At 33.1% G+C, this 72089-nt stretch overlaps 1 protein-coding gene and 1 long non-coding RNA gene across 5 annotated transcripts; one reads left to right on the forward strand and one right to left on the reverse strand.

Moving 5' to 3' along the window:
- The first annotated feature begins 26561 nt into the window (after window positions 1-26561).
- On the forward strand, window positions 26562-31570 carry LOC107935239 (uncharacterized). 4 transcript variants are annotated; one of them, XR_001694170.2, is made up of 5 exons: window positions 26563-26790; window positions 26973-27059; window positions 27156-27209; window positions 28076-30857; window positions 31082-31570. It is a non-coding gene; the product is annotated as an uncharacterized lncRNA (long non-coding RNA). The 4 variants fall into 4 exon arrangements; XR_001694173.2 differs by having other exon boundaries at window positions 28076-30562; window positions 30641-31570; XR_001694169.2 differs by having other exon boundaries at window positions 26562-26790; window positions 28076-31570.
- Window positions 31571-33168: 1598 nt separating this feature from the next.
- On the reverse strand, window positions 33169-33732 carry LOC107935221 (arabinogalactan protein 13). Its single transcript, XM_016867786.2, has one exon. It carries the CDS (start codon window positions 33715-33717, stop codon window positions 33448-33450), a length of 270 nt encoding a protein of 89 aa, XP_016723275.1. The 5' UTR covers window positions 33718-33732; the 3' UTR covers window positions 33169-33447.
- Between the last annotated feature and the right edge of the window lie 38357 nt (window positions 33733-72089).

The raw sequence follows: 72089 nt of genomic DNA on the forward strand, positions 1-72089 counted from the left end.
CAAGTCACGTGTTTACTTACCTCGGTGCAAAATATCGAAATTTTGCACTTCACTCCACTATCTTTTCTTTTCCTCGTTTGAAATAATCTTCACGTCTTTCTTGATCTATAATAGCAAATTTAACTCATTTAATGTTCACATTCATTAAAATAATCCACCACCCAACTTTTTGAAAAATTACAATTTTGCCCCCAAACTTTTGCATAATTACACTTTTGTCCCCAAGCTCGGAAATTAAACTTCATCACTTATTCTTAGGTTTTATGACATGCTGAACATTTTTCCCTTCTATGGCAACATCAAATTCTCACTCTAACATACACTTATGAACAATAATTATTTTTACCGATTATGCCTATTTACCCGTTTTCGCTTAAAATCGCTTAGCAAAAGTTGTTTAACATAATTTATAGCTTCATATTCCACCATAAAACAGCAAAATAAACACATTTCACCTATGGGTATTTTTCCAAATATGAGCCCTAACACGAATTATTGCTAGAATAAGCTAAACCGAGTTACGAGGATTCCAAAAATGCGAAGAACATTAAAAACGGGGCTAGGATGCACTTACTATGAGCTTGAGAAAGCAAAGAAACCTTAGCTATGGCTTCCTTCAAATTTCGGCAGCAACTAATGAGGAAGATGATGATTTTTGTCATCTTTTTCCCATTTTATTTTTTTTTATTACCAAATGACTAATATGCCCCCACTTAAAAAAATCTATTTCTCTCATTTCTTATGTCTATTTTTGTCCATCAACTAACTAATGGTCTAATTACCACATAAAGACCTCCAATTTAAAATTTCATATCAATTAGATACTTCTACATATAGAACTCAACTTTTGCACTATTTACAATTTAGTCCTTTTGACTAAATTGAGTGCCCAAACGTCGAAATTTTCGAACGAAATTTTTACGAAAATTTTCCGTGAAATTGTAGACCATAAAAATATAATAATAACCATATTTTCCCTTGTCGGATTTGTGGTCCCGAAACCACTATTCCGACTAGGCCCAAAATCGGGCTGTTACAACTCTCCCCCCTTAAGGATTTTCGTCCCCGAAAATCTTACCGAAAAAGAGATTTGGGTACTGTTTCCTCATAATTTCCTCCGGTTCCCACGTAGCTTCCTCCATCCCATGTTTTTGCCACAGTACTTTTACTAAGGATACACTTTTATTCCTTAACTGCTTGACTTCCCGAGCCAAAATCTTTATTGGTTCTTCCTCATAAGTCATATCTGGTCTGACCTCAATCTCTGTAGGGGAAACTATATGTGAAGGATCCGAACGGTAACGTCGCAACATCGACACATGAAACACATTATGTATCTTTTCCAACTTCGGTGGTAAAGCTAACCGATATGCTACAGGGCCAACTCTCTCGGTAACTTCATATGGTCCAATAAATCGTGGACTTAGTTTGCCTTTACGACCAAATCTCAGAATCTTCTTCCATGGAGACACCTTCAAGAACACCTTATCACCTACTTGAAACTCAATTTCTTTTCTCTTTAAATCCGCATACGACTTTTGCCGATCTGAGGCAGCCTTTAAACAGTCACGAATTATTTTCACCTTTTCTTCAGTTTCTTTCACCAAGTCGACTCCATGAATCCGGTTCTCACCGAGCTCAGTCCAATATAAAGGAGTTCTACACTTACGCCCATATAATGCTTCATACGGTGCCATTCGTATACTTGACTGATAGCTATTGTTATAAGCAAATTCAACCAATGGTAGATATTTCTCCCAACTGCCTTTCAATTCTAAAATACAACACCGGAGCATATCTTCAAGAATTTGAATCACTCTTTCCGATTGCCCGTCAGTTTGCGGATGAAACGCAGTACTGAAATTCAATTTTGTACCCAAGGCTTCCTGCAACTTTACCCAAAACCTCGAAGTAAATCTCGGATCTCTATCCGATATAATAGATTTAGGCACCCCATGTAATCTCACTATTTCAGCGACATATAATTCTGCCAACCTGTCAAGTGAGTAATCAATGCGTATCGGAATAAAATGAGCCGACTTTGTCAATCTATCAACAATTACCCAAATAGCATCTTTCTTCTTTGGAGTTAAAGGCAATCCTGTCACAAAATCCATCGTAATACTATCCCACTTCCACTCTGGAATCGTTATCGGTTGAAGTAAACCCGATGGTACTTGATGCTCAGCCTTCACTTGTTGACAGATTAAACACTTTGATACAAATTCCGAGATATCCTTTTTCATGCCTGGCCACCAATACAACTTCTTCAAATCATTATACATTTTCACACTACCCGGATGAACTGACAAGTCACCACTATGTGCCTCACATAAAATGGTCTGAATTAACTCATCATTTCTTGGTACATATACTCTATCCCGGAACATCAAGCAATCATCTGAACCAATTTGAAAATCTGAGTCAACACCTGCTTCACACTGAGCTCTCTTGGCTTGCAATTTACTGTCATTCTTTTGAGATTCCCGAATTTGCTGAAGAAATAATGGTCTAGCTCTCAATTCAACCAACATTGAGCCATCATCAGATAAAGTTAACATCGTACCCATAGCTCTCAAAGCAAATAAAGATTTTCTGCTCAAGGCATCAGCAACCACATTAGCTTTCCCGGGGTGATAATCAATCACTAGCTCATAGTCTTTGATTAGCTCGAGCCATCTTCGTTGCCGCAAATTCAAATCTTTTTGGCTCATCAAATACTTCAAACTCTTATGATCAGTGAAGATTCGGCACTTTTCACCATACAAATAATGACGCCAAATTTTTAAAGCAAAAACAATGGCAGCCAATTCTAAATCATGCGTCGGATAATTCTTCTCATGCGGTTTCAATTGTCTCGAAGCATAAGCTATTACTTTGCCCTCTTGCATTAACACACACCCAAGACCATTCAACGATGCATCACTGTAAATTACAAACTCCTTCCCGGACTCAGGTTGCACCAACACTGGCGCCTCAGTCAATAATGCCTTCAACTGTTCAAAACTCTGTTGACATTTATTGGTCCATTCAAACTTGACATTCTTCTGCAGTAACTTAGTCATAGGAGAAGCAATCATCGAAAATCCCTTGACAAAGCGTCTGTAATACCCAGCTAAGCCCAGAAAGCTTCTAACTTCTGTCACATTCTTTGGTGGCTCCCAATCAACAATTGCTGAAATTTTGCTTGGATCAACCCGAATACCTTCACTTGAAACTATATGTCCCAAGAATCCAACCTCACGAAGCCAAAACTCACTTTTGCTGAATTTAGCATACAATTTCTTTTCTCTCAGAATCTGCAACACAGTTCTTAAATGTTCTGCATGCTCAGATTCATCCCGAGAATAGATTAAAATATCATCTATGAACACCACCACGAACTTATCCAAGTACGGCCGAAAAATTCGGTTCATCAAGTCCATAAAAATAGCTGGAGCATTTGTTAACCCAAAAGGCATTACCAGAAATTCATAGTGTCCATACCTTGTTCTAAAGGCGGTTTTCGGCACATCAGACTCTTTAACTCTTAACTGATAGTAACCAGACCTCAAATCAATCTTAGAAAACACTGTTGCCCCTTTTAATTGATCAAATAAATCATCAATTCTCGGCAAAGGATACTTGTTCTTTATAGTCACCTTGTTGAGCTGACGATAGTCAATACAAAGTCTCATAGAGCCGTCCTTTTTTCACAAATAACACAGGAGCACCCCAAGGAGAAAAACTCGGTCTCACAAATCCTTTATCTGTCAACTCTTGTAACTGAGCTTTTAATTCCTTCAACTCAGTCGGAGCCATTCGATACGGTGCAATAGAAATCGGTGCAGTACCAGGTAACAGATCAATAGAAAACTCAACTTCTCTAATCGGAGGTAACCCAGGCAATTCCTCTGGAAATACATCTGGAAATTCACAAACTACCGGCACTGATTCAAGCTTTGACCCAGTAATATCCGTGTTCAGCACATAAGCAAGATAAACTTCACATCCCTTTCTCAAGTATTTCTGAGCAGACATGTGCGAAATCACCATAGGCAACTTATTCGGCTCCTTTGTTTCAACCCGGAGAATTTCACCGTTTTCACAATTTAATTCAAGAATTTTCTGTCTACAATTTACCTTGGCATCATGCAATATCAACCAATCCATCCCCAAAATAACATCAAACTCATCAAATGGTAACAACATCAAATTAGCCGGGAAACAGTGACCTTGAATCATCAGGGGACAATTCTTGCAAACCTTATCGACTAAGACATATTTGCCTAAAGGATTTGATACTTTAACTACAAATTCAGTGTTTTCAACAGGCAATTTCTTACTAGACACCAAATTCATGCATATATATGAATGAGTAGAGCCGGGATCAATCAAAGCAATAACATCAATATCATGAAGAGAAAATGTACCAGTAATCACATCGGGAGATGAGGCATCCTCTCGAGCGCGTATAGCATAAGTCCTGGCAGGCGCTCTAGTTTCTGATCCTCCAGCTGCATCTTTTATCACACTCTTACCACTGGCTTTGCTTCCCACATTTCTCGGTGGTCTGCCTCTACTGACAACATCACCCGATCCAGCTCTTTGTAATCTTTCTTCTTCTATTCTCTCAGGGCAGTCTTTTACATAATGCTCTTGGGAACCACATCTGAAACAAGCTCGTTTAAATCCCCAACACTCACCAGTATGTCGCCTGCCACACTGTTGACATTCAGGTCTGGTGTTTCCTACATTACCCACACTTGCCACTGAGGTAGCTCGAGTTGTAGTTTCGGAATATGACCTCCCTCGGTCTCTGCGTGAATACCCAACTGAACCGGTTGGTCGTGGATCCATCCCTTTAAACTTCTTCGGGTGAGATTGAAATGTTCTGCCCATTGACCTCTTCCTTACATCTCGAGCTTCCATCTCTGCCCTTCTCTTTTCTCTACTCAGCTCTTCAGCTTTGCAAGCACGATCAACTAATACCACAAATTCTTTTAACTCTAAAATTCCAACATGTAGTCTGATGTCTTCATTTAGCCCCTCTTCAAATCTTTTACACATAATAGCCTCCGTAGGCACACATTCCTGGGCATATTTACTAAGCCGGACAAACTCCCGTTCATATTCTGCTACTGACATTCGGCCCTGTTTCAATCCGAGAAACTCTTTGCGCTTCTGATCAATAAACCGTTGGCTTACATATTTCTTTCTGAATTCTTCCTGAAAGAAGTCCCAAGTAACTCTTTCTTTTGGAACCACCGTTATTAATGTTTTCCACCAACGGTGTGCCGAATCCTTCAATAAAGACACAGCACATTTCAAACATTCCTCAGGAGTACAAGATAATTCATCAAATACCTGGATAGTATTTTCAAGTCAAAACTCGGCTTTTTCCGGATCATCATCAACATTGGCCCTGAAATCTTCAGCCCCATGCTTTCGAATTCTATCAACGGGTGGTTTACTTGATCTCACCAATTCAGCACTTCGTGGAGCTACGGGGACCGGCGGAGGAATAGGAGGGGGTGGAGGAGGTGGAACATTCGGATTTACACGGACATATTCTGTATACCAATCACTCATCATTCGGAGGAAGGCTTCTCGAGCCTCATCCTGTCCATGTGTCTCATGTCTACTCTCTTCATGCGCGGTCCCTTGTGCGGGAACCGGCGTGTTACTTTCAACATCATCTGCCATACTTCGATTAGGATCCATTTACTATATAAAACAAAATTTTAAATTGTCAGAAATCATCACACTATCACAATATATTGATGGCATGTATAGACTGACTTTCACACATATTTTATTGGTCCGAGAACCGACTAAACCGTAGCTCTGATACCACTAAAATGTAACACCCCTTACTCGTATTCCGGCTCGGAACAGAGTATGAGGTATTACTAAGTTTTTTAAAAAATTTCGACAGCATTTCTGCTTAATTTTGCTTAAACCTCCTGCAAATTTAAATCACAATCCAATATATATATATCAACCGAACTCATTTATAATAATACTCACAATTTAACTATTAATGAACACCACATTTTAAATCAAACCATAACATATATTTACATGATGATTCTATATTTCATAGGTCGTCTATACATGCCATAATTTTCCGGAACGATAGTAGCAAAATACCCCAAGTGTGAAGGATAGTGTGGATGATTGTCTGACTTCGTTCCAAATTTCCGAGTTGTCGGAAGTCACTATAATCAAGGGAAAAATAAAATCGAGTAAGCATATAGCTTAGTAAGTAAACACATGATAAATAAGTAATTACTCACATAACTACACCAAAATATAAACTTATTCATGAATAACTTCATTGTTTAGGCAATTTCCAGCAAACTGTTTTTCTGCGTCATAGTCGCTAATTTATTTTTATCCGGAGCTACAGGGCTCCAAATTGAGTTTCGTAAATTTTCCCTGAAACTAGACTCATATACCATTTCACCATAAAAATTTCAGAATTTTTTACCCAGCCAATTAGTACAATTTATTCATTAAAACTTCCCCTGTTTCACTGCCCAACGGTTCTGACCCTTCCTCAAAAAAATTCACTTAACTCTCTGTAAAAAAATTTAAAATGGTTTCGCTTGTTTCTATTAAAAATAGAGTCAATAAGGAATCCAGGAATATAAATTTCACACCATAATTATTTTTGTACAATTTTTGGTGATTTTCCAAAGTTAGAACAGGGGATCCCGAAATCAATCCAGCCCTGTTTCAGTAAAATTCAGATATCTCCAAAAATACAACTCTTTTGCTTATTCTATTTATTTCATATGAAAATAGACACATTCAGCTTCAATTTCATATATTATTCAGCTTCCCATTCATTTTCCACCATTTATGGTGATTTTTCAAAGTTACCCATCTGCTGTTGTTCAACACAGTTTATAACTAAATCGTTCCTTTTTTCGTTTTTGATATTTTCTCCCATCTCATACATGGATCGATTTAGTATCCAACTCAATATTTGCCCCATAAAAATTTCCACCATATGGAAATATTCACCTTCCACACTTTTTCGTTGAGCACTCGGAATGTTAACCGTTATTGGTGGATCTCGCACTTAGCACCACCACTTAATCGGGGAATCAGCACTTAGCAACCCCTTGGGGGAATCAGCACATAGCAACCCCCTTTTTATTTCAGAGATACGGTGGATATCGCACTTAGCACCACCAATGAACTGGGGAATCAGCACTTAGCAACCCCTCGGGGGAATCAGCACATAGCAACCCCCTTTCACTTTTCAAAGATACGGTGGATATCGCACATAGCACCACCAATGAATCGGGGAATCAGCACACAGCAACCCCTTTATGTACAACATACTTCGGCTTATTCCGAGTGTTCAACCCATAAATCATATATTGCAACTCTTTACCACCTTTCCCGATTTAACAACATTTTTAGGATATGGCCAAACATTTATTTTAATTCCAAATAAATCTCAACATATATCAATTAATGTCAAAATAATACATCAAGTCACGTGTTTACTTACCTCGGTGCAAAATATCGAAATTTTGCACTTCACTCCACTATCTTTTCTTTTCCTCGTTTGAAATAATCTTCACGTCTTTCTTGATCTATAATAGCAAATTTAACTCATTTAATGTTCACATTCATTAAAATAATCCACCACCCAACTTTTTGAAAAATTACAATTTTGCCCCCAAACTTTTGCATAATTACACTTTTGTCCCCAAGCTCGGAAATTAAACTTCATCACTTATTCTTAGGTTTTATGACATGCTGAACATTTTTCCCTTCTATGGCAACATCAAATTCTCACTCTAACATACACTTATGAACAATAATTATTTTTACCGATTATGCCTATTTACCCGTTTTCGCTTAAAATCGCTTAGCAAAAGTTGTTTAACATAATTTATAGCTTCATATTCCACCATAAAACAGCAAAATAAACACATTTCACCTATGGGTATTTTTCCAAATATGAGCCCTAACACGAATTATTGCTAGAATAAGCTAAACCGAGTTACGAGGATTCCAAAAATGTGAAGAACATTAAAAACGGGGCTAGGATGCACTTACTATAAGCTTGAGAAAGCAAAGAAACCTTAGCTATGGCTTCCTTCAAATTTCGGCAGCAACTAATGAGGAAGATGATGATTTTTGTCATCTTTTTCCCATTTTATTTTTTTTATTACCAAATGACTAATATGCCCCCACTTAAAAAAATCTATTTCTCTCATTTCTTATGTCTATTTTTGTCCATCAACTAACTAATGGTCTAATTACCACATAAAGACCTCCAATTTAAAATTTCATATCAATTAGATACTTCTACATATAGAACTCAACTTTTGCACTATTTACAATTTAGTCCTTTTGACTAAATTGAGTGCCCAAACGTCGAAATTTTCGAACGAAATTTTTACGAAAATTTTCCGTGAAATTGTAGACCATAAAAATATAATAATAACCATATTTTCCCTTGTCGGATTTGTGGTCCCGAAACCACTATTCCGACTAGGCCCAAAATCGGGCTGTTACATCAACCATGTCACACGTAATTAATTTTTAGCAGATAAAACATGACAGTGACAAATGGTTGATAAGTACGAATAAGTGATACAATACACATAAGGGAAATAGTCACATATTATGCAAATACAAACGTTAATCTTTCTAAGATACTTCTAAAAACTAAACAAGTTAACAAATATGAAATGTGACAAATTTTTGAAATAACTAAAAGACAAACAACATGCAAGCAGGGAAATTATAATTAATGGATTATTCGTATAAAAATCTAAAAAGAATAACATGTATAATAAGTTTGACATAGATAAAAAATTAGGGTTTTAAAATAATAATAATAAATGATGTAAAAAAACTTAAAATAAATATATATCAAAAATCAAAACAACTGATATATTAATACAATATATTAATCTATATAAGTAGTATATATAAAAGAAGTAATATATAATGGAGAACTTCATACAACAATATATGTATAATATGTACATAAAGTTGCAGTGAACAAAAAATAATGGAATAGAAATTAAAATAAGATATGTAAAATAATTTAAATAAAGGATAAAAACTTAAATGAATATTCTATGAACATGGGTTTTAGATAATCAATATGAATCAATTTAAAGCAAATAAGATAGAATAATTTTAGAATAATTAAAATATAAAACAAATTAATAATAAGGTAATATACTAAGTAATTTAAAGTAATTTATTTACAAAGTAAGTTAAAATAATATACCAGATTTTTAATATATATGAGGGATTTTAAAATAAATTGATTTCAAAATACATAGATTTTAATTTAAATAATATATATAAATATTTAAACTAAATAATATATTAAAACATATATTATATATAAAATTTTAAAATGAATAAATAAAATAATGGAAAAATAAAGAAATCGTAACATATATTAAAACGGTTTAAATCAAGGTTAATAATTGAATTGGAATTGCACTAAAACATGGAGTATAAACAAAGAACAAGGGATTGATTATGGAAATATTCCTTCAACTCAAGCGCAACGTCTCATTATGGATTAACATGAAACGTGCAGCAAATCATAGGGCCCGAATAATAGAAACTATAGGGACTGAAATACAAATTAGTGCAAAAGCAAAGAGATCAAGCGCATAAATGTACCCTTCACCGCAAAACACGCGGATCCCCAAGGTATTGGGTCGGGTCAGCAGTTATAACTCAATACGACACTGTTTTGGAGCCATGGAGTCAAGCCCTAAACGGTGCCGCTTTCAGTCCCTACTACAACCCTAAAAAAATCAGTAGCTATTACATTTTAGAACCCAAAAAAAAAACCTAATACTTTCCCCCTTCTCTTCGCAGCGCCGCTTCCTCAAATCCCCTTTCTTCCATCTCTGATTTGAAAGGAAACAGGGAGAGCTGCGATGGCGCACTACGAAGGTAAGTATTTTTTTCTGCGCCGCTCTATGCAACGATCGTTCAAAAAGGATCTCCGAACCTTCGCTCCAACTCTGATTGCGACGAAGAGAGCAAAGATCGGGCCACGAGGTACGCTCCTCCCCTTTTCTCTCTTCTTTTTCTATATTTCTCCTCTTAACAAACGATTGTTGAACGCGAAAAAAAAGAAAAAAAAAGTAAAGTAAAAAGAATAGCAAAATGAAAAATGAACCAGAAACCCAGGAAATCACCTTTTTGTATTTTGATTTTTATTCTGAATGCGTATCTGTTCTCTTTACAAATTGAAAAATGGCTTTTATATAGCCGAATCGAAAAGAAAAATAAATTAAAATACATCATTTTTCTCTCCCCTCTTTTTCTTGCTTCTTTTTGTGTTGTGGGTTCTTGCAGGTGTACGGAGGCCGTACAGTGACGTGGCATGGCGCAGAGACCAGTTGGAGGCGCGTGGCGTGGAGTGCGTAGAGAAGAAGCTACTATTGCGGTGGCTGGAGGGCAGTGATGCTAGGGTTTCCCCTTCTGTTGTAATCGGGTTTGGGCTAGGCTAATTTGGGCTTTAGGGTTTTAATTCTTATTAGGCCATTCGGGCCATTGTAATTTTGGGTTTAAATTTTCGTTAAATGGACTGTTTTTGGTTTTTATCATTTGGGTTTGTTTTGCTGGTATGGGCCCAGGCAAAAATGGGCTCTTACAAACCGGACATAGACTAAAGGACAAATTAATACGTTGGTATACGCTCACAGACCCTCAAGGCTTTAAATCTGATGATACATTCTCAGAGCCCTAAGGCTTTGAAGAACTAGTAATATAATGCACCCAATGTTGAATAAATATGATGCGCCCAAAGCTAAAGAGAGTTATGACATAACAGATCATTTAACATGCCGAATATACCCGTAACTCAATCTGAGGCAGTTTAGTAGCAAATTCTTATATCGATATACATGAATTCACATATGATTAATTCCTTTCATTATGCTTTCATATTCATACCATGTTGTAAGTATAAGCATACATTGATACACATTAGCTCAACAAAGTTATCAAAGCCATAAATTTATCTTACTGTAACACCCCAAACCCAGCCTAGACGTTATAGCCGTATCTGGCAATGTCACACGATAGTGTTTTTGAAACCCCGTTGTTACGTTGAAAACATTTCATGTTATTATCTTTAGTAAACCTTTTTTAGAACATAGAAAGTCGTCTTTATTCATTTAAAACATTTGATTTGAAACATCCCTCGTTGCGGAAGCTTTAATAAAACAATCTAAGTGATCATGCGTTTAGAAACTACTTTAACTTTTTGAAAACCGAATTTTCTACGACTAGCAGGTATAAATCCATAAAGTAAAATAAATAAATAAAAAACCCTAATTTTAAAAATAAAGTCCCAGAAGGTCCTTAAATTACAACCCAAATAATCAATAATAATTAAATCATTAAACGTAAATTGAAAACCATGAAGTCTAAAAATTTTTGTGGTCACCGTTGAGTCCTCTGTCGCACCGACCTGTCTAAGTCTAGGAATTACCTGTGCACATTAAACAAAAAGGGTGAATTTACGTAAACGCAATGTGTAATCCCGCTGGAACAAACAAACAATCAGTATTCACAGTGCACAGTTGAACAGCTTGGGCCTAAGCCCTTTTCAGTATCAGTGACAGTTTAGCCCTTAGCTCATCTCAGTACAGTGTCAAAAATGCAGTAGGGCCTTAGCCCATCACAGTATCAGTAGCAGTAACAGTTATACAGCAGCAAAACCCTACCCATCCAGCTTCTACACACCATCTCCGTCCAACCCTACACTACATGTGGGGACATAATCAACCCACGCATCCCTACACTTCAAGTAGTACCGAATGCGGCATAAACAGTAGTTTGCAGCTGAGCTGCCAATAAATTAGGCTTAAAGCCTTTTAGTACACTTCCTCCGAATAACAACCCCCAGCCCAATGCAATGCAACATAAAATGGATGATATGCTATTATGCAATTTTAATACATATATTTGGTTCAGATATTAACATGCTTAGTATAGATATCATTCAGTAAATTTCACACATTTAAGGGTTTAATTAACACTTACCGACCTTACAGTAGGTTCATAGTTGACTTGAGTGACCCGTGCAACCTTAGAAACATTCTGGTAAAAATAGGCCCACATGCCCGTGTGTGCCCGTGTGGCCCACTCGGCCCAAATTGGCCTTGGTCGTGGGATCCATTTTTAATGTAACCTATGCTAGCTAAATATTCATATATGTTTTCGCTATTTACTTATATGTTCATTCAAAGCTGTCTACTTGAGTCATTGTCACTAAATTATTTATATCTTGAGCTACAGAATTCCAAATTAAGATCCGCTTGATGTTTTCGAAACTAGACTCAAATACCTTTCTACCATTAAATTTTTAGATTTTATAGTTTATCAAATAAGTATAGTAAAATCTTCAAATCTATCCCGATTCTGCTGTTTGACAACTTCAACATTTCCTTACTAAAAATTATTTATCTTTTAGTACGGAATTCCAATGATGTTTCCGTTTTTTCTCTTGAATATAGACTCGTTAAGGATTTAAACATATAAATTTAAGCCCCTAATTATTTTTTTACAATTTTTTATGATTTTTCCAAAGTCAGAACAGGGGAACCTGAACCCATTCTGACCTTGTCTCACAAAATTCATTATATCTTATAACTCACAATTTCATTACTTACATTGTTTCTTCCATGAAAAAATAGACTCAATAATCATATTTTATTCAACCTCTAACTCAATTTCCACTATTTTTGATGATTTTTCAAAGTTAGACTACTGCTGCTGTCCAAAACTATTTTAGTGCAGAATGTTGATTTCCAAGTTTATAACACCCTTATTTCCTTTCTTTACAATTTTTCGCATCATTTTATCTTATTTCTCTTATTTCTCGACAGCAAGCAATTTTGGCTTTTCACCAAATTCCATTTTCTGTGTTTCAGATACACACCTGATATCGTTTCTAATGCGTAAGCAGTCCTAAGCCTTCAGAACCTAAAAATCGACCAACAAATCTCCAGATTAATCACTTAATTCATTTTTAATCAACCAATTTTGAAAGGAACTCGACTAAAAACCTAACAAAACCCTTACCTTGCTTGAGTAACCATGACTTCACACAATCACAGCATCGATTCAAAACCACCAGCCCCTTGATTAACTCCTAAACACTAAAAAGGAATCCCCTTTTCAGAGATTAACCAAGAACGCTTAACAATAGACAAAACCATTACTTACCGAACACACGCAACCAACGATGAACAACCAAATCAATTAGAAAATAAACAAAGAAATAGAAAGGGAAATATAATGGAAATTTCGACATCAACTAGGGGAAAGAATCGACAGAAGAGGGAAAAAAAGAAGAAGAAAACGTCAGAAAAAGTTTGGGTAATGGAGAGAAAACCGAAACTCTACTCTCTTTTTTCTGCAACAAAAAGATAATCAGATTATTTTCTAATAACCTATCCCCCATTATCTTTTAAAATCACTCCCTATTAACCCACTAAAACACAGTTACTCAGAATTTTACCCCAACACAACTCTTAGCTAAAATTAGAGCCAAAATACTGTCTCCACACCATCACAAAGAATTGAACACAAGACCTCCTTCACACCAACACTCCCTTTATCCACCAGACAAGCAGGCCCATTCTGTTAATTATTTACCAACTTTTACTTAAAAGCCTATTGACCAAAAAATACCAAAATTTGCCCAAGTCCTGGCTTGAACTTGGGACCTCACACACACCCAAGACACTTAACCACTGAAGCAAATACACAATTGTGTCACATCATCGCAAGAACAAAAATAAAAATTCTGGGGCATTACAACTCTACCCCTAAAAGAAAATTCTGGCCTTGAAATTTACCTGATTAGAACAAATAAGGATACTGCTGACGCATCGCATCCTCAAGCTCCCACGTGACCTCCTCAGTGCTATAATTACACCATAGAACCTTCACCAAAGGAATAAACTTCCTCCTCAAAACCTTTACGTCAATATCCAGAACCTGGACAGGCTTCTTCTCAAAGGTCAAGTCTGGCCTAACCTCAATCTCCGCAAAAAACACTGTTATAGATAATGTTGCTAAATTTTGCAGCATTTTTTTCACATAAACGCCGCTAAAGAACATGATTTTTAGCGGCGCTTTTATCACAAACCCCGCTAAAGAACATGATCTTTAACGACGCTTTTATCACAAACGTCACTAAAAACATGACCTTATGCCGCTAAAGAACATGACCTTTAGCGGCGCTTTCGTCACAAACGCCGCAAAAGGTACCGTTCTTTAGCGGTGTTTTAGAAAAAAAAGGCCACTAACTTTGGCAGATTTTAACATTCAATTTTCATCCATATACAACCAAAAATAGCAAATCTAAATGATACTTCAAATTCAACGAAAGATATATGATATAAAGTGGTAACTGAAGTATGATTCAAAATATTCTTACAATAATGTTAAAAGATATAATGTTAAAGAACATGACCTTTAGCGGTGCTTTTGTCACAAACGCCGCAAAAAGTACCATTCTTTAGCGGCGTTTTAGAAAAAAAGGCCACTAACTTTGGCAGATTTTAACATTCAATTTTCATCCATATACAACCCTTCTTGTAGCATGAAATCCAACCAAAAATAGCAAATCTAAATGATACTTCAAATTCAATGAAAGATATATGATATAAAGTGGTAACTGAAGTATAATTCAATATATTCTTACAATAATGTTAAAAGATACAATGTTAAAAATATTCTTACAATAAGAAAACAAATGTCTAAGATGGCAGATTTTGCGACTGTTAAAACATCTTCATCATATTCTGAAGCTGTAACTGGAGTGCGTCGTACTTTTTCACATAAACGCCGCTAAAGAACATGATCTTTAACGACACTTTTACCACAAACGCCGCTAAAGAACATGACCTTTAGCGGCACTTTTTCGCAAACGCCGCTAAAGAACATGATCTTTAGCGGTGCTTTTGTCACAAACGCTGCAAAAAGTACCGTTCTTTAGCGGCACTAACTTTGGCAGATTTTAACATTCAATTTTCATCCATATACAACCCTTCCTGTAGCATGAAATCCAACCAAAAATAGTAAATCTAAATGATACTACAAATTCAACGAAAGATATATGATATAAAGTGGTAACTGAAGTATAATTCAAAATATTCTTACAATAATGTTAAAAGATACAATGTTAAAAATATTCTTACAATAAGAAAACAAATGTCTAAGATGGCAGATTTTGCGACTGTTAAAACATCTTCATCATATTCTGAAGCTGTAGCTGGAGTGCGTCGTACTTTTTCACATAGTTCTGTAATTTGTATTTTTCTCATATTTTCCTGTTCACGCATTATGTTGCTGTAGGGAATCTCTCCTGTTCATGTATCATTTCTTTTTAGACCTGGTGATGGTTACCGAAGTAGTATCATCTGCAAGATCCACCGTTTTGATTGAGGATCCTGGAGATTCATCTTCAGATTCGGAGTCCAATGAGCTGAGCATTTCAGCCATGAGTTTTTTGTATTCTTTTTTGGTCTTGGCTTGAGCTAACATTGCACTAGCTGTCAACTTTACTTGGAGAAATTTTGCTGTGGTTTGATCCGGAGCTGCGGACTTACATAATCTTGGATTCTTGTTGAAAAAATTATCCAAATATTTTGAAATATATTTTTCATCATTAAATTTGTCCCACCATTTAGTCCTGTAATTGCGAACTAATAATGGAATTCCAGTATGTTGGTCTTGCTCATAAGAATAATTCCATGAGACAATCCAGGAAATGCATAGTTTTGAGAAAAAATGGATTGTCCTGTAAATGTGTTTTTGATCTGGTTCAGGATGAAATTTGTCAAAGAATTTGGGCCATAAGTTTTGAATTTTTTCTGGTAGTATCTCAAAGGATGATGGTCCATACCAATTCCACCACTCTTGGAACCAGTTTGGGAATTTGAATTGGGTGCCATATTTGAAATATATGAGCCACGAATGTCTCATGTGTTCGTTGTTCATTAAAAAGGCACTGTACCATGCCATTTGGTAATCCCAATATGTAAAATAAGGGAAATAGTCTATTTTGGTGGTAAATTTGGCTGGGAATTTCTTTGGAGAATTTGGGTTTTCACTCCAATCTCTTGGTCGAAGAATTTTTAATATTTGGGCTGTTGAATGGGTAATAAAATTTGGATCTTTTGGATCTGTGTAATGTTTGAACAATACAGATCCAGTTTTGACCAGTATATTTTCATAATACTGTTGGGGTTTTTAAGAATCCAATGGTTTGAAATGCCATCCATTGAAAAGTTTTTTTGCCAGTATGTGTGGAGGTTTTTCTGAAATTCTTCCTCTATAACAAGAATTTTTTCAAAATATTTGTTTGGAAAATATTGTGAAGATTTTTGTGTAGCAGTTTGTGAAGACACCGCTATCTCTTTTGGAAAAACATCTTGGAGAGAAGTCACTTTTAAAACATTTTTAAGAGATTTTGGTTTGTGTAAAACAATCTCTTTATTTTTTAAAACCTTTGTTGCTTCAGCAGCAATTTGTTTGAGAGGAGTTTCCTCTTTCATTCACGAAAAGGCCAATGCTACTTCTGGAGATTGAGATAGGGACTCAATCCATTTTTTGATTTGAGAACCAATCTCATTTAGATCTTGTGCATCTTGAATTATTGTATTTTTGGAGGATTTTGACGATGATGATGATTTCTCATCTTCTTCATGGCAAATTTCATACCATGTCTTAATTGGTTTTGAGGTGATTTGGGTTTTGGATGATTCTTCTATTTTCCCTTTTCCTTTTTCTCGGAGTTTGGGGGGAATTTTTGAAGAAACTCTCTGGTGAGAAAATTAGGAAAAGAATTAGTTTCTCCTTTGATGTATTCAATATCAAAATCAAATATGCTCAAAATTGCCTGCCATATTGCAAAAATCTGTTTTAAGGCAATGTTTTGAACATCTTTTTGTAAAACTTCTTTTGCTGATTTGCAATCGATTCACAAAAGGAATTTTTGATTTAATAAATCACTTTGGAATTTTTTAATGCATAAAACAATTGATAAAATTTCTTTTTTAATAGTACAATAATTTTGCTGAGTAGGATTCCAGTGTCAGGAAGTAAACTGGACTACTTGCTCTTTTCCTCCTTTAACTTGTTTTAGGATCCCACCATACCCTATTTCAGAAGCATCTGTTTCAACTATCTTGGGGGCATTTGGATCAGCTAAATATAAACAAGGAACCTTAGTGATTTGTTTTTTGATTTGGGTGATAATATTGGTATGGTTTTTTGTCCAATGTTGTGGATTCTTTTTGAGTCTGTCATATAATGGTTTACATAATTTGCTAATACCTGGATAAAAGTCTATAACATAATTGAGGCTTCCTAAGAACCTTTGTAATTGGACTTTATCAAGAATTTGGTCTGGGAATTTGCTAGCAAATTCTATAGATCGTTCTATTGGGGTAATGGTTCCTTGGGTAATATAATGACCTAAAAACCTTACTTTGGTTTGGAATAAACTTATTTTGAATTTAGAAACTACTAAACCATTATTTCTTATGACCTTTATAAAGATCGATATATGTTTAAAGTGTTTTTCTAAATTTTCTGAAAATACTAATACATCATCGATGTATACTATTGTGAATTGAGAATATTGGTAAAAAATATCATTCATTATTCTTTGGAACTCAGATGGAGCATTTTTTAACCCAAAAGGCATTACATTCCATTCGTATTGTCCAAATGGTACAGTAAATGTTGTTTTATATCTTTCTTCTTCTTTTATTTGGATTTGCCAAAATCCAGATTTCATATCAAATTTTGAGAAAATATTTGCATTACAAAGTTTTTGTAGCAAATCTTTCTTATTTGGTATTGGGTATCTAATCCATTTTAAGGCTTGGTTGAGAGGTTTGTAATTAATTACTAATCTTGGCGTTCCTCTTTCAAGTTCTGCATTTTTTATTACATAGAATGCTGAACAACTCCAAGGGGAACTGCTCTTTCTAATTAATTTTTATTAAGAAGGTCTTGTATTTCTTTTCTACAAAATTCTTCCATTTCTTTGTTCATTTGTATAGGTCTTGCTTTTGTGGGTATTTGTCTTTCATCAAAATCGTTTTCGTATGGTAATGTTACTTCATGTTTCTTTCTATTCCAAAAGGCATTAGGAATGTCAGAACAAATTGTTGATTCTATTTCTTTCTTGATTTGATCTATTCTTTTTTGTATTTCTTTTTTTCTTAATTGTTCAGTTAATTTTTTAAAACATATTTCTTGTTTTAGGAAAGATTTGCTTCTGTTTGTAATTAATTAAATTATTAATTTGTCCATTATGAATGGATAAAGATTTTAACAGGTTGAGATTTCTTATTTTCAGTTTTTCTACAAAAGGAAATTCTACCTTAGTGTTTAAAACTTTAGTGGAGATAGAATTATTTGTTACTTTATAAGGTTTGAGTAAGGATATGAATGGGGTTCCTAATATGACATCTTGGGTAATATCTTTTACCATTAAAAAACATGTTTGATATTTTATACCTTTGTTGGATATTTCTGCATTGGGAATTTTGTAAGTAATTTTTAGTTTTTTACCATTTGCAGCCTTAAGAGATTCTGATGTTTTATTATAATATTTTTTTGGAATTATTAATTCTCTAATGCAGTTTTGGTCCGCTCCTATATCAAAAAGGGCAATTGTTTCTAATTGAAATTCATTATTTATGACAATATTTATTTTTATTAAATATCTTTGAATAGATACTTTAGTTAGAACCATCATATATTCTTGTGTATTTTCTTCAGGTTCAGGTTCAGTTTCTGATGAACTTTTTTCTGAGGTTTCGTGTTTTAAGGACTTCATTTGTTCTTTCATTTCTTGTTGTTCTATTTTAAGCTAAGAAAGTTCTGATTTAATCTGTTTTATTTCCAACTGTAATTCGGAGTTTGTAATTTGTCTTGGTTTTATTTTTTCATATTTATTAAATATTATGTCTTGTATATTATACATTTGTGATTGACTAGAAATGATTTCTTTTTCTTTTTCCGGTTTATCTTTTAATGAGGATTTTAATTTCAAAAGGTATTCTCTTTTAAGCTCTGGGTCTTGAATTTTATCAATAACTTCTATCATAATACTTGATCTTTAGTTAGCATATTAATTGAAGGTTCATTTTCATCTCCAGAAGACTAGGATGTTGTATGTAATTCGTCTATTTGTAATTCATCTGTTTCAGTAGATGTATCATTTTCAGAAGAAGTTGTTTCTAATAGGATTTCATTTAATTTTTGTTCTATCGATTTCATTTAATTTTTGTTCTATCTCTTCTTCTAAATTTAAGTTATTGATTTTTCTTTTGATTTTACAATATTTTGAGATATGTCCTAGTTTTCCACATCTATAACATTTTATTGTTTTATCAATTTTGTTTTTTGTTTTTTGTTGTTTCTTCCCTTTTCTGTATTTTTATATTTAGGTTTTTTATAATATTCTGAAATATTCTTTTTCCTATTTTTTGGCTTTTCAGGGCAACATGTTTTGAAGAAGAAGGTTCATTCCTGATGTCAAATTGGTGGCAGAATGATCCTAATTCCTTTCTACATTGATATCTTTCTTTCTTGAGTTGTTTTTGTAATTTTAAATCTTGACAAATTTTTAATCCTTCTTTTTGGGTGAAACTAATTAGTTCACCATATGTAAGCTTTTCATATGGAATAATACCTTTGTAATTTTCTCTTATTTGATTCCTAACTTTTTCTCCTAATAAAGTGGGAAGTCCTGCTAGAAATTTTTCTTTCCAAAATGGTTGTTGGTTATCAGATCTTTGCATAACTCTAGTCATAAAGACATCTTTATACCATTTAAAATCGGTTAATTTTTTACATTTTAAATTTGATAATAATTCTGAATTTCTATCTTTAAGATGAGAAGGATCTCCAATAAAGTGTTTAGAGATTGAGAAAATTAAAGTTGTTACTGCATCTTGGATTTCTCTTCCTTGTTCGTCTAAAATAATTCTATCTTGATCATCTTTTTTTATTGCTTTTAAAATTTCTTCTTGTTGGGTTTTAGTGAGTGCATGATCCCACCATCCTTTTAATTGACCAGTAAATCCAGCAACTAAAAGATTAGCTATAGCATGATCATTGTTTAATCCATTTTGATTTTGGGTTTTATAAACATTTGAAACCATTGTCATTTGTTGTAATAAACTAAGAATATTGTATTCAGACATTCCATCTATATTCCATTCATAGATTGTATTAGCATTGTATTTATTTTGGAAAACAGGTTTTTCTTCTATGTTAAGATCAGGTGCAGTGATTTTTGGATAATATAATCTTTTTGGTTCTTTCCAAGCCATCTTGTTAATTTGTTGTTGATCTGACTAATCTGAGTCAAATTGGGAGGATTGGTGTAATGTATTTACTGAATATTGGGTTTGTATTGGGGTATTAGGGGCAATTAATTCAGACTTGTAGTTTTCTAAAGCATTAAGTCTATTTTAGATTTCTGTTAGGAAATCATTTTAGGATTTTTGGAAAGCTTTTGGAATCTCATAAGGTGTGAATATTGGTTCTTTAGAACTTTTTTCGATTATCTCTTTTACTGGTTCTTTCTTGATTGGTTGACTCTCTACTAGATTCACAATATAATCTAATTGTTTTCCAATTGTATGAAAATTAATATTTGTATAATTGTTTTGTTCTACCATCATTTTGATATCTTTTGATGAGATTTGTTCTCCTGCATCAGGAGCTCTCATTCTTAAAGGGTTTGCTTTTATTCCAGTATTCTTATGAAGATATTGAACCTCCATTAAGGGGGATGTCGAGATTCAACTTCTCCTTTATTAGTCTGTCATCTAGTATTATGTCTTATTGTATTAACAGATCCTAAATAATATTCTTCAAACCATTCAAAGAATTTTATATGGACTTTATGAGTATTCATAAATCCACAATATTCTTGAAGAATGCTTTCTTTTTTATCATTATAATTTTTAAAGTAATCTTCTCTTTTTTGCTTATTTTGTTGGAATAGAAGTGCTTTCTACACCATTCTTTATTTATTTCAAACAATTTTTCTAAAACAAATATTTCTGAATTTTCTCTTTGTCTTACATTATTAGTCATTGATGAATAAGTTGGTGACATGTTAGGTGAATTTTGGGGACTCTCTTCCTGTCTGGCATAGATAGGTTGAGCTATATTTGAGGAATTATCTATTCCTTGTAAATTGGTCCTAAATGTTGTTGGGATAGAAGAGACAGAGGCTCTGGCTGTCCTAAAATCTACTGTTTGTGTTTCTGGATTTGACTCTTCTTCTATATTTAATCTCCTAAAAGTTGTGCTGGTACTTCCTATTTCGAAGGAGTGTCTTGGAGGCATTCTTTGTGGCCTATTGAATTTTAATTCAACTGTGCCATCTTGGTGCTACGAAATTTCACTTAATGAAGTGTTTCTTATGGGGGTTGGTGCTACAAGGTCTGTAGCACCTTCAAGTTTCCACTTATCAGGAAGGTTTATCTCATGCCATTGTATTGTTCTGGGGATTGTGGTATGAGATGTTGTGGTGTCTGTCTCTATTAAGAGGGTTTCTCTTTTTGGGCTTTGGAGTAAAGCCTTGGTATTAACGACAGAATACATAGATTTGAAATGGAGTCTATAAACCAAAGTTAATACTTCTGTACCAGGAAGCATTTTGTAGTTATGGGTATGTATTTAGAGTGTCAAAGATTGTAAAATATTTTTATCAGTCAAAGAAACCATAAAATTTGGATAACAATTAAAATGTATTGGGCATGTACATAGGCTTGTTTCTATAGTTCCTAATAATGAGTCATTAAACATAATATGTCTTTGGTCTCTTAAGACTACTAATATTAAGGTATTTTTAGTGGCTTCAACACTAAGAGGTTTGACTCCAACCTGGACTAATCCAAAAATGGATGTATTTGTATCTTTGTTCTTTGAGTTTATTAATGACGACTTTATCTAATGTTTCATATTCTTTTTGAATAGGTAAACTCCTTTCTTTTGTTTTTATAACATAATTGCAAAAAGCATTTAAATTTTCAAAAGTTGTTTTTTTGTAAACTTGGTTTGTTGGAACTCTTGGAAGAGTCCAATTATCAAATCTTTGGGGAATATTTTCATAATGTTCTTCTTGTTCATTAACAGTGTTGTTTGAGGTTTGGTCAGATTCTTGGGATTGATTAGAAACAAAGCTAGCAGAAGAATTGGTTCTTCTAAGGAAAGGAAACATTTTTTGTTTTCTTATTTCCTACAGGGGGTTCTACTATCTAAATCTCTGAATTAATTAAGTTGCTTACAGGGATACTTAGTCCTTGACATGCCTAACCCACGGCTAACTGGACACTATATCAATTCTCAGCAAAATAATAATACATTAATGAAGATAGTTAAACCCGAACTCAGAAATATTGAAAACAAAGTGAATATTCTCTTAAACTTAGAAATACCTGCTCCTCTTTGGCTCTGATACCAGAAAGTCCCGAGGATCTGAGGACCAGATTGGTAATGATATATTTGTAATTTGAAAGCTTAAGTTTGGAAACAAAATTTGAAAACTTAATTTGAAAATTTGGAAACTTAATTTGAAAATTTGGAAACTTAAAAATTAAATTTTGTAAACTTAGAAGTTTTGAGAAACTTTGAGAAACTTTTTGGAGAAACAACTCAAATGGGTAAAATCGAGTTCTGCCCTTCATTCACAAACTGATAGCCTTTTATAGAGGGCTATTCTCTCTTTACATCATCTAAATCATTACATTTGAAACTTTTGAATAAAAATTTTCAGAGAATATATTCTCTGATTACAAAAATACAAATTACAGAACTATTCACTTGTCTTTTCTTGCAGGAAATATTTCTTGTTCACGCATTATTTTGTTGCAGGGAATCTCTCCTGTTCACGCTCGACTATTTTAAAATTTTTATATTGAATTATTGTATCTTTCATATAAATTTTAAATAAATAATTTTTTAAATTTTAAGTAATATTTAAAAGAATTAGATAAAATTATAATTTTTTTGTATTTCATTTTTATTTTTGTATTTTATTTTTATTTGTTATAATTTGGTCCTATCCATATCAATCTGTTACCTTTTTTTTATCAATGTTTTTTTTAAAATCTAATATTTAAATATATCAAATGGTTTAGATTAAATATTTTTAAATATAAAAGTATTAATTGATTGTATAAAATTTCATCATTTAACAAATCTCAAGTAAACCTTAAATCCTAAACCATTTAATATATATAAAGTTTATCTATTATCTCTTAAATAATTTAAACTATAATGATAATTTTAATATATTAAAATTAATATTATCTCTTTTATAATTATATAAGAAATTATTTAATATATAAATTAAAAAATACTAATTAATATAAACCGTAAACCCCTATCCCCTATCCCTTAAACCTTGAATCATAAAATATAAACCCTAAACCCCTAACCCCTAACCTCTAACCCCTAAACCCCAACCCATAAACCATAAACCATAATCCCTAAACCCATAATCCATAGACCTTAAAATAGTAACTCCTAAACCTTAAACCCTAAACTATATACCCTAAACCTTAAACTATAATGATAATTTTAATATATTAAAATTAATATTACCTCTTTTACAATTATATACGAAATTATTTAATATATAAATTAAAAAAATACTAATTAATATAAACCCTAAACCCCTATCCCCTATCCCTTAAACCTTGAATCATAAAACATAAACCCTAAACCCTAAACCCTTAACCCCTAACCCTAAACCCCAACCCATAAACCATAAACCATAATCCCTAAACCCATAATCCATAAACCTTTAAATAGTAACTCCTAAACCATAAACCCTAAACTATAATGATAATTAATTCAATATTTTAAAATTAATACTATCTCTTTTACGATTATATAAGAAATTATTTAATATATAAATTAAAAAAAATCAGTTATGTACCCAAAAAACTTTAAAATTATTTTAAATAATAGTATTTTAATTTTTTTCATTTTTAACAAATATTTTTCTATGTTTTTACATTCAAATTTTTTCTACGTGTCATTATTTTTTCTGAAGAATTTAAATATTCAATTAAAAATAAATTTTATTTTAATTAATATAAATAAACCAGTTAAAATAGATAAAAATTTTTTGCGGCGTTTTTGATAAAGCGCCGCTTTCTAAAAAGCGCCGCTAATGCCACTAAAGCTCAACACAAAGCGACGGCGTTGTGTTTAATTGTTTTGCAGCGTTTTTAAAAAAGCGTCGCTAATAGTCGACCTATAGCGGCATTTTTTCAAAAAGCGCCACTAATGCTCGATCTGTAGCAACGATTTTTAAAAAGCGCCTCTAATGCTCGATCTATAGCGGCGTTTCCAGAAAGCGTTGTTAATGCCACTAAAGCTCAACATAAAACAACAACATTGTGCTTAACTTGTTTGCAGCGTTTTTCAAAAAGCGCCGCTAATGGTCGACCTATAGCGGCGTTTTTCACCACCGGTCTTTTAATTAGGTGTGATTAGTCTTCTATAAAATTACCTTCTCTTTAAAAAAAAGCTTTACATTTTTTTAAAAGATCATTTTTAGACCTACATTTAAAAATTAGAATAAAATTGAGTTCGAGAATTAGTTACGCGTAGGGAAAGTTATAGCACCCATGTGATGCCCAAAATTGACACCCTGTAAATTATGTGTTGTCACAAGTCTCAAAATTAAAGATTTTCTAGTTACTATTTAATCACATTCCCATAAAATAATGAAAGGAAATATATTAACCACCAAATTTATTATTATTATTTTTGAGTGAATCGAGTTTTGAATGTACACTACACCAAAATAGGCTTTTAGCGGTACTTTTAGCGGCGTTTGGACAAAAAACACCGGTAAAAATCGAGAATTAGCGGCGCTTTATGGAAATCGCCACTAAAGATTGAGCATTACCGGCGTTTTTAGGAAAAGCGCCGCAAAAACCTAAGCCCGACGGCATCATTTTCTAATCTTTCGGGTCTTTAGCGGCGCTTTTGGAAAAGCGCCACTAATGCTAGGGGCTTTAGCGGCGTTTTTGGAAAAGCGTCGCTAAAAACATTTTATCTTAATTGGTTTATTTTTTTAATTAAATAAAGTTCAATTTATTTCTACTTGAATATTTAAAATCTTCAGAAAAAAATAATGACAGGTAGAAATAATTTGAAAATAAAACACATGGAAAAATTAAAATACTATTATTTAAAATAATTTTAAAGTTTTTTGGGTATATGATTACTGATTGTTTTTTAATTTATATATTAAATTTTTTATATAATCGTAAAAGAAATAGTATTAATTTTAAAATATTGAATTAATTATCACTATAGTTTAGGGTTTTTGGTTTAGGGTATATGATTAATTTAAGATTTAAGGCAGTTTAGGAGTTACTATTTTAAGGTTTACGGAGTATGGATTTAAGGATTATAGATTAGAGATTATGGTTTAAAGGTTGGGATTCAAGGTTTAGGGTTTATGAATTAATTATCATTATAGTTTAGGGTTTATATTTTAGGGTTTAAGATTTAAGAGTTACTATTTTAAGGTTTATGGATTATGTATTAGGGATTATGGTTATGGTTTATGGTTTAAGGGTTGGGGTTTAAGCAAGTTTAGGGGTCAGGGTCAGAGATTAGGGGTTTAAGATTTATCTTTTATGATTTACGGTTTAGGAGATTGGGGTTAGGGGCTTAGGGTTTAGACTAATTAGTATTTTTTAATTTATATATTAAATAATTTCTTATATAATTGTAAAAGAGATAATATTAATTTTAATATATTAAAATTGTGATTATAGTTTAAATTTTTTAAGAGATAATAGATAAATTTTATATATATTAAATGATTTAGGATTTAAAGTTTACTTGAGATTTGTTAAATGATGAAATTTTATATTTAAAAATATTTAATCTAAACCATTTGATATATTTAAATATAAGATTTAAAAAAAAACATTGATAAAAAAAAAGGTAACAGATTGATATGGATAGGTAACTATCTATTTTGGATAGGACCAAATTATAACAAATAAAAATGAAATACAAGTACTAAATCATTCCACATCGAACATCTAGCAAAATAATAGTAATTATATTTTAGTTAGAAAAAAATATCTCTAATAAAATGGAGATTAGATCGGAAAAGAATAATTTAAAATTATGATTAACGTCTCAATCTTTAATATAAATTTGATATGTGAGAGATTGATTGCTTACATTGGATAATTCTAACTTAATAATTAATTACAGTTATTTTATCATTTGTTTTCTTATTAAAATATAATATATTTATTTTGAGAGTACTTGATTTTTTTATTTTATAAAAAATCAATTTATAAAAAATAGTAATAAAAAATGTTTTATAAAATTACTTAATTAATAATTTTTAGCAGAGAAAATTAAAAAATTTTAGCAGAACAAAACGACATCATTTTATTCAAAATAAAATAATTTTTTGCGGCGTTTTTATGAAAAATGCCGCAAAAAATCATATCACTCTTAAAAACGGCGCTTTATCCCAAAATTTCCCCCTGAAACCCTAATTTTCCCCCCTAAAATTGGTATCCTCAAAACACGCTTTAAGTGTTTCTCTCTACCACCATTGTCTTCATCATCATCTTCCCCTTTTTTTTTTTTTTAATTTCAACACCTAACATACATGTTTCATTACGCAAAAGCCATCTTTATTTGTTTCTCATGTGACTCTGAAGCCTCATTCTTTCCTTCAACATACCCAAGGTAAAGTTTTCTCAACTTCTTCTCAATCATTTATTTCTATCTACTTGACTTTCTGTTTTAATTCTTCATGACTTTGGAATTTCTTGCATAAATTACTATGAAGACAATAATAATAAAAAACCCTATTCTTCTGGCTCCAATTCGCCTTCTGTTTGTTGATTGAATTTTTTTTAAGTTATTAGGTTTGGACGTTGGTGTTAGGGAGAAGCAAGGAAATCCTAAAGCATGTCTTCACTTAAAGTTTCCGCTCAAATGGATTATGATTTGCAGTACTTACCTAATCTTTCTATTTATTTTATATGTTTCTTATTATTGGTCCAATTTTGCAAAGCACTTAAAGCATTTTTTTATCTCTTCTTTGTTAGGCATGGCCACCTAACAGCTTTCGTTTATTGGGTTAATGAGAGAATACATTCAAGGTATATAGTTTGCTGTTAGTGCTTTTATGACTTGTGATAATGTTCGAGAATGGTCCTTTCTGGTGCTAGTTTTAAATGATGTACAATTGTTTTTGTTTTTTGTTTTTTAATTCTTAACCCTTCCCCTATTCCCAACTGTGGTTTGTTTTGTACCAAAGAATGAATATCGAACTGTGGTTTTCTTCCTTAGCTAGGGGAATTGCATAGTATTGATGCAAAGTTTTTCCCCATTTTTAGTAGAAGTGTTGAAAGCCGGTCCACTTATGTTTTCGGAAACTCAAGAAAAAATATATCTTCTGCCTCTCTCTAAAACTCAAGAAAACCCTAGATTGTTGGGAGTTTTGATTTATTTATGTAGAAATTTTGTGGAAATGCCATCAAGTGATTGGCGAGAGGTTGCTGATAATTGGTTTGGAGGTTGTTGTTGTTCATTCGGGGGTATAAGTGAGAAGCTGGTGACTTGATTTGCAAATTCCTATAGATGTGCTAAGGGTGTGAGTCTTTTAAACTTTACAACCATTCTTCTTTTAATTTTCAAATTATTTGAAAATTTTTAATCAAACACAATTCTTTAATGTTTCCGTTTCACAAAAATGAGAATGACTTCTACTTCTTGAAATCAAATGAAGCCTTGAGATATTTTATGCATTATTTAAGGTTTAATTTTTTTTCTTGAGTCACAATGTGGAAGTCATATAGTCTAATTTTTCATTTAAAATTGGGTTAATATATAGTTGATCCATTTATCTTATCTAAAAGTATTTAATTCGTATTTGAACCATTTTTTTGTACTTAATTGCCACTTGAATTTATATTCTATAAGACACGATACCCCAATTTGTTAACAACTTAATATCAAATTGCAGATATGCTATTGCTTTCCTAAATTGCAGATATTGCGCTGCTATCGCTAGGACTGATTACTGTGTTATAGCAGCTGATACTTAAATGTCTACCGGTCACAATATCCTCACCGGTGACTACTCCAAAATCTCCAAAACTGTATGTTCTTTACCCATCCTTCGCTTTGACAATGCAAAACTTAATAGAGAAACTTGATTGTAATGGTGTTTTGGCACTAAAGGGCTTTTCTTTTTTGCACTTTTATGTTGTAATTAGTAGGAAGGTTGGGTTTTAGTCTCCAAAACTGGTAAGCTACTTTGAATAAAAGGAAGAAAGCTTTAGAGAGAAATTAAGAAATTTTGTGAAATTTGCTACTAAGTTTTTGTTGCCTCCTATGGTTGAAGAAGTAGTAAAACTACTTCATTCTTTTTCTTTTTCTTTTTCTTTTTCTTTTGTGAAATTTGTTTACCAGTCATGGAATTTTAATTTAGTTTTTGCCTCCATTTACAAAAGCCACTAGCAGCTAGCTACTTGGTTAGATTTTAACTTTCAAAGATATGATGATGTAAATTTGTTTTTTCATATCAATGTTGGCTTCACTTGACTTTTTTTTTGTTGTTGCAGTAGAAATTGTTCTACAGTAATTGCAAAAGACAAAGGCATTTAATTTTGATATAGATTAGGAATCTAAGAACAAAACTATGGCATCACTAAATCTAGTGAACATTCTTCTACAGCTAACATAATGAACATATGATTCTGTTGGTGCTTTCTCAAGAATATGGATTTGTCAGCACCAACACAAGAAGCAAATGAGCTGCCCTGCAAAGGCTCAACTGCTTTCCAACACCCTTTATTATTACAATTTACAAGCACTTGTTTCCTTATTATTCTTATTAATGTTTTGGGGGGGCCTTGATTACGAGGGTATCTTCTTTTAGTTGCTAGCTTTAAGCCTTTCTTTTCTCTCTTTGAATATGAAATAAAATTCTTATGTTAAACCATTTGGAAAGGGTTTTGTCTTCACATATGATGCCATACGTTAAAATTGGTGTTATCCCACATTATTTAAAGTTAAACCTTCCCAATAGCCAATTGTTTTTAGGTTAGATGCTTAATATGTTATCGAAACTAGGATTATAATTTGTTCTTCTTGCTTGGTACTCTTGTTACTCTTTGTTAGTTCGTCACATGATTGGCTCTTTTGTCTCGGTTTACTTACGATGGTAGATTAACAGATGATTCCAAGTTTGTCCTCAATATTCAACCCATTTGTTTCTGTTTTCTGTAATTATTATGACTGGAAATGTATCTTGATTTATTGTGTTTTTTTTCCTTTTGATTTTTGGCGACTTAATAATAAGGCTTCACGGTTTAATATTGGTAGATCTTTACATTTATGACTAAAGTTAGATATGTTTCAAAGCTAGAAAGTAGACTTGCAGCAATGGATGAATCTATTGTAAGTTAGATATGGCTCTTATTGTGTTTATTGAAGAAAAAGAATCGCTTAATTCCCATTATTGAGTTTAGAGCCATGGTATTAGTCTAAGTAGAATGCGAATTCGAATTGAATTATGCAATGGAAAAGCTTTCATATTGTATTATCTAATAATATCTTATTAGAAGAAAATTGGAAAATTCATGTATCTAAATCTAACATCTGCAAGCGTTAAGATTTTAATTTAGTTTGTTAACTTGTTCACCTTGTTAATGTCAAAATTTGTCTTCACGAGTTTTTGAGCTTCCCAGCATTTCATTGTTATACTAATTGATTAGTTGACCCTTTGATTTTATGGGAGCTCAAGAACTTAAGGCCCCAGCTTTATTTAGCTGCTGAGTACTGCGAAAAGTCGTATCTCCATAATGAGCATAAGCAGATGTAAGGTTACCTATTTTACTTAAATACTTGCTTAGTTCCTTCATTGTTTGTTTAACAGCCTTCTCATGTTCATGCAAGCGATACCATAATTGATTTCAGAATTTGATCGATTACCACAAGTACTCAACATTTGGTTAAGTTTATGTATCTTTTATTCAAAGATTTATCACTATTTATTTCTTTTTTATGATAAGGTCATAACTTAGTAGTAGAAAGGAAATTAGGGGAATTTTTTGATCCCTTGTTTAAGTGTCATTGGATGTAGTTTTCTCTATATTTATTCTAATTTATTTTGTGGATTTGTTCATACATATATATTAGTTATTAGTTATCAGTCAGATAGTTCATTGTAATAATTGATCACGTTTGTATCTACAGTGGAATGCATTGATTGTAATTATTATTGTAATTTAATGGACTATGTTTCTTTTTCCAGCTGAATTAGAAATGTATTACAGCTTTTCGGATGCTCTTTTTGTACCAAAATAGGTTTTGTCGTCTCTTTTCATGTTGGGGAGGGTTTGTTCTCACATATTTTTTGGTTGAGGTAGTATTCTCTTATGTTAGATAAAGTTTATAATTCATTTCTCTTCAATTGCAGGGGCAAATGCTTACTTCTTTGGAAAAGGTATGTCGATTATGCTGTATATTGAATATTTGAGTTTCTGATATTCTATTGAGTTTTGAACTGAATTCTACATTGGAGGTGGTAGAATGGTTTGCGTTGCAGACCAATGTGCAAGGCGGTCAAGTTTATATCTTAATTTTCCCCTCTGATTGGCAAAGGATAATGTTCTGCTCATGCCCGAAAACAGTTTCTAGCATATGTTGAAAAAGCAAAGACTACCGGATGGTTGGATTCATCATTTCATTATGGCAATTCCATAAACAGTAAAGAGAATGGGGCCGGCCAATAATAATGAGTAAGTTTTCTCATCCTTTGTTGTACCCCATTTTATATAACATTAGATATACAAAAATGGTTATGATGTTGGGATTTGAATCCCAGATGCCACGTCTTGAAGGCGTTTGCATGAGCCATAGGTTGAATGCAAATTTTGATTCTAATTTATTAATCCCGATCATTCCACTCTTATTAGAGCTGACATGCTCAATTGTTTTTACTCTTAAAATTAATCACTCGTAGGTTTACAGGGAAGTTGAGTTCCTTCAAGCTGTGCCCTGGTATTGTAGAGAATAAGTTAAGAATTGACTTAAATTTAAACATTTGCCTGACACACGCTGCATTATTGTTGAAGTCAGCATGTTTTGTTTTGTTTTGCTTTTGCCAGTACAGCTGTTGTAGTTATGTAAAGAGAATGGGGCCTGCCAATAATAATAAGCATGTAGGCACAAAATCTGCTGTTCAAATTCGAAGCCATGCTCAAAAGTTTTTCTCTAAGGCTCATTGCTTTGAGTTCATTACAAGATTTCCTTGATTAAGTAAATGTATTATATCTTTTATTACCAAGATTTACTTGATTAAGAAATTGAATTGTATTTTTTATTACATTGCAATGTGTATAGTTATAGGTAGGTTCAACTAGTCAGTCTGTTTCTCATATGTATTATTTATTTTAGTTTTGATTCTAAATTTTTATTTTTACTTTAATATTTATGACAACTTGAGTTCTAACTTTTTGATTTTAATTGTGTTATTAATTTATTATTTTAAATTTTAAAACTAAATTCATTAATTTTTATATTTAGTTTTAAAGTTAAAATTTTCATAGAAAATTTAATTTAAATAATAGTTTTTATTTATCCTTAAAAGTATATTTAAAGTTCAAATTTAAAAAATAAAACATAATATAATATTTATCATAAAAATAAATATTATTTGATTAAAATATTTTTTAAATGTTATGTTTTTAGCGGTGTTTTTGTGAGAAGCGTCGTTAAAGGTCATGTTCTTTAGCGGCGTTTGTGTTAAAAGCGCCACTAAAGGCAAACGCCGCTAAAGGTAAACGTCGCTAAAGGTCATGGTTTTTAGCGGCGTTTTTCACATAAACGTCGCTAAATTTAGCGGTGTTGTCTATAGTGGCACTTTTTTCGTCGCTTGTGAAAGCGCCGCTAATACTTTTAGTGGCGCTTAAAAATGCTGCTAAAGGCCTAAAAAAACGCCGCTAAAAGGCTATTTTGCTGTAGTGATACGTATGTATGCATAACAAGAGAAAATCTTTGGTACATTGCAGTGGAATTTTTAGACTTCATAAACAAGGTTAGGTAGTTGACAAGTATATTATAAGGGTATAGTAAAATATTAAGAAAGTAAATATTTTAAAAAAAGAGACATAATAGATTTTCAAGGCTACATGTGGAATAAAAAAAAGTAAACTATGAGTGTACCAAATATTAACCCAAATAACAAATAATGTAAGTATTTAACATCTTCCTACATCTCTCGAATCGACAAAATATAGGAGTTTTTAAACTAAAATTTTTATTCACTCAATTTTGAGAAGGATGTCTCGTGATTAAATATAATCGATGAAATCTCTCCCAACAAGGTAAAAGAATCACAGATTATATTAACCCCGAAAATATTTCCTTATATACAAAAACTTTTTAAACTATGCTCAACAAAGTGAAATCAAGATGAATCACCAAACTCCCCTTTATAACTTATTACTCTAAAAATAAATAACAAAAGAGATTAAAGAGATATGAGAGTCAAAGAACCAAATACACATCATAAGGAAGAAGCTCGTAAGACAAAAAAAAATTGTATCCAAGCATTGAGTACATCATACACAACAAAGTGAAATCAATACATTGGCATCACATAGAGAAAAAAACAAATTAACTTGTATATAAAATACTAATGAAAGTGTCCTCATGTTCTTGCTCTACTCACGCTCTTCCTTTCTCCTCTGGATCGTCTTCGGCCCTTGTGTTTGTGTCAAAAATCATGTCACATTTTCTCTCCATTCCTCTTGTAAGCAGTCAAAATTAAATTGTATTTTTCACTATAATAAATAGAGATATATAAATATATAAAAATTAAATAACAAATATATTTATAAAAATAATATAAAATTAAGATATTGCTTTAGTTCAAATGGAAAATGAAAATATTTTACAATTCAAATTTCACTATGAATAAATTATTATTAATTTATAAAAATATAAAAATTAGATAATTCCCTGTCTGAGTTGTGAACTATGCAAATCATAAATTTTATTAGATCACAAGCAAACAAAAACTAATAAAATTAAGAGGTGAACTAGAAATTATAAGCAAACAAAAACTTCATTAGGTCACCAACAAACAAATCACATCAAATATACATTAAAATCAAAACAACGAATACATCAACCAATTGTCATAAGGAAAAATTAAAGTAGAAAAAGAAAAAAAATCTCCACCTTTTCTCTATCTTTTTTCCATCTCCATAAACGAAGGACTCATAAGAATTGTATGGCCTTTAGAGAGAAAGAATAAAAGAAGACAAAAGAACTCTACATAACCCCCAATATTGAAATATCAACAACCAATACAATTCATCCATTTTAAAAGAGGAGACCAAACGCAAGAGCGACAAGGGAAGCAAATGCCGTCGGCACGAATGCGGTGGCATCTGAGGTAGGAGTAGGGGCCGGTGCATCAGCTGCCGCAACATATTGGACCGCTGAGATGGCCATCAACACCACCATCATAGCCAAAAATAGTCTTATCCTCAATGCCTCCATTTGTTGGTGTAGTCTCTTGGTGGATTTTGTTGCAAAAGTGAGGAATATGAATTGGAGACAAGCAGTAATGGGGGTGCCATAAAGCCCCATTTATATACATCTCGTGCTGGCCAGTTTTCAATTAGTGTCGAAAAAATAAAGTTTCCATTTAACTTTTAATTTAGTTATTATTGGTTTGGGCTGCCCGTTAGTTGGGACAGGGTGGCTTTAAGTTCAACTTTAGATGCCATACAGCTGTTGCCAACGGTCTTTTTGGGCGTTGCTTGGAGAGGGTCCCTTGTCTTTACCCACTTGCCTTATCTACCACTTTTTTCGGGGGCAGTGTGGGCTGTTCAATTCTGATTTTACAAAATTTTGGACTACTATTTTGACCCTATGAGCAGGCGTGTTCTGTGGTTTGAGTTCAACTTCTTTTATGGCAATCTTGGTATTTGATGTCCTTAATTAATTAGAGATTTGTTCATCGGAAATATAGGGCTGTTGGGACCCTTTCTCTTTTTTTGGGTTCAATATGTTGGGAACCCTTTCATTCACCGTTATCATGCCTTTGCATATCATATTTCATTATTTTTATCTTCAGTTAAAATTAATTTGTTTTTCAATTATTATTGTTTGTGTAATTATTTTATTTATAACAATGATTAATATTTGTATTTGAATATTTTATATCTAAAAATATTATACATATTTATTGTTGTTTCATGAACATGTTGAATTATATGTTCATAAACATGTGTTTTTAATACTTACGAACAAACAAATATGAACACACTGGAAAAGGTAAAAGTGGACTTCTTCCCTAAACATTTGAACCAATTTCGAAATTTGGAGTCATCGTGGTTGAGAGACTTTTACTTGAATACCAGTCTTGGCCCCACCAAAATTGTTGACACCATTTTTTTTGGATAAAAACGGGGTCGACTTGGGTTTTGAAAAAAATGAAACAGGAGTCGCCACCAATCCTTTTTATAAGGTGTGATTGGATCACCTCGAAAAGCGGTCGTTTTTAATAAACGGTTTGATTTTATTAAAACAACAAGTTTGGTCCGCAAAATTCAGAAAACGGGTTCGGAGTCGGTTACGCACGAGGAAGGATTAGCACCCTCGATACGCCCAAAATTGGTACCTTAGTGGATTACTTAATGTCTTAATGTCGAAAATTGAAAACTTAGAAGAATTAAAAAATACGATCCTTGTATTAAAACGTTGAAAATTTTCAGGAAAATGGGCATATTTCACATTATTCGAGAAAGAGAATCATATCCAGTAAGTTAGAATGCAATGTCTCAAATTCCCAATACGTGAATGAATGCCAGAATTTTACTTATTTAAAAGATATTTTATTATCTCGGGTTTAGGAAAGGGATCATGCCCAGTAAGTTAGGACACGATCTTTTCTTAATTCCCGAGATCGTTTCAAAATTTGAGTTTGAAAAGATTAGTGTATTTAGATTTATTGTGGAAATCGAAACCCAGTAAGTTAGGGTACGATCCTCTCGAATCTAAACACAAAATATCATTTTTTAAACAAATTTTATTATCGAGTGAAATAAAAACATGAAGTCGTAGTAAAAATGTGAAAGCAAATTACATTGTTATACATGACAAAATCATAATGAATACAAAAGTGTAAAAATGATACGAGCGATAGCAACAATATAAAATAAATAAAAGTCAAACCTACAATCATATAAAATAACAATATATATATATAAACAAATAAATTAAACATTCGTTCAAAATAATAATGAAAATGAAATAAATAAATAGTGAATACAATTAAAATTTAAAGGGATATATATATTTATATGTATAGACAAAAAATAAAATATGTGTGTATTCATAAATTACAATATATATATAGAGTATACTTTAAAATATAAAAAAATATGCATATAGATAAAAATATGTACACATATATATAGGTGTATAAAATTATGGAATATGAAAATAATGAAATGCATATATAAAGTAGGCGCATGAAAATATGTATGTACAAATTAAAGTTTAAAAATAATGAAAATATACCTACGTATACAAATAAATACGTTAATTTATATATATATGTTTAAAGTATATTGAAAACATGTATGTATATGTCTATGCAAATTAAGATATACAAAAACATATAAATACATACATATAAATATATATACTTATAAAAATAAAAATATGTATATGTATATAGATATATATAAAAAGAAATATGAGTATACGTATATATATTAAACAAATTATATGTAAAATATGTACATGTATATATACAAGCACTTATATGATAATAATAAGGCATATATATATATTTAAAAATACATAAGTATATATGAATAGAGATATAAAAGTAACAACAATAATACCAATACTAATAATAGTAAAGATGATAATAATAATAATAATAATAATAATAATAATAATAATAATAATAAAGTTAACAAAAATTGACTAAATAATAAAATATGCTAAAAAAGGGCCTTAAATCGAAATGAAATAAAACATATAGGGCCAATTCGAAATAAAGGAAAACGAAAGGGATCCAATTGCGACGCGCGTAAAAAAGGGAAGGACCGAAACAGAAAATAAACCCAAAATCCCAAAACGCAGCACCTCAATGGACTAAAATAAAACAAAAGTAAAATATTAGGGCTAAATCAAAATAAAATAAAACAACAAAATAGGACCAAATTGAAACACACCGCGAATCAGAGGGACTGCGCGCATAAATTGCCCAAAAAACTAAAACACGCGGATCCTACGGGTCGGGTCGGGTCGACGCGCGGATCCCCCTTTGCTAAAACGGCGCCGTTTTGTGTTTAATATAAATATAAAAAAAAAGCTAAAAACAACACTGCTTCATCATTTTATTGAAAAAAAAGAGAGAAAACTCTCTCTTTTTCATTTTTCTCAGGCTCCGATTCCGGAGATGGCTCGGCCAAGGCTTCCGGCGAGTCTCCGCCGTAGAGCCACCGCGTGTGGCGGCCGGAGGTCCAAAATCGGACCTTTTCGGTCCCTTTTTGAAGCCTAGCGTCCCTAGGGTACGGATCTAGGGCCAAATCCCCGAAAAAAGAGCCGGAGACCCGAAGATCGAGGGGAAACCGCTCGTCTTCTCCTCTCCGGTGCGGCGCAGGTAAGGTTCTTTTGGTTTTTCGTTTGTTATTTAGTGTAGAAGATAAAAAATAAACAATAAAGAGAGAAGAGATTTAGACACTAAAAAGGTCACCTTTTTTTATCTCTTTGTTTTTTTTCTTTTCAAAAGGGCTCCGAACCCCCCCTTACAACTGATTTTGCTTGGCTTTTTATAGCCATTTTACATGAGTTCTTTATCTATTTTTGTCTCTGCTTTGCGTGTTTGGTTTCATCTTGCAGGGAGTCAGAGGAGTTGGTGGAGCAGGTGAGGCCGTGCGTCGGTGGTCAGAGGAACGGCGGCAGTAGTCAGGACCGATTAGGTTTTCTTTCTTTCTCTATTTTTTGTTTATTTTGGGCTGGTAGAAATGGGTTTGGGTTAATTGGGCCTTAAGCCCGGGCTAAAATTGGTCTGTACAGCTGCCCCTCTTTGCTCGTTGTCGTGTAACGAAAACAGAGCAAAGACTAAGAAAGACCAATTTTTGCCCGGTCTCGCTGAGTCTTGACTTCTCTAACGCCTCACTTCAAGGAGCTTTATTTCAATCCACTGTGGCTTGTCGTGTCGATCCATTCCACTACACTTCAGAAAGATACGACTTGTAGCTTCAATCCACTTTGCCGCGACTTTAGGGGGTGAGATTCGTTGCTTTAGTCTGCTCCGCTGCAATATCAGGAAGATAAGACTAGCTGCGATCTGCTCTACTGCAACTTTAGAGAGGTAAGATCTGAAATCTTCAATCTATTCCATTGTTAACCAGGGAGATAGAATTATCGGCTTCAATGTACTCCACTGTAGTCACAAGGAGGTAAAATTTGCCATTACTTGATCTACTTCACTACTGTTTAGGAAGGCAAGATCTGAAATCTTCAATCTATTCCACTGCCAACTAGGGAGATAGAATTATCGACTTCAATGTACTCCACTGTAGTCACAGGGAGGTAGAATCTGTCATCTATGATCTTCAATCTATTCCACTGCCAACCAGGGAGATAGAATTATCGGCTTCAATGTACTCCACTGTAGTCACAGGGAGGTAAAATCTGCCATCTATGATCTTCAATCTATTCCACTGCCAACTAGGGAGATAGAATTATCGACTTCAATGTACTCCACTGTAGTCACAGGGAGGTAAATCCTGATGCGATCTACTCTACTGTAACTTCAGAGTAATGAGATCCTTTATTTTAATCCGCTCCACTGTAACTTCAGAGAGATAGGATTACTAGCTTCAATCTACTCCGCTGTAATCTCAGGGAGATAAGATCTCTGGCTTTAATATGTTCCACTGTAACCGAGAGAGGCAAGATTTGTGTCTCCGATCTGCTTCGCTGTCAAGGCAAGAAGGCAAGATCTGTTATCTTCAACCAGCTTTACTACAACCGAGAGAGGCAAGGTTTGTGTCTTCAATCTGCTTCGCTGTCAACGTAGGAAGGCAATATCTGTTATCTTTAGTTTGCTCCGCTGTCATTACAGGAAGGCAAAATCTTTTGTCTTCAACCAGCTCCATCACCACCGAGAGGCAAGGTTTGTGTCTTGGACCTGCTTCGCTATCAATATAGGAAGGCAAGATCTTTTGTCTTCAACCAGCTCCATCACAACCGAGAGAGGAAATGTTTGTGTCTTCGATCTGCTTCGCTGTCAATGCAGGAAGGCAAGATCTATTGTCTTCAACCAGCTCCATCACAACCGAGAGAGGAAAGGTTTGTGTTTTCGACCTGCTTCGCTGTCAATACAGGAAGGCAAGATCTTTTGTCTTCAACCAGCTCCACCACCGAGAGAGGCAAGGTTTTGTTTTCGATCTGCTTCGCTGTTAACGCGGGAAGGCAAGATCTGCTGTCTTCACTGATCTGTTCTCTAGGGAACATGACCTGTATAATGAACCTAATTATGCCTAATGATTAGGATGGCATGATCAAAATGAATCCAATACTCCTAACTAGATGTCATGAAGATGATTCCTTAATGCTTAGGTTAACATCACGTAAAAACTTATTAAGGTTTTATCACTGACGTACTACAACGCCTTTTTGCTCGTCTGGTATATCCAAAGAAACACTTAATCTGGTTGCCTCCCACTGTAAACCTTAAAGTTTAATCTATTAGGGCACAAAATTTGTACCATCATTCTCCCACTACAATCCAAGGGTAGAAATATGGTTTTTCCTCAATCTTCTTTTATCACAATTCAAGGATATAGGATCTTAATCTTTCTGGTCCCCCTTACACCATTTCCAGGGTGTCGTTTCAAAGACTCATGCACAAATGAAGGCTCTCTTCTCCGAGGTAACCTCTTCCTATTGCCTAGTGATCATTGCTTGCTTGTTTATTTAAGCTTTTTCATTGACACGACATCTTGTCATTTTGTTCAATCACTGCATTTGTCAACAAAATCCAAAGAGAAAGTCCAAACTTAGACTCTTCCTTCTCAAATTTCCAACCTTCCAATTTGGCATGTTCTAAACAATAGTCCTGTTTCAGGTTCCTGTATTATTTAGAAACTTTTCAGAGTAATATGCAAAACTTCCTTTGTGAAAGTTTTATTAGTCCATTAATCATTATTCCAATGCTTGCAAAAAGGTCATAACAATGGATAAGAATAAAGTTGGTTCTGAGCATAGCTCGAAAGAACAAATTATCGAAAATAGTGAAGAAGGACAACAAAAGAATTAATTGGGAATGTATATCTTGGAAAGAAAGAAAAAGTATTCCAAGAACAACAAATAACATGAGAATTGGGTGCCCCAGATATCACAGCTTGAACTTCTCTATACAAACTTTCTGAAGACCCTTTTGAGTTGGACATGTGTTTAGGAGATCTACAATGCTCTGTCGATGCCCCCAAGATGTCGCCTATCCTTTCCTGTTGATTCAGGCATGGCAAGATCAACACATGCCTCAATATGAACAAAACTTGAGCAGCTTATATCACCTCATGCCCCATTTTGATCAGTATTTGAGCCGCCTCTTTCGGGTTTTCAACTCAAATCCCCTTTGGCCTAAGGTGCCCTTTGCGGGTTTTCCCCTTAGCCTCTCCATTTTTACTTTTTCATTTTTCATTTTTTCATCTTCTTCTTCTTCTTCTTTTTTTTTTTTTTTGAATCAAAGTGCCCTTTTGCAGGTTTTCACCTTGGTCCTTCCTTCTTCGAAGTGTTTCTGGATCTGAGTTTATAGGATTAGCAATCTCACTCAGGATCAGTGCTCTTCTAGAAATGGTCTTCTTTACAACATAGGGACTTTCCTAGTTTGGCATTCATTTCCCTTTAGAATCCTTTCGTTAAGGAAGAATCTTTTTCAACATCCAGCCCTCTTGTGGAATTCTCTGAGACGAGCATGTTTATTATGGGCTCATATTATTTATTTATGGTACATCTGACCCTGATGAATAGCTTTTAACCCTTTTCCTAGGGCCAACTGATCACATTGCGATTGGATCCCTTCAACAAGCAACGAGGGGATTTTAATAGGTAGAACTACCTCAATCCTGTAAACCAAAAAGAGAAGTGTTGCCCCAATACCGATGTTCGACAAACAATGAGGGTAAATGGTAATTTCTCACATCGATCCTCGTAAGTCTCAGTCATTTTCCTTCAATTTTTGATGTTCAACTCTAGGAGCTTCAGTGACGAATCGTGGTGTCCACTTCTGAGCTAATTTGAGACTTCAGCTATCGTGCTATTGTTTAACCTCAATGCATTCTCCAATACTCTCTTCTCTGAAATTCTGTATCGGTATACGATGCCTTTAGCTCATGAAGTAGCCTCTCAATATGAAACAATGCCCATTAGAAGTCTTCGATAATGGTGACGTCCATGCCCCATTGTGCTCAAAATTTGAGTCGTCCTTTTTCGGGTTTTCAACTCAGATCCACCTTTGGTCAAAGCGCCCTTTGCGGGTTTTCGCCTTGGCCTCTCCTTTTTCTTTTTTTATATTTTGACTTTGATTTTTTTGATTTTTTTGATTTTTTTTTTGAATTCATGAGATTAGGCAAGTTCTGGTCATGCTTTTCGACCAGAATCAATGTTATTCTAAAGTCTTCCACATAAGATCTTCCACTTTCATCTTGTATGTGAGAAACCTTCTTTGGTACCAGATTTCTTTCACTAGAGCCCTTTTGAGACGCAACTACGACAGAAAAATTTGGATCTCTATCTTTAATCAGGATAAAATCCAACAACATCTTGAAGGGATGGAAACTCAACTTCAAATGGGTAAAGCTATGCTGACTCAACGAGAGAGGCATTGCCCCGGCAAAGAATTGCATCGTTCGCATTGTAAATTTCTGACATCGTGCTGTTGTGCAGGTTTTATTATCAAGCTCACAATTTCTAATGATTCACTGAGAGGTAGGATCTGTTTATCCTTTTGTTCTACCATCCTCAACAAGTTTGGAGATAAGCTACGCTCTGTGTCAACTTCAAAGTCGTGAGATCCCTCTAAACACATGTCTCGCTCAAAAGGAGATTCTAAGTCTGTAGCAGTGTCACTCATGCCGTTGATATCCAGGGACCTATGGTAGGTAATATATAAAGAATGTATGAATTTAAGAATAATTATCTGCACAGTATGATTATGAATGAATGAAAGAATGATTTGGATGGAAGAATAAAAGAATAATCAATGAAAAATATTAGTTCAAAAGATCGCAAAGATGCATTCCATTAAAATAATGACGTTCAGACATAAGCCTTTTTCACGAAAGACTTCTTGTTGCTCTAGGCTGAAAGCAACAAGTGTGTTTTGAATATTACTCTGAGTAAGCTCTAAATGCTACAAAGGTTTCTTTAGAACACTCCCAGGTTTATAAGGGCGAACATCTAATAAGGTCCCTTTTCAATTACGCCTTCATATATGGTATGGATGTGAAAACTTCCCAACACTTTCTCATATATTGCGTTCACCCCATTTGTTAATCATGATTGGGTGGCGAATTTTCTGCATTAGATGAATCACCAAACTTGATGACACCCATGTTGATGAGTTTTTCAACCAGTTTCTTGAAGGCTATGCAGTTCTCTATAGAATGCCCCGTATTTCCCGCATGATATTCGCAATGTGCATTCGCATCGTGCCATTTGGGGTACGGTGGCTGTGGAGGTTTCGTGTAGAGAGGGGCGACAATACGTGCGTTGAATAAGCTTTGATACAACTCCTTATATGACATCGAAATTGGCGTGCATTGAAGGTTTTCAGTGCCTTGCTTCACATACGATTCTTGTCCAGATGAACCTTGCTGACTAGTAATCACCTTTCTTGGCTGTGTAATCGATTTGTTGTAGGTGTTCACATTGCTCACATCATTTTCCTTCTTCTTTAAGTCTGACCTTCTATTATTCTCCCCAGCATCAATCTTTCCACTTCTCACGGCACTTTCAATCATTTCACCGCTCATGACTATGTCTAAAAAACTCATCGAAGCACTTCCCAACATGTGAGTGATGAACGGGGCCTTCAATGTGTTGATGAAGAGCATCGTCATTTCTTTCTCTAGGAGTGGCGGCTGAACTTGGATAGCGACCTCCCTCCACCTTTGTGCGTATTGCCTAAAACTTTCATTAGGCTTTTTCTCCATATTTTGAAGGGTAATTCTGTCAAGGACCATATCAGCTACATGACTGTATTGTTTCATAAAGGCTTGTGCTAAATCCCTCCAAGAACTAATTTGGATACGCGTCAATTGATTGTACCACTTAGACGCTGCCCCTGTGAGGCTATCTTGAAAGCAGTGTATGAGCAGTTGGTCGTTGTTGACGTATCCGGCCATACGCCTACAGAACATAGTAATATGAGCTTCTGGGCAGCTGGTCCCATTATATTTCTCGAATTCCGGCATCTTAAATTTGTAAGGAAGTATCAAATCCGGAACTAAACTCAGATCTTTCGCATCTATTCCAAGAATGCCGTCGATACTTTCTATCGCCCTAAACTTCTCTTCAATCCATTTCCATTTCTCCTCAAACTGCTTTGGTAACTCCTCCTTCATCTTGTCTTTCTCCGCTACTTCATCGAAGTCCGGGACAACCAGATTATCGTCAGGATTAGAACCAGATCTGACCTGAAGGTTCTTCGGTATTGAAGCGTCACCTTGAAAGTGCTGAGGTCTAATCGAGACAGAAGATCTTCGTGGATGTGGTTCAATCTGAATTTGCGCTTGCGGAGGCGTGTATCCTGGAGAAAAAAGTGGCTCATCATTGTTTCCTTCTTCATCGCAAACCACAGGATTTTTCCTTTTATCCACTCCCTTGGTTATTAATTGCGTCAATTTAGTCATTAGTTCATCCTGAGACTCCTTCATCTTTTGTGCCATGTCTTTCTGGATCTTTTCCATATGTTCTTTTATTTGCACCTGTAACTGGTCTTGCATCTCTTTTTGCGTTTGCTCCAGTTTCTCTAATCTTTGATCCATTTCTTTGGCTTTGCGACGAGTACCGTAAGGATGTTTGGTTGATTGGTTTTCCAGATTAGCTGAAATAATTTTACATAATTAGGGTCACTTCGTGAAAATCTAATGCATATGATGCAATGTAATGCAAATGCATGAAATGAATGCCTAAAGAGACGTTGATTCTGATTCAATTACATTTAGGAAACTTTTCTAGAAAGCAAATTCCCTTACATAAAACGGATACATGTACGACCTCACCCTCATATTCCAAGAAACAACATCGATTTCTTCTTCATCGGCATGTTTGAGGTAATCTCACCAATAGATGCCATTGCTAGCTCATTTTCTTGATCTTGGTCGCGATCCATCATCTGCCCATCTTCATAAGGCTTGTCAGCTTGTTGAAGGCTTTTGGACAATCGTCTCGAATCCCCAGGCCACCAAGCAAGGTTACGAACTCTTCCATCGCCATTCTTGTGTTTCTCAGAATATGTTTGGGAAGTCGTATTGTTTTCCACTTTATCAAGGAATTCGTATTCCATGACAAGCTTTCTAATTTAGTAATTGGATTTGAATCCATATCTCTTTCCTAAAATGCAATGCAATCATAATCAAAACAAAACAAGATCGGTTAGTAAAAAAAACAGAAGCAAACAAGGAAAACAAAAAGTACCTAATCGGGTAGATACTAGGGGTTTGGAGTGGCTCTACCTAGGTTAAGTTCCTAAGTCTACTATATGAGGGTTGGTTCTAAAGTAAGGGTACCCGAACCAGCAGATTCCTCGATCCTCACCCATTATAGGCTCATACGGACTGAGTTCAGTTCAGGGGAATACATTTCCCTATGGCCATGCGGAGATGATAATCTCACGAAGACATAGGTACGGATGTATCCCGAAAGCGATTCACTATCCCATGCGGAGGTGAAAACCTCACGAAGGCGTAGCTTCTCACTCCCACTTAAAAAGGGTGTGACCAACGGTCATGCAATGCAATGTGCAAAAATAAATCTGAACTTAAACACAACAATTATGAATCATAATGACGAAGATCATAATAAAGATAAAAATACAATGAAAGGATCGTATATTTAAACTAAGTTTTTTATTTTTGACAAAAAGACAAAAAGTAATCAATTCATGGCTTGACTCTCGTGTTTTGTCCCCAGCGGAGTCGCCAAGCTGTTGACACCATTTTTTTTGGATAAAAACGGGGTCGACTTGGGTTTTGAAAAAAATGAAACAGGAGTCGCCACCAATCCTTTTTATAAGGTGTGATTGGATCACCTCGAAAAGCGGTCGTTTTTAATAAACGGTTTGATTTTATTAAAACAACAAGTTTGGTCCGCAAAATTCAGAAAACGGGTTCGGAGTCGGTTACGCACGAGGAAGGATTAGCACCCTCGATACGCCCAAAATTGGTACCTTAGTGGATTACTTAATGTCTTAATGTCGAAAATTGAAAACTTAGAAGAATTAAAAAATACGATCCTTGTATTAAAACGTTGAAAATTTTCAGGAAAATGGGCATATTTCACATTATTCGAGAAAGAGAATCATATCCAGTAAGTTAGAATGCAATGTCTCAAATTCCCAATACGTGAATGAATGCCAGAATTTTACTTATTTAAAAGATATTTTATTATCTCGGGTTTAGGAAAGGGATCATGCCCAGTAAGTTAGGACACGATCTTTTCTTAATTCCCGAGATCGTTTCAAAATTTGAGTTTGAAAAGATTAGTGTATTTAGATTTATTGTGGAAATCGAAACCCAGTAAGTTAGGGTACGATCCTCTCGAATCTAAACACAAAATATCATTTTTTAAACAAATTTTATTATCGAGTGAAATAAAAACATGAAGTCGTAGTAAAAATGTGAAAGCAAATTACATTGTTATACATGACAAAATCATAATGAATACAAAAGTGTAAAAATGATACGAGCGATAGCAACAATATAAAATAAATAAAAGTCAAACCTACAATCATATAAAATAACAATATATATATATAAACAAATAAATTAAACATTCGTTCAAAATAATAATGAAAATGAAATAAATAAATAGTGAATACAATTAAAATTTAAAGGGATATATATATATTTATATGTATAGACAAAAAATAAAATATGTGTGTATTCATAAATTACAATATATATATAGAGTATACTTTAAAATATAAAAAATATGCATATAGATAAAAATATGTACACATATATATAGGTGTATAAAATTATGGAATATGAAAATAATGAAATGCATATATAAAGTAGGCGCATGAAAATATGTATGTACAAATTAAAGTTTAAAAATAATGAAAATATACCTACGTATACAAATAAATACGTTAATTTATATATATATGTTTAAAGTATATTGAAAACATGTATGTATATGTCTATGCAAATTAAGATATACAAAAACATATAAATACATACATATAAATATATATACTTATAAAAATAAAAATATGTATATGTATATAGATATATATAAAAAAGAAATATGAGTATACGTATATATATTAAACAAATTATATGTAAAATATGTACATGTATATATACAAGCACTTATATGATAATAATAAGGCATATATATATATTTAAAAATACATAAGTATATATGAATAGAGATATAAAAGTAACAACAATAATACCAATACTAATAATAGTAAAGATGATAATAATAATAATAATAATAATAATAATAATAATAATAATAAAGTTAACAAAAATTGACTAAATAATAAAATATGCTAAAAAAGGGCCTTAAATCGAAATGAAATAAAACATATAGGGCCAATTCGAAATAAAGGAAAACGAAAGGGATCCAATTGCGACGCGCGTAAAAAAGGGAAGGACCGAAACAGAAAATAAACCCAAAATCCCAAAACGCAGCACCTCAATGGACTAAAATAAAACAAAAGTAAAATATTAGGGCTAAATCAAAATAAAATAAAACAACAAAATAGGACCAAATTGAAACACACCGCGAATCAGAGGGACTGCGCGCATAAATTGCCCAAAAAACTAAAACACGCGGATCCTACGGGTCGGGTCGGGTCGATGCGCGGATCCCCCTTTGCTAAAACGGCGCCGTTTTGTGTTTAATATAAATATAAAAAAAAGCTAAAAACAACACTGCTTCATTATTTTATTGAAAAAAAGAGAGAAAACTCTCTCTTTTTCATTTTTCTCAGGCTCCGATTCCGGAGATGGCTCGGCCAAGGCTTCCGGCGAGTCTCCGCCGTAGAGCCACCGCGTGTGGCGGCCGGAGGTCCAAAATCGGACCTTTTCGGTCCCTTTTTGAAGCCTAGCGTCCCTAGGGTACGGATCTAGGGCCAAATCCCCGAAAAAAGAGCCGGAGACCCGAAGATCGAGGGGAAACCGCTCGTCTTCTCCTCTCCGGTGCGGCGCAGGTAAGGTTCTTTTGGTTTTTCGTTTGTTATTTAGTGTAGAAGATAAAAAATAAACAATAAAGAGAGAAGAGATTTAGACACTAAAAAGGTCACCTTTTTTTATCTCTTTGTTTTTTTTCTTTTCAAAAGGGCTCCGAACCCCCCCTTACAACTGATTTTGCTTGGCTTTTTATAGCCATTTTACATGAGTTCTTTATCTATTTTTGTCTCTGCTTTGCGTGTTTGGTTTCATCTTGCAGGGAGTCAGAGGAGTTGGTGGAGCAGGTGAGGCCGTGCGTCGGTGGTCAGAGGAACGGCGGCAGTAGTCAGGACCGATTAGGTTTTCTTTCTTTCTCTATTTTTTGTTTATTTTGGGCTGGTAGAAATGGGTTTGGGTTAATTGGGCCTTAAGCCCGGGCTAAAATTGGTCTGTACAAAAATAGTATTAAATCTAAAAATGAATGAAGAGATTTGTGGTTATAAAAAAATAAATCAACTATGAACACAATTTTGAAGTTCTTAAGAAACACAAGTCTGGTTTATCTACAGCCCCAGCTTTAGAGATCACTATTCAATTATAATTAGGAATTATGGGAACAAAAATTGAATATACTCAAAAAGATAGTTTAAGTTTTTCGATAAGGATGTAAAAACATAAAGCTCTATTATTAGTAATTTAGTTTCTTGTTTCTAGGATTTGTTTTATTGTTGTAATTAATTTCTTATCAGCATGTTGATGACGTATATTGATGATTTTATATTAAATTTTTTGTAATTTTTTAAACTTTATTTTTTCACAAATAATATAAAATAATGGTGTCTAAATATTTTAATATTGTAAGAATACTATAAATTACGTTCTCCAAAACTGAAAATTCCCCAAAAAAAAAAACGAAATAAATCATTGCTTTATTATATATATGATATGTATGTGTATATATATAATATATATTATGTTGAACATCAAGTTTCCTAATTTAAATTGGATTCTAAATTATAAAATTAACTACTGATTTATCCAGATTGATATGTGGTATTAGTAATTTAGAACCCTTATTTTTTTTTTAAAGAAATATTGTGCGCATCTTTTAAATTTACAAATTATTTCAACTTTTTAGAAACATTTTTTTGGTAATGTTTTAAGATTATTATAATATATCATAAAAAAATTTAAAAAAAATACCATATACCTTCAGAACTAACTAAAGTTTTGTTTTTATTTTTTGACTTCTGCAGGGATTGTATTATAGACTCCACTTAAAATCAGCAATGAAAGGAAATTTGTTTATTAAAATTACTTAATTGAATATTTTTGACGAAAACCACGCGTTTAATTTCTATAACATTCAGAGAGAATTTTTTTATTTTTATTTTTATCAGCATAAAATTAGCGCTGAAATTTACATCTCATGACAAAAAAAAATAAAATACAAAATACAATCTATTTTTTCCACAGCAGAAATACAAATTGAAATCTGATTCACAACCTAAATTACCGCATTTAAATCTTTTTAGTGGATTTCCAATACTATATGGCTTTAATATTGATTGTTTTATTAATATTTAAAACAATGATAAATGTAATAGGCCCAATTTGTCCGGCCCAAAAGCACAAATAAACCAAAATAAAATAAAAACCAATAGCAGTCCTTTTAAATGTTTAGTATTACAAAACCAATACAATATCAACCTAACCCATTACCTAATTGCATTACCCAACACCAGGCCCAAATTACAAACCCATTATAGCCCAAAATCAAAACCCAGCCTAGCCCCAGACTTTCCAAGCACCAAAAACCCTAATAGCAACAGGAGCCTTCTGCGCCGCTCCACGTACGCCTGCCCTCGCACGTGCACCATCGCCTCCACGCCCAGCTGGCGCCGTACGCCCATACCTGCGCAGCAAACAGACAAACAACACCAACAAGAGCAACAGAAAATATAAAATATAAAAAATATCAGAGAAAAGGACATGTATTTTTATTCTTTTTTTTGTATTTATTTTTTTCTCTTCGATTCAATTGGGATATAAGGTCGATTCAAACATTGTAAACGAACGGAGAGACAATATCAATACATAGAAAAGGAGAATACTGTATCAAAAAAACACGAATTAATACAAAAGGTTTTCTGTTCCTCTTTCCCATTCGGTTTTTTTTATTCCCTTGTTTTCTTTCTTTTTTGTTCATCATATAAAATATACGAGCATATATATATATAAGATATAAGAAATAAAAAAGGGGGAGGATCGTACCTCATGGCTAGTCTTGCCTTCTACTCGTCGCAATCGGAGCCGGAAGGAGATCAAAGGCACGAAACAGCGCAGCAACGAGAGGAAGCTTGCTTAGGGTTTGCTTCAAATGGCAGATTAGGCTTAGTTTAGGGTTTTCTTTTTTTTTTTATACTGATTATTGAAACGGCGGCGTTTCAATCATGTCTCAGTAGCTTTGAAAACGGCGCCGTTTAAAGGCCCTCGACCCGCGCGGTGACCCGACCCAAGGGAAGGATCTGCTCGTTTTTGCTAAATGGTTTATTTACGCTGCAGGCCCTCCGTGCTTGGGTGTTGTTTCGATTCAGTCCTTTTTAATTTATATAGTGTATTTGATTACGATTTCATTTAAGTACTTCCTTAAACGGTGGCGTTTTTGTTCTCTGGATTTGAATTCTTGAAGTTGTGCGCTTAATCGTCACTTTAGTCCTTAGTTTTGAGTTGATTGTAATTTTAGTCCTTTGAATGTTGTAATTTTAATGCGATTACCTTTTTTATTATTCTTATTTTTCTAGTATTTCATTTAATTTTGTAAATGTTTATTGTTCTTTTACGACAACTAAACCTTTTATTATTATTATTATTATTATTATTATTATTGTACTTTAAATTAAGTTTCAATTCAAATTTAGTTTTTAATAGCATAATTAAATTGGATTGGTATCTATTTTTTTAAAAATTTATTTATAGTATATTTTAACATCCGCTTGACATTTTTTTAAGTTATTTAATATAATTTTAAGATATTATTATTATTTTAGTTATTTTTTTAATTTATCATACATTTTAAAAAAAAATCTATTATATACTATTATTTTAAAATTTATTTTGTATTATGTCTTGTCATATATTCATTATCACTTTGATTAATCATTTTTTATGTAAATTCGTTATATCATGTATACATTCTTTAAAATTTTTATTCTATAATATTTTTCTTTAATTTCACTCATTATATTTTTTTATTTGTATAAGAGTTTTTTTAAACGTAATATTATATATATGTACATAATTATTTCTTTTAAAAAAATACATATATCTTCCTCCATATTTTGTATATTTCAACTTTTAAATATTATTATATAGATTATTATTTTTATAAAGTTTTTCAATCCCTATGCATTACTTATTTAAATTAATACATGTATATTATTACTTACCTTAATTTTCATAACACTTGTTTCAAAATTCATCTAAATATTATTATTCATGTAGTAGGTCTTTGAAGTTGGTTAATGATTCGTTTAATCTTTGAATGTTGTACAATGTGGGATATGAAATTATCACTCCTATGTATTGTATTGCTTATTTACTTGGCTATTCTTCATACATTAGTGTATATTTAAATTTCGAATTATCACTTCACGATGTGCATTATTGCTCCATCATTCTTTATTCGTGTAAAAGGTTATGCTTAATATCATTTGAGTATCAAAACCAAGTTATTCAAAAATCTTCAAAATACTCGAAGTTTGGAATCCTCGAGAGAATTGAGCCCTAACGTATTGGGTTCTAATTTTCCTCGTCGAATCTAAATAATCGAAATTTTTCAAACATACAAATTTCAAATAAAAACCCATTCTCAAGAATTCGACACATTGTGTCCTAACGCATTGGATATGACATGTTATTTTCTCGAGACATGGATTTTAAAAATAAAGGCAATATTCGATATTTAGGAATTTTGTGAAATCGAGCCCTAACTTACTGGGTTTTGATTTTCTCATTTGACGAAAATAATCAGATATCTTTCTCAAAATGCATAGGTTTTTAAAGTCAAGAGATAAATTTAATTTTGAGGATTTAAAATGTTGCACTCTAACTTACTGAGTGTGACGATTTATTTCTTTGAAATAAGTGAATCTCATTGTCTAATTCATTTTATTCAAAATAAAAGGATCGTATTTCAAAATCTTTTCAAAATTTCAAAATTAAGACATTAAACAATCGATTCGGTACCAATTTTGGGTGTTACGAAGGTGCTAACCCTTCCTCGTGCGTAACCGACTCCCAAACCTATTTTTCTCAAAATTCGCAGACAAAAAATTATTTTCAGGGTGATCCGATCACACCACAATAAAAGATCGGTGGTGACTCCCCATTTTATTTTTAAAGTCGATCCCTATTTTTCAAATCTCATTAAAAATGGTTTCGACAATAAATAAAACAAATTAATGGTACGGTTTCGGATTAATGGTACACTATACTACATAAAATTATTGTCTTATTTGTTCTAATTAAAAAAAATCCAATTGAAAGGCATCACTTTTCTAGTAACTAATCATTACGATATAACCATACATATACAAAAAATGGAAATTCAATGTTTATGAGTAGTAGATGAGATTTTTTAGCAAAGGTACTCTGCCAAAGTAGCAATTTCGGGGGAGGCGGTTTCTCCTATTAGGGTTCTTTTCTTCTGCAGAAATAATAGTTTCGTGGGGGTTTTTTCTCTGATTAGAGAAAAAATGTTTTTTCTAGTTTTTTATTCCAAGAAAAAAATGATAAATCTTATCAAATCAATAACCTTTTGAAGATGGGCTAGCAAATTTTAATATTACCAATGAAGAAGAAGAAGATCCAACTCTAGGGCATGAAGATGAGTTCAATCTATGCCTAGTAGGATGGGTTCTAACTGATAGCGTTGTACACTTTCCATCAAATGAGGAACGTTCTTGTAGAGTTATGGTATCCATTAAAAGGAGTCTCCATTATAGAAATCGAAGAAAGAAGAATTTTGTTCAGATTTTATAACAAGATAGATCTGAAAAGGGTAATAGATGGTATACCCTGGTTTTTCAACAGACACTTGATTATTTTTCACCAATTGTTAAAAGGAGAGGATCCGATACAAGTCCCCCTATTCCACACTATTTTTTTTTGTGCAAATTCATATTTACCAATAGAATCTATGTTTGAAGGAATGGCACGATAGTTGGAGAACTTCATTGGAGAATTCCTAGAGTACGATACAATGTTAATAACAAGGGGAATAAAAAAGTTTATGCTCATCAAGGTGTAATTGGATATTCGATCCCCACTGAGGAAGAAGAAACGTATCATATATAGTCAAAATTGATAAACTTATGCGAATTTCCAATACGAAAAATTACCCATTTTCTATTTTTTATGTGGAAGACTAGGACATAGAGAGAGTTTTTGTCCAATTCGTTTAACACTGGGTTCGCAAGAGGCGGATGGTGGGTGGGATATCTCACTAAGAGTTCCACCGAGAAGAACAACACTGGTTACAAGCAGATGGTTGATAGAAGATTCGAAGGAGGTGGGAAAAATTGGAATGGAAGTGGACAGGAGTAGGGATAGAAGGCATGTTGGGGTTTCGCTTGGTGAACAAACAACCAAAACAGGAGATAAATGGATATAGGACATTATGATCGGGAATGAGAGAAAATGAGGCAAATTAAATGTAGAGCAAAGACTTGGAACAAGAGGAATATCATATTACAATTATTTGAAGGCAGCAAATATAGAGTTGGAAGATAAACCGATAGGCTTAATGGATGGGAAGAAAAGGCAACGAATGCATCAAGTGGGGGAGAAGAGTAACAGTAGCCCAATGGAAGTAGAACTAGACAATAAATTATCGGTGGCCACTAGCAAGTAAGTCGATCGGTCACAATGAAAACCTTAAGTTAGAATGATCGTGGTTTGGGGCAACTGCAGACAATTAGATGTCTCAAAAATAAATTGAGACAAATTTAGCCTTAGCTTTTGTTCCTTATAGAAACAAAAGTAGGTGCAAGAAGTATGGAAATGATAAGAAGGAAGTGTGGTTTTGCAAATAGGATTGATGTTAATGTAGAAGGATCAAGAGGTGGGCTTTCCTTAGGATGGAGAGATGAATTATCTGTAACTTTAAAAAGTTTCTCAAGCTCTCACATATATGTGGAAGTGTCAGAAGAAAGCGAGGATCTTGTTGGAGGTTTACCGGATTCAATGGTTATCCAGTAGAGCATTCGAGGAAGGAATCATGGAATATGCTTAAGAAGTTGAAGGAAAACAATCAATTACCATGGTTAGTATTGGGTGATTTCAATGAAATTATGTTTTCTTTTGAAAAAAAAGGAAGAAGGTTATGAGAAGAAAGACAAATGTCAACTATTAGAGATGTTTTAAAGGATTGTGATTTAAACGACTTGGGTTTCTCTGACAATGGTTTACTTGGGAGAGGGGAAAACTACCGAAAAATAACAGAAGGGAAAAACTAAATAGGGAAGTTACAAATTTGGCATGGTGGAATCATTTCCTAAACTATTCAGTACATCACCTAAATCATAGGTTTTCGAATTATTGCCCAATTTTAGTGGATACCATACGGAATAAGAAGGGAAATCTACTCGAAGGGAATTGTCATTTCACTTTAAAGCAAATTGGATTATGAAAAAGGATTTTGAGAAGCAAGACAAAAAGGAATGGGATTCAAATAGAAATGAGCTGCCAGATAAGGTGAAAGATCTAGGCTATATGTTACAAGAATGGGCAAAAAATAATAAAGAATTTCAAAGAAAAAGAAAAGAGGATTTGAATGAAAGATTAAATTAGCTAAAAGAGGAAGATTCAAGCAAGGAAAGCATGGTAGAAATCATGGATGTTAAATTGGCCTTGAATATGGAGGCAGATAAGAAAGAATTATTCTGGGCACAAAGAGCCAGAGTGAATTGGCTTCGGATGGGCGATTGTAACACTTTATTTTTTCACAACTATGCTTCGTATCGAAAAAATAAAAATTCAGTAAAAGGATTGAAAGATGAAAACGGGAGCTGGGTACAAGGAGAAAAAGAGTTGATGGAATTAGCAACAAAATATTTCAAACATATATTTTCTTCAAAACCGGTGTAGAATTGTGAACAATTTATGGCAAAAATTCTATCATGCATAATAGGAAGTCACAATGAGGAACTAATGTTGGAGTTTAAGGGAGAAGAGGTGGTTGATGCAATGAAGCCGATGGCACAAATTAAGGCCTCGAGCAAGGATGGGTTTTTGGCATTATTCTATAAAAAAATTTGGCATATCGTAGGGAACAATGTAACAAAATTTTGTTTAAAGGTATTGAATAATCCTAAAGAATTAGAGGAAGTAAACAAAACCAACATTGTGGTAATTCCTAAGGTATCTACTCCAAAGAAGATGGGGCAATTCATGCCTATTAGCCTTAAGCTGTGTATTGAGGAAACGCAATGAGCTTTTGTCCCACAGAGGCAAATAACAAACAACATTTTGGTGGCATACGAAATCCTGTATTCTTTCAAAAAGAAAAAAAGGGTATGGAACTAGATCTTTTGCATTAAAATTAGATGAGTAAAACATATGACAAAGTGGAATGGGGTTTTGTCGAAAGATGCTGAGTAGTTTAGGTTTCTACAATGACTGGATTTCACTTATCATGAGATGTGTTAAAAGTGTTGCATATTCGGTAGTAATTAATGGAGCACAAGGTGTAGAATTTAAACCTATAGGAGGATTAAGGCAAAGGGATCCTCTGAGCCCATATTTATTCATAATTTATACAGAAGGCTTCTCAAAACTGTTGAATATTGCAAAAAGAGATAAAAAATTTATAGGGCGAAAGTGGAAAGAAGTGGATTATCAATAACACACCTATTTTTTGCCAATGGTAGTATTCTTTTTGGGGAGGCAACAAATGAAGAAGCTATAGCGATAAAATTTGTGGTGAACGAATATGAGAATATATCAGGTCAATTGATTAATTTTAATAAATCACTAATCTATTTTAGTAGTAACGTGTGCAGCAATGTAAGGAGTCAGATAAGCAACGTATTGGGAGTTAGAATTTCAAACAATCCAAAGAAATATCTTGGCCTTACAACAATGGTAGGAAAATGAAAAAAGAACGCATTTGTAAACATGAAAGAAAATTTTATCAAAAAGAATGAAAGATTGGTGTGTGCGTAATTTATCACTAGGAGGAAAAGAGGTATTTATTAAAGCTGTTTTACAAGCCATTCCTATTTATGCAATGCAATATTTTATGTTGCTTGTGTCATTATGCCGAGAATTAAAAAATTTAATGTGTAGATTTTGATGGCGTAATTTAAAATCTAACAAGGGCATACATTGGTGTAGTTGGAATAATATGTGTATCATAAAAACATAAGGGGGGATTGGGTTTAAGGAGTTATCAAAATTTAATGACAAGAGCGATGAAAGCAAAATATTATTCTCGGGGAGATTTCATGAGCGCAAGTTTAGGATCTTACCCTTTGTTTACCTAGCGTAGCATTTGGGGTGCTCGTAGGTTATTGGAAAGTGTCTTAGGGTGGAGAAATGAGATTGGAGAATTGGTGAACATATGGAACAATGCGTGGTTGCCAAGTTCTGGTGATGCAAGAGTAAAGATTCAGAACATAGATATTAGATTTTCAAAAGTAGCAGACTTAATAGATAAGGGAAAGGTTACTTGGAAAATTGAGATCATTCAAGGGCTATTTAGCGAGGAGAAAATGGGGAGGAATTTGTCTATCCCTCTGGTAGGCAGTATGTAGTATGCAAACAAATGAGATAATATGAAGGGGCAATAATTCTGGAGTCTATACAAAAAAAAAGCGGTTACAAATTACTCATTACAGAAAGCTAGGATTTGCTAGGAGACCAAAATACATTACAAATTGAAAGATGCAATCTGCCTCAAAGTCCGTAGCAAAATTAGGATAAACCTATGGAAAATCACATACAACTATATGCCTACTCTAGGTAATCTAAAACTTCACTGGTTAAGGAAAGATGCAATCTGCCCAGTTTGCAAAGAAGAAGAGGAGACAGTAGCCCATCTGTTTAGAGAATGCATTTTCACAAAAAAAAGGGTACTATAGGAGATTGAGCTGACACCCTTGAGTACAAACATTAGTCAAAATTGGAGACAATGGTTAGAATCAAAACTAGTAAATAATAGTATGCAGTATGGAATAAATCTGCCCATGACATTTTGGGCTATATGGTATGACAGGAACAAACTTTATCATGAGGGAGTAAGGGAAAGGGTGCAAGATGTAGTGAGATTTGTAACACCCTTAACCCTTCTTCGTTGTCAGATTAGGGTTACAAAGCATTACCATACAAAACATAATGTTTAACTTCAAAACAAAAATAATTATGCAATGTAATTTCAACATTTATTAGCTCAATATAACCATAGTAAAAAGACATTATCAGGCTTTAAACCGAGCCTTCGGAGCACTAAAAACAACTTGGAAACAATTAGGGATCAATTTAAGACAAAACAAAAAAAAATTCGAAAACATGAAAAATTTTAGAAACAGGGGTCACATGGCCGTGTGGCTAGGCCATGTGACATAGCCCAGACTGTGTGGACATTTAAAGTATGGACACACGGCCGTGTTCCTGCCTGTGCATCCGCTTGTGTGGGTATTCAAAATAGGGCCACATTGCTGTGTCGCAGGTCATGTGCCAAATCGTGTGTGCATTCGATGTTGTGTCACACGGTCGTGTCTCAAACCGTGTGAAACCTATACCTAAAATAATAACGACACATAATTATTTACATCCTTTTTTCCACATAATTATAGCTTGTTTGATAGCAAATCAAAACATTTTAGTATATATTAATGTTGTCATACTTAAAGTAGTAATTTACGTTTTCTAGTAGTTTTTATTATATTTTATATATCAAAATAAGGTTACATGGTCTTTTAGGTCAAGTCGGGAGCCAAAGATACTTATTTAAGCCAAAACTGATGCCTGTATCACGACACTAAGATACTGATGTCTCAACGTCGAAGACAGAAACTAAAAACAAATTTCAGAGCGATACTACCCTCGATGTTGCGACATAGCCCTCCTATGTCGCGACATACCCCTTGCGCAGCCAAAAATTCCTGCACGCTTTAACTACATTTTGGAGGGAAATTAGGTGTATTTATCTCAATTGAACTTTAAGGACTTCAAGGATAATTTAGGCACTTTAATATTTCGATTTTAGCCTATATAAAAGCTACTGTAATTAATTTAAATATACAATTTTAGGGTTTTAATTATGAGGTTTTACTTTCATTCTTAGTTTTTACCTATGTTATTTTATGTTCTTGTAACCGGAAGATCATATTTTGAAGTGAGACTTCTGTAAGGGGAGATTGTTCTAAAACCACACTTTCATCAATAAATCCATAAGCATCTCTTTTCCTTATTCTCTTCTTTCTATTTCTTTCTTTAACATTTTTAGATGAATTTTTGTGTAAATATTAGAATCAATTTGTGCTTTCTACATATTTTGCATGTTGTAATTGCTTGAACTTAATTAATTGCTTGAATGATAGAGTGTAACACCCTTAATCTGTCTCCGTCGTCGAATTAGGGTTACAAAATGTTACTGTACAAAATAGAACGTTTAAATTCAAAATAGAATAACAATTCAACTTACGAATTGTTTTCTAATTACTCAATTTAATCATGGCAGTAATGCACATTTGGGCCTTAAACCGAGTATTCGGGGCCCTAAAAATAAGTTGGAAGTAATCGGGGGATCAATTTGAACAAGTCACAAAATTGTAAGAAGAACATGAAAATTTGAGAAATAAGGGTCACATGGCCATGTGACATAGCTTAGACCATGTGGACATTCGAAGAGCGATCACACTGTCATGTCCCAGCCCGTGTGTTCACGAGTGTGTACATTGAAAATAGAGTCACACAGTCATGTCGCAGGCCGTGTGCTAGACCGTGTAACTTACTGAATTGGTACACATAGTCGTGTCTTAGACTAAGGGTGTTCAATCGGTGAACCGATCCAAAATAATATTAACCGAACTAACCGGCCTTTCAAAATTTTTAACCGTTAATTGAACTGAAATTTTTTCAAAAAAATTAATCGAACCAAAATTTTTTCGATTAATTCGGTCAGTTAACTGAATTAACCGAATTATATATATTTTTATTTTTGGTTAAAAATTAACCGAATTAACTGAATTAACCGAATTACCCAAATTGAATCACTGCATAATTAAAAACATTACATAAGTCTTTGAATTTTATTTTTATTTATTAAATTATTTTCTTAGACTTTTAAACTTTAGTTTTAGTTTTAGTTTTAGAATTTTATTTTTATTTATTAAATTATTTGTAATTTTTATGATTGGGTTGGGTTGGATACTTGGGTTGGGATTGGGTTTAGGGGAATAGTGGGCCTATTTATATATTATAATTTTATTTATTAATTTTTTCAGTTAAACCAAAAAAATTCGGTTAACCGACCGGTTTCGAACCGAATTAATCGTTAACTGAAAAATTAAAAAATAATTAACCGAACCCCGACTGAAAAAATTCGATTAACTGACTGATTAACCGAATTCGATCCGTTAACTGAATTTTTTTGGTTTTACCCGAATTTTGCACACCCCTATCTTAGACCATGTCTAACTTGCACCTAAAATAAAAAGTAACACACAAACATGTATCCAAGTCGTGTGTCTCACACGACCGTATGAAAGCTCGTGTCTCAGGTCGTGTGCTCCATAATTATCCCATAAAACAAGCCATTTTAAGATCAAACCTTGCCCAACAAGCTACTCCATTTGCACATAGACTCAAAGGCCATAAACACACTTCAAACATTCATAATATACCAATTCAATGAACTTAGACCTTCTAACCAATATGTCATTCAAAGGCACCTCATTTCATATCAAAACAAAATCCATTAAGAACAAAGCTATAATGCCACTTCTCAATCACCAAACTTAGGTAAAATAGCTACCTAAAGCCATCTATTACCAACCCATTTTACCATTCAAGATAAGCATACCAAAATGACCATTTATGTAACACCCCAAACCCGGCCTAGACGTTATGGCCAAATCTAGAGTTGTTACGTAAAATGGTTAAAAATTTGATTTCTGTGTATCTTGAAACTCGTCGTAAACTCTTAAATCCCGAATTACTAAAAAAAACATATCTTATCTAACTATTTATTTGAAAGCAATGTTTGACTATATTTTCTAAAACTTATGATTTTGCAGCCGAAACCCTTAGAAAAATGTATTTTTGAAAACACAACTTGTTAATTGAAACCCATTGATTTTGTAGAAAATTATCGTTGTCGATAAAACGTTTAAACATTATTATATGAAAACAGAAAGTAAAATTCCAAAACCAAAAATAGTTCCAAATGTCCCGAGAGTCCAAAATTTAGATAACTCTCAAACCAAAATTTTGATTAAGTCAAATTTAAGAAAAATACGGTATTAACTGAGCTTCTAATTGCACCGATCCTACTAAGTCTGAGGATTACCTGAAAATAACAGTCAAACGAAATATGAGTTTTCGAAACTTAGTGTGTAACAAACAACTCAAACAATTAGTTATTAACAAACAATTTATCAATACAGAATCTTAATAGAGCAGTTCAAATGCAGATATACAAATATAATTCCTACCCCCAACCACTACACACCATCTCCGACTATCCCAACACTCCACTTAGTGTCGTTAAGACATTTACCAGATATTTGCAGCTGAGTTGCTGGTATAATAGATGAGGTATCACCACTAACAAAAACACTTCCTCCAGAGAATACAACTCATCCAAATGCAGTCATAAATCAAAACATAAATCATACATGTTACAGTTATACATGCATGACATATCAAATAGCAAACATATGCAAGGAATTTTCTGAATTACTCATAGCCTATCACAGAATCAGATAAAATAAAATAAAATAAAATCCCTTAATAAATACTATCCCACAACCTGATAACTACCCAGTATTTTATTTTCAATCCAACTCCACCCTATACGCTCTTGATAGAAAATTGCAAAAAAAAACCCTTTTTTTTTCACACATAGATTTAAACCTAAAACCCTTAACACATAAACAAGGCGCCCAACCACTAAAACAAATACTAATTAATGACAAAATTTAAAAATTCATGTATACCAAATTTTAGGGCATTACAATTTACATATAGCTTTTAACATATAAACAAACCAACCACACCATATATTCATACAACTATTTACAAAAGAAACCAAAACACACAAAAGCATAAATGACATTACACCCTATACATGCCATTTATAACCATAGTTCAAAATAACCAAAAACTACCAAACTGATTGTGGGTTAGTGTGATAGGTCTTCGGCAAAGTTCCAAGTGATCAAACTTTCGATGATCTACAAAACAAAGAAAGCAACTACGTAAGCAACAAATGCTTAGTAAGTTCGTAAAAGGTAAACTTTAACTTACCAAACATCATTTAACAATCCATTCAACTAATCTCATTGCATCATTTTACATTATAATTTCATATGCACCATAAATCACATGGTTAGTAAATATCATGAAAACATAACATATATGCATCATCTCACATACTAGTACGTGAATTCCATACCTTACTTTTTCATCACATAAAAATTTTCCATTTCCTAAATTCATATATATCATACCTTTTCAATTAAACATTAACAATAATAGGTGTGTTTGCATGCTTTTCCTTCGTCCTTTACTTACCCGTTGAACCATCTAGAATTTAATTGGATACTCGAAAATGCTCACACATAGTGTGTCTTTTCATGTAATCATAACATTTCCTTTTCAATAATGCTCACACGAGTTGCAGAGAATCCGCAACAAATGTAGGACCTCAGCCATTGGTAGGACATTCAAGATCAGCACCCGAAACCATATAACCCTAATGACATGTCATTTGTATCCTAAGAATTCTTAAGGTTCAAACGGGATTAATTAACCGTCAACATTCCGAAGTATTATCATATCATCGAGTAAAATTAAACCTAATATATTAAAATGAATAAAATCAATTCAATTAATCATTAATATAATTATAACTCATACGAACTTACCTAGACCACCACAGTTGTTTAAGCTAGATTGAAACTAACTCAAGATTTTTGCTTTTCCTTGAGTCAAGTCCGATTAATTCTTTTCTTGATCTAAATAATAATTTAATTCAATTAAGTACTTCAAATAATCTCAGTTATTCAATTCAAGTCTATAATCCATATTAATAAGAAATTTTGAATTTACCCCTACACTTTTAACCTGTTCAGATTTTAACCCTTAAGCCCATAACAAGAAAATTCACCATTTTTTTTCTACTCACAACATGTTAGCCAATTCTCCCTTATACTCATATCAACCCACATTTTCCATATTTCACAAAATATACATGGAATTTACCATTCTAACAAATAAATCCCAAAACCTTAAATTCACTAAAAATCTTATAACCAAACATGTTCATTTAACTATCTACTAATTAACTTGACAAACACATCAAATGCATCCATGGCAAGTCTCTCAACCATTAAAAACTTAACAAAATAACCGCCAGGCTAACTAAATTAAGCTAAAACGACCTCGAAAATATAAATATAACTAAAACATGGCTTGAATACATATCACGCAAATTGATTTAAGCTTGCCAAAACCTAAAGCTAAACAATCGTGTTTTTTGGTTGTTAAATTTGGTGGAGAAGAAAAAAATTATAAATATGACATTGGTTTGTTTTATTTAGATTAAAATTTATTTATTTACTATTTTACCCTTAGTTTAATAACTTACAAAATGACAAAAATTAAACTCATAATGCTCTATTAACTTTTCATATGGTATAAATATCATATAAGTCCATTAACTTTCCTTTCCATAGCCATATAACTTATTTAACTAATAAAATCTCACTTTCACAGCATTTACAATTTAGTCCTTTTGAATTATTTAACCATTTAAACTTCAAAATTTCTTAACAAAAATTTAATACAACTTTAAAATAATACCATAAAAATTAAATAAACATTAAAATATTAACTCACTCGTCAGAGTCGTGGTCTGAAAACCACTTTTCCTGACTCTACTGAAATCGGGTTATTACATAGAGTTTCTTAGCGGATTAGCTATTTGGAAAAGGAAGAACGTGAAATAAACTCTAGGCATGACAACCCTAGGAAGTCATTTAGGTAGGAATTAACCAAAAATTGGTTTGACCTATCCGTGAACACCTTAACCTCGAATCGGTTTGGACTGTGAGGTCAAAAGATAAGTAGTTATTTCTGACTCATTGTTCTAGTGGAAGATCAAAAGAACCTACTAGGGTATCAACTAGTTGATTGATTAGAATTCTACCTCAATAATTAATTAGGTAGAAACAATTGGATCTACGCTAAAAGGAACTCGCGTAGTCAAAACAAGGAATAAGAAAAGTCGATACAAGAACCTAGGAGTAGATTTAGGTTTAATTAAATTTATTTAGTTTCTTATTATTATTATCATCTTTCTTATTGATTAACACTAATAATTCGTGACTCGAGTAGATTAGTAATTATTTCCTATAATTGGCTTGAAAATAGTTTTCCCCATACTACAATCCCTTGGGTACGATCCTCGGAATACTTACTAAGTGTTTCATTGTAAACAAACTATATTAAAACATGAGTCGTATACTTGTGGACATGCCTCGAATCTATATCTTTAGTTCAAGTATTCACACCCTGGATGTTGGTACGTCTGGAAGCGGTCGGTGTCACAGGCTGTGTGCTTCATAAATTGCCCCCAAAACAAGACATTTCAAACTCATTTCTTGCTCACAAAGACACACCATTTCCACAAACATTCATAGAACCAAAACACATTTTAAACATGCTTAAAACATACCAATTCCATCAACCTATAAGACTAACCAATATACCAACAAAAGGTACCACAATCACAAACTAAATATAATCTCATTCAACATTACAAGTTCATTTCAATAAACTTAGATCAAACATACCAACAACCTTTTTAATAGCATACCATTCAACCATGACTTACCTAATATAAGATGGAATATGCACAAGAGCAACTTCACCTATTTACATCATCATTTATACTACAACACCAACTAAACTCTTGATCATAGTAAACTTATCATAATCTCAAGACATCAAAGGAACCAAGATTACATTTAAGTTCTAAACGTGGCAAAACGCATATATCATTCAATCTAAATGCCTATCCAATATACCCTCATTGGTACCACAAATAAACATAAAAAACAATTTAAACTATTACTAGAAGACTAATATTAAACATGCATCTCACATACTATTTGACCACTTTTTCACATCTCAATGCTATCAAAAGTCACCTACTTCAATAGACATTCACAAATAACAAAATCACATATTTTCATATACATTAATAAGCCAAAATCAAAACATATGAACAAGAACTCTCAAATCATATCATATTGGCCAAATAACATAATACACCTATTACATGCCATTTATAACCATCAACATAATAACCAAAGTCTACCAAAATGATGATTCAATAGAGTGATTGTGCTCCGAAGTGATTCGAACCGATTGAGTTTTTTGATGATCTACAAAATAGAGAAAAATAACTACATAAGTAACTAATGCTGAGTAAGCTCGTATAAAAGGAACTTAAACTTGCCGAACATGAAATGATTAAACCATTCAATCATTGATCAAATCATATGGATACTGTTCTTTCCTATTCACAACATTCCACATGGTTAGTAGATATACTTAAAAATATATCAACCTATGAAACATGGTACATTCATGAAATGAATTTCAATATAAAACTATTCATCACATGTTCAATTAGTTCCCTTTTCAATCCATACTTTTCCTTTTCACATGTTCATTAACATGTACCAATGCATATATACACATTTCCATTTTATGCCTTAATTTCCATTCAATTACATATATTACATTTCCATTCCATATTCTCAATGACATAGCTCATTCCATAAATACACCTTTTTGTTTTAAACTTTAATTACCCGTTGAACCAAATAGAATAACATAAGATACTCAGGAAATGCTCACACAAACTATGCCTTTACATGTAACTATAATCGTCTCTATAATGCTCACACGAGTTATGAAATGAGCTTGCTCACACTAGCTGTGGGTCGGGATGTTAGCTACACGATGCTACTCATAAGAGCTATGGAGAATCCCCAACAAATGCAGGACCTCAGCCATCGGTAAGACATCCAGGACCAACACCCAAAATCGTATAGTCCCTAATGACATGTCATTTGTATCTTAAGAATTCTTAAGGTTCAAACGAGACACTTTTATATATCAGTCCTTTAACTTCTTCCATTTCTATCATTTCAACTATGTACATCTATACAACTCACGTTTTTCACAAATATCCATCAATTGTATAAACATTACAAATCAACCCAAATCACTAATTAACATGGGTAAATTTAATAATAATTAAACAAAGTATAACATTAACTAATCATTCATTTAAATTAGAAATTAACTATTTTACCATTATACGAACTTACCTCGATTGAAACAGTTACTAAAATGGAGTGGACAACTAGTCCAAAACTTTAGCTTTATGCAACCCAATTAAGAAATTTTCAATATTCTAACAAGTAGTTTTATGCAATTAAACCCTTTCATTATTAATGTACAAATTTACCCCTAATATTTTATCTTTTCTACAGTTTAGTCCATAAATTCGAAACTTGCAAATTAGCCACTTTTAATTAAAATTCATGCTAGTCGATTTTCCCTTAGTCTTATAACAACCCATATTTTTCCTCATTCCACACAATTTATATTAAATTTTACCATTTCAATAATTTAATCCCTAAACATTAAAATTATCAAAAATCATTTAACAAAATACTTAAATTTAACTACCAACTTTAATAATCTATCAATTGAAATAAAAAACACCTCAAACTCATTCATGGAAAGTCCCTAGACTTTTAACATTTTACAAATTGACCATTGGGTTAGCTAGATTAAGCTAAAATGATCACAAAAAACATAAAAATCATAAAAAAATGGGATAAAAAACATACCATGCACCAAAGACAAGCTTGGTTGAATGTTTCTTCACTTAACAATGGTGGTTTCGACAAACAAAAGGAAAAAATAAAGATGATGATAGCTAATTCCTTATTTTTTTATGTTATTAATTATTAAATTACCTTTTTAACCTTAATAATTTAATGAATAAAAACCAATTCTTTGTCCATAAATGTCCACTACACATTTATATAGTTTAATTACCATCTAAGCCTATAACTTTATCTTCATTAACCATCTAACTCATTTAACTAATAGAAACTCACTTTTGCATCCTTTACAATTTAGTCCTTTTTAATTAATTAACTATTCAAACATTAAAAGTTCTTAACCAAATTTTAATATGGCCCTAGTAGCAAATATTTAACAAAATATTTATGGGCTCGGTTTATAGACACGAGATCATGGTACCTCTTTTTCTAAAACCACTTGACTTCAAGGATTAACCACTTGAACTTGACTATATGACCAACCAACAAAAATTATTAAATCAAAATTTTATTAATAGTATACTTGACTCATAAATATTAACTACTATTTCATTAATAGTATACTCTCTCGTTAGATTTGTGGTCCTGAAACTACTATTTCTGACACAACTGAAAACGTGTTGTTACACGATTTATCAAAGTATACATATCAAAACTAAAAAAATTGGAAGATATTACTGAGATTAAGCAAAGAACAGCGAAGGAAGTTTTGGAAACACCCGAGGGGGAGATAGTTAAAGTTAATTTTGATACATCTTATCAACAACGTTTGAGCAAAGCCATATTCGGGGTTATAATCTGAAATAAAGATGGGTTTGTAATGGGATTTTGCACTTACCCATGGGAGAATGTTTGAAATCCAACCACTGCAGAAGCATAGGCGTGCCAATAGGTAGTCAATTTCACAGAAGAAATGGGCTTTAGAAAGATGAGTGTAAAAGGGGACGCTCTAACAATGATAAAAAGGATAAAATTTACAGAGAATGATAGATCAATAATAGGAAACATTCCCAAAGAAATTAACAATAGATCACGCAGGTTTAGATACTTATCTTTTAGGCATGTGTCCGGGACGGCGAATGAGGTGGTGCATGCGCTGGCAACACGAGGACATGGGTTTGAAACTTCAATGTACTGGGTGGAAGAAATCCTATCAAAAGTGGAACACTTCGTTAAAAAAGATAGAAAGGGCTCCCAAAGGGTATAAATGAAATGGGATTTTTTCTCTAAGTCTGGAGGATAGTAAAGGATAGTCTTCGAAGAAGTTAGTGGTGTAATGGACTGGAAAAAGCAAGAAACTTCAAATGTAGAAATTTTAGAGGAGAACCAGTCCATCAGGAGACTCTCTTTGATGCAAGTTGGGGCTTTTTTTTTCTAAGAGAAGATAGAAAGATTCTTAGGTTTTGTAAAGTTTCTATTTTTCTATCAATTGTTTTTTTTTCTATTTCTCTTTTTCTGCTTTAGGTTTAGGTTCACCGAGTGGTTTTCATATGCATATATTTAGTAATAAATGCTCTTCTACATTTTGTGTGACCTTAGGCATCTCCCGTTTTAGCCACTAGTGTTGGAATGCTTGTAATGGTGCTAACAAGGCATATCTTTGTAAACTAAAATCTTCTTTTATTTAATCCATCGGTTGATAGAATTTTCAAAAAAAACCAATGACTAATAAAAAAAATCATTAAATATTAAATCTTTTAGAATCGAAATATATACACATGTTAGTGTCAAATGACGGTGTATAAACTAGGCATAATTGCAAAAAAAATCCCTCAACCTTTGGGGGCTTTTGGATATATGCCCCTAACCTTTTTATTTTCTGAAATCAACCCTCAACGTGACGGATTTTTCAGACATCAACCCAGTTGAAAAGGTAACCGTTAGCTGATAGTCAGTCAAAAAAATTGGTCTATGTGGCGTTCTAGTTGACAGATGATGTCGTAGACCTTAAAATAATAATGCTAACATGTCAACAAAATTCAAAAAAATTAATAAACATAAAATAAAAGAACCCTAAATCCCCAAAACATCTCAAACCCCTAAATTCAAAACTTTTTTCCCAAATTTTAAAATCCCCAAAATTGTGAAATTCCTTAAATCTATAACATCCAAAATCTTTATTGAATCCCTAAAATATTCAGCAATCTCCTTTTTTGAATCATTGATTTAGGGATTTTTCTACATCCTTAATCCCTTAGAACCAAATCGTGAAATCCCTAATCTTTCCAGAAAATTTTATTTTTCTTCCTTGTCGTCTGAAATCATGGATTCACATAGTTCGAATAGTCAGTCTAGAGGTCGAGTAATGCATGGTTCGAAGAAAAAATCATCATACTTAAATATTGTTACTTCATCACGGAAAGAGTATGTCTACGATGGACTAGCAGTAAAATGTCGCTGCAATATGTTAGCTCTAAGAGACACTTCATGGAGTGATTTAAATCTGGGGAAGAGATTTTATGGTTGTTCAGATTTTTGGGTAAGTGAAGTTTTTTATTTGCAAATTGAGCTTTAGCTCAACTTTGATGATTTCATAAATCTCACTATTTGTTTTGTTTTCATTTTGGATTATTTCAATTTGGCTGAATTGAGGTTTGTTTGTAGGATGGAGGTTTCGATTTCTTCAAGTGGTACGATGGGAAAATGTGTGACCGTGCGACTGATTTATTGCGTCAATTGTGTGATAGTGAACGAAATCTTTTGAAGGATAATTTAGCACTTAGAAAGAATATTATGGATTTGGTTGCATTTGATGGTAACCATAATGGTTGTAGTAGTACTGTTGACATTGAGGTTGAAGGAGGTAGATCAATTTTTGGTGTTGAAGAAGTAGCATTAAATAAGAAAATGTTGACCATGAAGCAAAAAATTAAAGTTATCAAGAAAGAGAAGTCAATGTATAAGATATTATTTTCTTGCTCTATGTTATGTATTGTATGCATCACCATAGGTTTCTTTTCTGGCAGTAGTGGTAAGAGGCATATGCTAGCAGTTGCAAATGTTGATTGACCAATATTGGTTGTTTTTTATGTAATTTAACAGTCTGCTTGGAAGTAATGACTAATATTTGTTGTTTATGCCTAATTTAATTTAGCTTAGTAAATAATGCAGTGACAATAAACATAAACTGAAAGGAAAAATTTGATCATTTAAGCATATGATTTCCCCATTGTAATTTGGATAAATGTACTTTACAAAAGCATATGATTAGTCTCTACACCATTCACCTTATACACTATCCACGCTATACCAGCCAAAAACCAGAATGTGAGTGAGCTATACATGAAGCAAAAAAAAAACCAACATATTGGTTTTCATTACAACAAAATAACATTCAACAATGATGTATTTCAAAACCAGAATGTTGTAGGCTCAAAATGTGACTATCATCTTCTGTTCCAAAACCAAAATGTTGTAGGCTCAAAATGTTGTAGGCAAACTATCTTACACTGTCCTTTTTAGATCACGAGCTGTAATGAGATGGTCCTACAAAACAAAAAAAAACATATACAAATAGATAAATGTAATTATGGCACCCTGGATAAAATGATTTGCTTGATAAAAGAACTTCACAGATAGAAAACTGTTGCAATAAGAGACTTGTGTTGTTATGGACCTATTTGTAGAAGGTTATATCCACAATCATGAAGTAAATTATGGCATGATTTGACATACAACATAAAGAAAACGATAGCATCCCTAGTTCCAGAGAAAGCACAACATATATATATAATGAAGCTGCATTTTTTCCATGTAAGATTGCACAAGTTCAAAAGCAAGTTATTATTGTGAATCACAAGATAAACAGTAGAAGCCATTCAAAACAAAATAATGATGACTTATTCATGTTTCTTGTGACTGATTCTTGTGTCCCTAGATGGTCAAAATGAGCCTTTCACTTGTTATTTCGCGACTTGGGTGTTGTAGAAGTTTGTTCACTACCATCTTGGCATGAAGCTATCGTCATGCTTCTTGTGGTTCTACCAGACTACAAGAGTATTTTATATTAATATTAACACTATATACAATGTTTGATCAATAGTAAAAAGAAGAAACTCACATAAAATATTCGTTTCCCATTAGATTTATCTAAGGTAGTCGACTTTTTAATGAAATATTTCCCTTTTTGTTTGGGTGGTTGTGTATCTTGCTGCAAAAAATGGACCATAATCATTGGTTAGACAAAATAAAAAAAAAATACTCAATATATATAACTGAAAAACAACACTGTACCTGCTTCGAATTTGTGCAAAACTGCGTGTTATGGCCATATTGGCCACATTGAGTACATTTCATGAGTAGACCTTTCCTACTCAAGTGACCAGGCTTCAATTTTTTTGGTTCATCTTTGGCCATCCTCCTATTCTTTGTGGGACTCTCAGTTATCTTCTTTTTCAATAAAAGGTAGCACTAGCTCAATACCAATTTTTTCCCAATCATGTGGCCTACTAATGGGCTGCATTGGAAAAGAGTAAGCTTTCTTGTAGGTATCAATATGATAATATTCATACAGATATTCATCTGGTTGAAGCCTTAAGTGATACATTGCAACACATGCATGGGAACATGGAATCCCACTAATTTGCCAACATCTACAACTACATATCCTTTGACTTAGGTCCAATGTATATTGATAACTTCCTTTCCTCAACACACATCCATGTTTACAATTCCATATCAGTTGCCACTCTACACTATCCTTCTTTTAAGCATCAAACTTAGCTTTCACCAATGGACCGTAATTTTGCTTCAATCCATTACATAACTTCCTTTTTTGTACTATCCTAGTCATCATCTTGGTCTTAATATCCTCAAGCATTCAGATAATGCTTTTGAATTTAGCTTCAACAATGCTTGAATTGAATACTTCACACAAATTGTTGCCAACTATATCTAATTTATAATTAGTCCCAAAAAATGCCCTAGTCCACATCTTTAGAGACTTTTTCATCAAGTTATCGTAAGCATCTTTATCTTTTTTCTCCAGTGCTGAACATAGATCCTCCAACTCCCTCTCAGTCGTGCACTTCACAATTTGCTAGAAATCACACTCATAAGATTTCCCTAACTTCCTCCCTGACCAATTTGCAAACACATGCTTCACATAATTCCTATGCTCCACCATTGGTAGTATGTCAGAAATTGCAATCTCAAGGTCCTAATTCAAAATAATGAACAAGATAGATTGTTAGAAGATTTTAGTTAAATACAAGCAACGGATTAAAAAACAATACCAAGCTTAAATTTGCATATTTACTAACCTTTTGTTGGTCATTGATAATTGCGTACCCATGCCTATCTTCCAAGCCCAAATTAGTTGATAAGAGACTGAGAAACCAAGTCCATGAATCAGTGCCCTCCACTTCAACCACAACCTATGCAATAGGGAACATTTGGTTGTTTGCATCCTTTCCAATAGTTGCGAGAAATTCACTCTTAAGTGGGCCTTTCAAGAAGCAACCATCTAGCCCAATGAGTAGCCTACACCCCACTTTCCAGCCTCTCCTTAGTGCATCAAAACACACATAATACCTCTTAAAATGAGGGAGTCTGCTGTCACCCTTTGAACGACCATTTTTATTGAGCTTTCTGGCGTCTTTGGCCCTAACTCATGAGCATAATCCTATAGCAAGCCAAATTCCTCCTTATGATTCCCAACCATTTTCCCCTTCACTATTTTCTTCTCCTTATAACAACAATCAATGGTCACATTTACATGTATCTTAGAAGCACATCTTCTTTGAATTTCACTTAGCTTCATTTTAGGGTGGTCCTTGATAATTGCTTCAAAATGTTGGGCAATCATAGTAGCAGTCACCATTTTGTTCTTAAAACTAACCAAACAATGGTGCTCATCCTGAAACATCTTTACTTGCAAGCATTTCGCAACAGGACTGTAGCTAGCCCTAATTCTCCATGGATAGTTAGGGGAAGCAATGCACCTCACAATAACCCTTTTCTGGTTTATTCTTAATAAACTTCAGTTGTCGTCTACATTCTTTGGAGTACTTTCGAATTACGCTCTTAAACTGTTTTGCTATCCTTAAACAACATTCTCAAACTAAATTTTAACTTAACATTGTATAAGGGAAACTTGCTCATTTCTCTCACTATCTTTATGTTCTTCATCTTCATCAGACCCAACCAAGCTTCCATGTTCGTCTGAGTCTCATACCTCAGTCTCATTCCCATCCTCCACTTCTCTACTAACTGCAATAGCAATATTATCCACTCCATTTGATGTTGCAAAATCACTAGCATATTCATCAACAGTAACTTCACTATCATTATCCTCTCCAACAGTGGACCCTAAACTAATTTGTCCATCACTTTCCATACCAACATACTTATCTACCTCAATACTAGTAGCAGAGACACCCTCCCAATCAGCTGGTACCCCTCTTACATCTCCCTCACCCTCCCCACCAGATTCTAGCCTTTCCATATCACCTTCACCATCAGATTCTACACCTTAATCATCACCCTCCCCAACAGTCAATAGATAAATTTTGTCTATAATTATAAGGTTATCAACCTCATCTTCAACATATAAATCCATCTCCTTAAACTTGACCCAAAAGTCTAACATAGCTATGGTCGAAATGTCGTCACCAATCACCCTTAGATTATTTTGTAACCTTATTGTACCAAGCTCATGAAAATATATTAACATGACAGTGTTAAACCCTAACCCAATTTTCACTAGTTTACATAATTCAAAATAAGATATTGTGTCTAGGTCCTCTTTAAGCCTAATCACTTCTTCACCTGCATATCTAACATATGGGTCCTTTACAAAGTGCCCACCCACGTGCAAAATAATATAATATTCCTCATCTGATGACATCTTCAAAGCATAAACAAACAATTTTCTCAGCAAAACACATTAAAGAAAAAAAAACAAAACTCACTACCTACATCGGGACCACTTCTTTGAATACAATACAAAGCAGTAAAACATGTTTACAATTTTAACATCTTTTTTCTTGGGTAACAGAAATCAATAACATCGGGACCACTGTCACATCATAAAACGACAAAACAAACCCTACATTGTGGCACTGAAATTACAATAATAAATCATAAATAACCATCTACAATTTTAACAACAACTTTATCAACAAAATCAGGACCACTGTCGCATCACAAATCGACAAAACAAACCTTACATTGTGGCACTGAAATTGCAATGATAAATCACAAATAACCAACAAATCAAACCAAAAATGGAATTTATTTTCCCAACAAACCAAATAAGAAAGCACCTATCTTTCTTTTTTGGATTACAAAAACTGCTCATGATTGTTGAAGCTTTTTCGCTATTAAAATTTTAGGGATTCAATGATTTGATTAGTACAATTTTTAGGGATTATAAAAATATTTTGGAACGCTAACGATTTAAGAATTTCAATATTTAGGGATTTAA

This window comes from Gossypium hirsutum, chromosome D11 (assembly GCF_007990345.1).
Source record: "Gossypium hirsutum isolate 1008001.06 chromosome D11, Gossypium_hirsutum_v2.1, whole genome shotgun sequence".
Taxonomy (NCBI): domain Eukaryota; kingdom Viridiplantae; phylum Streptophyta; class Magnoliopsida; order Malvales; family Malvaceae; genus Gossypium; species Gossypium hirsutum.

Coding starts and splice junctions, on each gene's coding strand:
- LOC107935221 (XM_016867786.2), bottom strand. CDS start 33,717: ATGGGGCTTTATGGCACCCCCATTACTGCTTGTCTCCAATTCATATTC.